The sequence below is a fragment of the Alligator mississippiensis genome, chromosome 6 (genome assembly GCF_030867095.1).
Source record: "Alligator mississippiensis isolate rAllMis1 chromosome 6, rAllMis1, whole genome shotgun sequence".
NCBI lineage: Eukaryota > Metazoa > Chordata > Crocodylia > Alligatoridae > Alligator > Alligator mississippiensis.
Window position 1 is genome coordinate 22,414,828 of NC_081829.1, and position 72,089 is coordinate 22,486,916.

At 45.2% G+C, this 72,089-nt stretch overlaps 1 protein-coding gene across 2 annotated transcripts; it reads right to left on the reverse strand.

The window, feature by feature from the left end:
- Positions 1-15,181: 15,181 nt before the first annotated feature.
- On the reverse strand, positions 15,182-43,339 carry DRGX (dorsal root ganglia homeobox). Of its 2 annotated transcripts, none has more exons than XM_019499490.2 (7): positions 42,459-43,339; positions 41,555-41,751; positions 37,968-38,065; positions 37,594-37,695; positions 34,796-34,968; positions 34,460-34,572; positions 15,182-15,522 (listed from the first exon to the last, which is right to left on the reverse strand). In XM_019499490.2, the coding sequence occupies exons 2-7, from the start codon at positions 41,586-41,588 to the stop codon at positions 15,257-15,259; spliced, it is 786 nt and encodes a 261-aa protein (XP_019355035.1). In that variant the 5' UTR covers positions 41,589-41,751; positions 42,459-43,339; the 3' UTR covers positions 15,182-15,256. The 2 variants fall into 2 exon arrangements, with proteins under 2 accessions (XP_019355035.1, XP_006261655.1); XM_006261593.3 differs by having other exon boundaries at positions 41,555-41,616; positions 42,459-43,338.
- Between the last annotated feature and the right edge of the window lie 28,750 nt (positions 43,340-72,089).

The following is a 72,089-nucleotide window of genomic DNA, read 5'->3' on the forward strand; positions in this document are numbered from 1 at the left end:
CTGTGGAAGGCAAGAAATTCACTAGTCTTGCAACAGCTGGAACTCTTTGTACAAGATAGCTCAAGCCCAAATGCAAGTTAACAGGGGTGGTATTGCTGGTGGAACACAAGGTAACTAAGTAAGAAGCTGGAAGTGAATTTATGTAAAAGAAGAATGGAGATAACTTGTAGATCTAGGGAGATGAAAAGATGATCAGGCCTCAGAGGCAGCAGAGCTATAACTACAGGCCAGGGGTTGGCTAGGAAAAGGCTTTCCTTTCCTTTTTCATGTCCTTGTGTGACAAGGTATTTAGCAGAGTTCACAGATTTGTTGAAATCTGACAGGGCCATGCTGAGAGAGTTTTGGTGAGCTGTCAAGGGCCACACACACACCTTCTTTCAAAAGGGATCATTTTAACAAGTTACAGGTTTTCCTCGCCAATCGCTGGGGTTAGGTTCCTGAAAGTTCCCATGGTTTGCAAAACTGGCTGGCAAGACACAAGGCTTATGGAGAAAAATGGCAGGTAGTGGGCTGATGCGTGGCCATGGAAAACTGTGGTTACTCAAAACTATATACAGTGGTAACCAAAATGGTATATAGAATATTAAGCATGGATATTCAAAACTGTGGTTGGCAAAACCATAACTGGTGAGGGGAACCTGTATAGATAAAAAAACAAATCATACTGAAAAAAAAATCAAACATTTACTATAATATATTTTAATTTTATTTCCAAAAAATAATTTTTGTCCTGATTTATGCTTTTTTGAGTAGTGTATATATAGAGATGATTGCATAATAGATCAAAATAAAGTGTAATGTAACAAGCAGTAGGGCTATGCAAAAATTTGCTGTGCGTTTTGTTTCAAAGTTGTTTTGATGAGTTTCAAGCTCGAAACAATGAAACCAAAATGAAACTAAAGGCTTTGAAACAGCTTTGAAATGAAACAAGGGTACTCGAAACGTTTTGAAACGTTTTGAGTTTTGAAGCCCCCTTGCTTGCAGCTAAACAGAAACTGAGGAGAGGGAGGGGGAAGAGTGGGGAAGGACTGCTCTGATAGTGACATCTAGCTCCCTGTTCGATTACCCAGCTCTCTGCTCATTCCCCAGGTCCTCCTGGGGGGTGCAGGCCCCTGGATGATGCAGGATGACAGCAGGCTGCTGCTGCCAGCTGGTGATGGCAGCAGCTCTAAGCTATTTCCCCAACCGTCAGCAGTAGCCTGCTGAAACCCTGCACACAGATCTGGGGGCCCACACCCCCCGGGAGGGCTGCGGGGCTCTGCCAGACTCCTTCAGGGGGCACAGGCCCCTGGATCTGAACGCAGGATGACAGAAGGATGCTGCTGCCAGCTGGGCCCAGCACCAGCACTGGGCTCTTCTTGGTGCAGCCTGTGCTGAGAGCTGGGAAGAACCCAGTGCTGGTGCTGGCCCCAGCTGGCAGCAGCAGCCTGCTGTCATCCTGTGTGCAGATGCGGGAACCCGTGCCCCCGGGAAGAGTCTGGCACAGCCCTGCAGCCCTCCCAGGGGGCACGGGCCCCCAGATCTGCATGTGGGATGACAGCATGCTGCTGCTGCCAGCTGGGGCTAGTGGCAGCACGAGTCTTCCTGACACTTGGTGCAGGCTGCTTCGAGCACCGGTCCCAGCCAGCAGTGGCAGCCTGCTGTCATCCTCTGTGCAGATCTGGGGCCTGAGCCCCCTAGGAAAAATCCAGCACAGCCCTGCAGCCCTCCCGGGGGGGTGCAGGCCCCTAGATCTGCATGCAGGATGACAGCAGGCTGCCGCTCGCAGGCAAGTAATAAGAGTTTTGCTTTGAACAGTTTGAGGTGCAGTTTCCCAGAAACCCCTGCACCTATCTCCTTGAACCTTGGCAGGTTTCTTGCCCTCAGAATGGGATACCATCTCTGTAATTTTCATCTAAATCAGACAAGAAATGACAAAGTTATGGGTATTTTCATGATTCCCCATTATAGCCTATGGGCGAAATGTTGAAACAGCGCAACAGTTTTGATCAAACGAAACGGAACAGTGCTTCGAAACAGCCAAACAAAATGCTGTCCCTTTGAAATGGCAAAACGGAAGTAAAAATGAAATGGTGCTGTTTTGTAGTAAGGTTGTGATTATCTAAAGACAGAGTGCTTCATGAGGAATGCAGCTGGGCAGCAGCATGGGAAAGCTGCCCCACTAGAGACCACGTGCTAAGAAAGGGGGAAGTTTGTCCCAAGGAAGGCATCATAGTGTGGGTAGATGAAGGCTGCCTGGAGGGACCCATTCTGGGAGAGAGAGAAGGAACAGGAGCCATTGTGGAAGCCTCCAGAAGAAATCCCTGTGTGGGATTGACCAGGGAGGTCCTGAATAACAGGGTTTTTCCCCCTCCTCCCTTGTGGAAAGAGAGAGAAACGGCCCACCCTGCAGGCTGGAGACTGGAGGGATCCTGGCTGCGGTGGTTCTTCCCTGGAGCCTGCAGAGCCACGGAGGGAGTTGCTGCAGACTCGGAGAGACGTCTGAGCCCAGGAATCCCTCCAGGACATAGAGGAGAGCGGTGCTGCAGCCTAGCAGGGAAGGAGCCAGCAAGCCCTGCACAGGGGGAGGTATGCACAGAGCAGGAGAGACTGGAGGGAGACAGGCCCAGTGCACCTGCATGTGGAGTTGAAGGAGGTGGGACACAAGCCACAGGGAGCCAGAGCAGTCACCTGGGTCACCGTGAGGAAAGGCGGGGTTTAGGGGATGCTAAACCTTACTTACCTGGGGGGAGACGTCTTGTAGAAAGCCAAGATGAGGAGGTAACAAAACCCTCTCCTGATTGCCTGGTGGCGTGTGTGTACTGGCCAGGGGGACTGCTTGAGCCAGCAGCCCAGACCCTGTGGCTGTCTGTGTCAGGAGTCACAGATCAGGGGAGAGAAGTGTATTGCAGAGACGCCAGTGAGGGAGCAACGGCCAGCAGCATAGATTCATAGATGCTAGGGTCGGAAGGGACCTCAATAGATCATCGAGTCCGACCCCCTGCATAAGCAGGAAAGAGTGCTGGGTCTAGATGACCCCAGCTAGATACTCATCTAACCTCCTCTTGAAGACCCCCAGGGTAGGGGAGAGCACCACCTCCCTTGGGAGCCCGTTCCAGACCTTGGCCACTCGAACTGTGAAGAAGTTCTTCCTAATGTCTAGTCTAAATCTGCTCTCTGCTAGCTTGTGGCCATTGTTTCTTGTAACCCCCGGGGGCACCTTGGTGACACCTGAAGCAAGCACAGAGGGACCCAAGCCAAGGAGGACCTGCCCATACTCCAGTAAGAGGGGCAAAGAAGTGGCTATTTCTTTCAAGGCATCACCCCAGGCTGGTAAGCATGCAAAGAGCCATAATATTCATCCTTGTGTATAAAAGTTATTGATTGGATATGTAAATAAGTATGGGCAAGCCTATAAGACTGTAACTCAATTGGTTCAATGTTGGTGCCTTAATATCTATCTGTGATTAGTACTCTCCTTTTAGGTTATGGGTATTCAAGGGAAGGGTTATATGTTGTGACTGTCATTACTGGGCTTGTGGGTGTGGTATGTTCTCTTTAATAGCCTTTATAAGTTAAGCCTGTTTGATTATTTGTAATGGATATTGTATATAATTAAGTCTTGTATATAGTTAACCCTGTTTGCAAGGCTCATCCTCTGTACAGGGAGACCCTCTTCTTGAGGAACCTGGCGCAGCCACTAGAAGGGTTGGGCAAGGTCGCTGGCTCCGGGGCACCCCAGGATCCCACTATTTGGTGGTAGCCACGGGCAGCACTGTGCACCTGGGTTACAGTAACTTTTGTATATTGTGGGTATGTGGGGGGTGCATATATGCATATGGGGTGGGGGGTAGCTGCTCATGCACTAGGCCCAGTAGCCAGCCAGTGGTGGAGGGAGGGTCTGGAGACATGTGCAGCAGAGCTTCCTAGGGTGGTGCAGTGCAGGTGCGTTCCACTCCCCACCTCCAACTGGCCCATGGCTTCCTGTGGCACTCCACATGGGGCTGAGCCCTACCTGGTCCCTCGCAGGGCAGCCTGCACTGTGCTCCCACCCATGCCCACTGGACAGAGCTTCCTGGTGAGGCTGCTCCCAGTGCAGCTGCAGCCACCTGGTTGCTGCTTAGCTCCCCTTACCTCCAGTGGCTTCCCCTCCTGCCTCTGCTGCTCTGCTCTGTGTGGGGAGGGAAGCTACAGCCAGGTGCTCCTGCCCCAGCACACTAGCTCTAGCTCCCACCTGCAGCCAAGTGATTGGAAGGCAGCTGGGAGTTGGAGCCAGAGCCCCACACACTGGGGAGGAGATGCCCAAATGCAGCTTCCTCCCTGCCCAGAGCAGCGCAGCACGGGCAAGAGAAGGATGAGGAGCTGCTTGAGGCAAGGGAAGCCAACTGGCACTCTGGCAGCTGCAGCTGCACTGGGAGCAGCCCTGCTAGGAATCTGTGTGTGCTGGCTCAGGCTGGTCCTGGCAGGCGCAGGTGGGGCTCAGCCCCACATGGAGCTTTGTTGGGGCAGCTGCGGGCTGAATCCAATCAATTGGCAGGTGCCCGCCCATGGGCTGAATCCAATTAGTTGGAAGGCCGGAACCAGCCCACGGGCCATATTGTACCCACCTTTGTGCTATGGCCTCAAACTTGCAGCCTCTGGGCTGTCAAATGTGTGCCTTAGTGTCCACACCACCCCAGCCCCCAGGAAAAGGCATGATAGGGGCTAAGTCAAGACATATATAGGATGAGGGGTATGACGAGGGCCATCTTGCAGCTGGTCAAAACACTGGCCCGCCCACCTGTCCAGGGCAGTCTGCCCACCTGCCGCACCTTTGATGTAACCTATTAGAAGTTGTTTATAAGCCAGGAGGCTGCCCATTTACTGCCTGATGCCAAGGGCATAATACACAGCTCTGAACCTTCCCTTATACCGCATCCCATGCCTTGCAGATGGCATCACGATGTTGCTTTGGCCCCACAGCAGACCTCATCCTATGCCCACCTGGTGTCCAGACCCCTCTTGGATCCCTCTTTCTCAGGCTGTCTACTCTGCCCTCATTTTGGGCAGCAAAACTCCCTAACCCCTTTTTCCCTCATGGCTGTGGCCTCCTCTGGGACCTTTGACCTTACTGGCCCTGGCCTCACTTGTAGGTCAGTCAGGACTCCCTACCTGTAGCCCTGGCCATCCCGCATGGTGGGCACTCTGGCCCTTCGACTGGTCTGGTCCTGGCCCCAGCATGGGCCAGCAAGGTAATATCAGATAGGTACAGAACCACTAGCCCTCACATTCCCATAAAGGTCCGCCTTCTCAGGCCCCTCCAAAGACATCTCACTCTACTCAGGCTGGCCTATGCGCAGTCCTTCAGGCCCACCCATGCAGACCCTACTCTACATGGTCCACACACAGTCCTTCAGGTCCGCCATACGGACCCTACTGTATGCGGCCTAATCAATCACTTGTACATGCCCCCTAACAGGGGCCCATACTCCGCCCGTCACTGGGACTACTACACCGCCCCTTTGCTGGGGCTCTCGAGCCTTACACCCCTTGGATCTCAGGTCTGATGATGCCTGGACCCCTCGCCTGTCCCCTCTACAGGGTAACCCACCAGGTCGTGGGGGCTGAGGCTATACAGCACCCCATACTTAAGTGCCTTTCACTAGGGAGGCACTGGTGTGGCATATCCTGGGGACCACCCCACCACAGGCAACCCCACCACACCATCCTAGCTTAGCAGGGTGTAGCTTTAGGTAATTCTCCAGGACCAGGAATCTCCTCCATCCCTATATTTCCTACCCTGAAGCTCCATGTGTTCTGGGAGAAGCAGCTCCAGCTGGGTGACGTTGTTTCTCTGGCTCCTTGCAGCAACTGCCAGCTCAGCTCTGAGGGCCTGGGTTTATATTGAGGTTGCTTAGCCCCAGCCCTCAATCCAGGACCTCCTTGTTAGGCTTCATCGCACCTACCAGCTCCTCCGCAGCCTGCTTAAAGTGGCAGGCACCAACGGTGTCCTACCACAGGGGTGATGCGCATTAATAGGTGAGCTTGGAAGGTGACAGGAAATAATGAGGTATTAAGAAATGAAAGTGTCCAACACCTTGGATTAATGGAATTTGGAGAAGGAAAGACTTGTTAGGTACAAATGTTTTATGCTTGTGTTGGTCTTATTTGTCAAAGTTTTGGAAGCTGATGGAAGCATGTTTTAAAGTTTGGCACCTTATTGTTTTGTTTTCTTTTTAGTTCAGGTAGGTTTTGTAAGATAATGGAAGCTGATGGCAACATGTTTTAAGTTTCAATACTTTACTGCTTTGTTGGCCTGTAATTGGTTTAGCTTTTTCTCTTTGTAATGCAATGTAAGCTGATGAAAGCAAGTTTTTGGTACTTTCATAATAATAGTAATAATAAAAAAGTTCCCATCAGTATGTTTGCCTTATATGGGCCATATGTTTTATAGTCATGCTCGGTGTTGGCTCCATTTAATTAACTTCATAGTTGGTTTCCATTACTGAGCCCATGCTGCTTTTGGCAGCAGTTTAATGATAGACAATGTGTTTAATGAAGTTTCCTCATATTCCAATGTAAGACAAAGGGCTTTTTTCCCCATACTGATTGAGGGAAAACCTTGTCTTATATTTGAGTAAATATGGTATGTAGACATAGTCCTGGCACAGTCTAGTTCCTAGTCATTCTCCTTATTTATTATTTTATCAGTATCTTGGGCAATGGTCAGTTCAGTCCATAGTTTGAATGCTCTGGGCTTTCTTACTGATGCCAAGCTCCAGTATAGCAGCATCCAGGATCATCTATCATCTTCATTTGTTTGAAGACTGTGTCCTATACTGGCAAATAGTGCCCTCAACTCTTGATTACTCTTCTTTCATTACCAATCAGCTACATTACAGTGGGTGCATCTCCATAGGTGCTTTACTGCAGTTGACTAATTATCTCCACAGTAGTGTCACTGGCCACGTGTGCTGGTATTAGGGCATGGTTAATTAACTCCATCATAAGATAGTACTATTAGGGACAGTGCTATCTTATAGAGGAGTCACTGAGTACGATCGTGGATCAGTGACTGCTGGGTGCTAATTACATCCAGAAAGCCCAGCCAGCTGGGGGCCAGACCCCTGGCTCCTACCAGACCTTCTACCACCTGATGCTGCTAACTGGAGTCCTGGACTGAACCCCCCCAGGCTCACTGCCAGCTCGGGGCTGCTCCACCCTGGCTCTAATTGCTGCAGTCCAAGGATCACATGTAGACACGGTGCCCAGAAGTAGTTAACTCCAGCGCCGCACTTCAAGAAGGATGCGGATAACCTGGAGAGGGTACAGCGAAGGGCAACTCGTATGGTCAAGGGCCTGCAGACCAAGCCCTACGAGGAGAGACTAGAGAAACTGGACCTTTTCAGCCTCCGCAAGAGAAGGTTGAGAGGCGACCTTGTGGCTGCCTATAAGTTCATCACGGGGGCACAGAAGGGAATTGGTGAGGATTTATTCACCAAGGCGCCCCCGGGGGTTACAAGAAACAATGGCCACAAGCTAGCAGAGAGCAGATTCAGACTGGACATTAGGAAGAACGTCTTCACAGTTCGAGTGGCCAAGGTCTGGAACGGGCTCCCAAGGGAGGTGGTGCTCTCCCCTACCCTGGGGGTCTTCAAGAGGAGGTTAGACGAGTATCTAGCTGGGGTCATTTAGACCCAGCACTCTTTCCTGCTTATGCAGGGGGTCGGACTTGATGATCTATTGAGGTCCCTTCCGACCCTAACATCTATGAATCTATGAATCTATGAATTGCCCTGGAGGTCACCTTAATAGCACATGTAGATGCACCCAGTAATGTGGTAAACAACAGGACATAAAACTATCGGCCCTTAGGACATTCCAGCTACTGTAGAACACAGCAACCCATCTCCTCAGCCACATCCAGCCTGCTGCCCACTCCCTATACTTCCCATAGAAACAGCCACACTTCCTGCACCATGACAGAAACTGTTGTTAACCATTCTTCCCATCAGGCAGAGTGGAATTTTCTGCCACAAGGTAAAACTCATCTGTGTGGGAAACTGAACTTTCTCAAGGACTAGTCTGAGACTCTGGGTTTGGACAGCTGAACTATTATACCATCCTAAAAAGCAATTTGGGGGCAATTTATCACTTAGGAGCCCACATAAACCGATTCAGTGTAATTGTTTCATTTGCCAGTTCGTGTCTTGCAGTTACATAAAACAAACTGTGGTAACTTAACCCTGTTCTATTCAGGGGTAAGCTTCCATGGTTTCACTTCCACTTATTGCAGAATAAAAGAAGATGGATGAAACACAGCACATTCAGCTAAACTGCAGTGCACACCCCTTGTTCCTGTACATGGCCTGTGAAACAAACTCCCTACAAATGAAGGGCTATCTACTCATGTCCTAGGCTTATGTAATGTAACACTAGCAGGCACTGAAAAATCACAATTTGAGGACAGGATAAAAATCTGCATCCAAGAGAATAGCTTATTGTTGCATTTAACATCACTGGGGGAGACACTGCACATTTACCTTTCTACAAACAGCTTTTGTACAAGAGAATAAAGGTGTATATATGTTGTACAGCCCTGTACTGTGCACATTTTCAAATACAATGTAGAAAAGCCAGGGGTAAAATTATAACAGTCTAAGTTACACCAGCATAGATGTTGTGTGTCTGTACCTCATCCTGAGGTAGCAGTTTCCTAAATGCAAACAGATATTACCCGTTCCCCGAGTGTCAAAGTGATATAATACTAGCTCCTTGTATGCAGCTACCTCAGGATAGCCATGTGTCTGTCTGCTGCAGACCCAGTGTAATATACATCAGCATACAAACCCAGTGTAAGTTATACCACTGTATACATGCTGTGTTCAGGGCCTCATTGTGGAAAATAGTCACCCTTTTAGGACCCATTAGTTTTTATACCTGTTTAGGGCTGTTTTTGCTCTTTTGTTTATCTTTTTCCCCATTCTCTCATTTCTGTTGCGCTCTCTTCCCCATCTTTACCACTCGCTCTCTTTCTTCTGCATTTCTTCCCATGAAGTCAATTTCATATCCTGCTACATCAGCTTCCCTCTCACCCACTTTGCCCTTCTAGCTGCTAACACTCATCTTTTCAATGATCATGTTAATGTTGGCATTTAGTGCATGTCTAGGGGACACAATGCAGTGCCATGCTGAGATACCAAAACTAGCTCTGAATTCTCCAAACCTCTCTGTTGCTTCTGGTCCCTGAGCTAGGTCAGGAAGCTCTATATGGGACCACACTGCACCATGGGAACATATCCTTAAAGTCTCCATTGGACCTGCCCATTACTATCCCAAGTAGATGTGGGAGACAGAGGACGCTCACATAGCTCTACACTACTGTGTTAGGTTGTCTGCAGGCTCAAGCAGTTATCACTACATCGTCCACATGCTGGTCACTTCAGGAAGCTTTTCTTTGCAAAAATAAGAAATTTACTTGTTCTTAGGAATGCAAGCTGAGATTTTTCAATCTGGATGTGTTACATTGGCCACATAAATACAAGAAGCAGTCAAGTTCTGTTGCAGGGGCTGGGGCTTTGATCTCTTTTATCTATTGCATTTGTTTTTGTTTAGATTTAGCATTTTTAATGCCTTGTGATTTCTTAGTTGACATATTATGAGAGCCGGTCTCCTTAGTGTGTTTTTGCTGAGATTAGACCTCATATTATTTCAGAACCATGCATCAGCCAATGCACTGACAAGCATAAACACACAGTGTTGATGATCGGTTTTGTAGGAATTCCTATGGTATCTCCTGCTGAATAAAGTGAGGAATTCACCTCCTGCTGACATCTATGTCAGTCAAAATCAGTTGCCATCTGTGTGTAAAAAGCAATGAGATCTCAAACAAGTATACCTACAATGAGCTTATTTAAAAATCTGGATGGCAGCTGGAAGAATAACCTTTGAATTATTCACCCAACTGTGATAATGATACACTGGGTGTGTCTACACGTGATGCTATGTTGCTGTAACAACACGCTATGGTGATGTAGCATCCATGGGCAAGAGCTGTGACGCCGCAGCTATGTCACCGTAGCAACATGCTCCCTTGTTATAGCACGTTGCTATGGTGACGTAGCAGCTAAAAATAACTGTGCACTGCCAGCTACTGCTAAGGATTTAGCTTTTCTCTTTGTAATGCAATGTAAGCTGATGAAAGCAAGTTTTCTAAAAAGAAGTACTAAATGATGGTGCAGTAACAAAGGTGCCACAGGGACATGTGTAGATGTGCCCAGTGTGATGAATCCAGAACATTCATTCCTCTAACCCTGTACTGGGGGACAATGATTTTAGGTCACTATTTATTATTCTCTGTCCATAGGATATTTCTTCTGTGTATTTCTACCTGCAGTGCATCCTGTCATTTCAAATATATTTATTCTGGAAGTCCACCTGGATGCTGTCTGAGGCTACCTGATCTATCCACTCCAGATTGCTCTGAAGGAAGTTTGTGTTGGCTCTGTTTTCCTTGCAAATCAGCAAAGCTAGTGGAGAGAAAGGTGTTGACCATATGTTCTTCATATAGCAGGATAGCATCCTGGTGACCAACACCTAAATGTTCCATAGATACTGGGCACGTCTACATGTGTGCCTGACTGCGCAGTAACCAACTGCTCAGTAGCAGCAGTGTCACGGTTTGTGCCTGCTGATGTTACATTGCCATAGCGACAAGCTATGTGGTCGCCATAGCTCATTGCTATCGCAATGTGGTGTCTCGTGTAGATGTGCCCACTGTGACCCTGACAAAAGCATGCTGAGCATCCCCAGCCTATGTTGTCAAATCTCACATTGATCAGGCTGGAAAAATGTGGCATGGCAATAAACCCTCTGCATGAGCCCTGGACCAGCGCTCCATTGTAACACTAGAGAGCTTTATCTACAGAATGTACTTGTACCCTTATTGCTATACTGTCTGAATACCTCACAATTACAAAGCGAGTGATCCTCACTCATTCCTGTAAAGTAGAGAAGTATTAACCTTACTGGACAGAAGGTACTGAGTCATGGGCTTGATTAAGTGACTTGCCCTTGGGCAGACAGGGATCTAGTAATCTACTTTAGCTCAAAATAAAGCATACCATTTAAAACCATTCTTCACAGAAGACTCACTTCCCAAACCTTAGACCTCTATCTTTTCTTCCCAGAATTGAAAAATATCATCCATGCTGATTTTGAAATTGTGTGTGTGTGTGCGTGCGTGTGCAAATCATTCCCCTGGGCTCAGGCCTTTTTTTCTGGGTTTCAGCCTGAGTGGCTTTTTATAGCTGAGTTATAAACTTTTAAAGGGCAGACTTAATCATAGAGATACTGAGATGGCCATTAGAGTACTGGTTTAAGTGGCATGGCTCTGATATATGTGACATCTCCAAGTACACTTAACAAAGAAGGATGCTGGGGTTCTCATCTGTAGTGGGGTTCCCAGTCTAGAAGAAAATGTCTTAGTTAAAAAGGGGACTGAAACCTGGTACTCTTAAGTCCCATTCTTGCCTTTGCTACAGAGTCATTCTATGACACTGAGCAATTTACTTATCCTCTCTGAATCCAAATTACTCTTTACCAGACAGGTAAAATAACTCCACTGATATAAAAATCATTCTGTGTTCTCACTGATATAACCAAGAGCAGAATTTGGCTGCTTCTGCCTCAGTTTCTCTAAGTATTAAATGAAGATTAGAATATGTGACCGCTTGTGACAGTTCTAAGATTTGTTTTTGAAATGTCTTGAGGCCTTGGGTGGCACTCTGTGAACTAGTGCAAACCCAAGTGTTCAATTTAATGCTGGTTGGAATTAGTGTTTTTAAATCATCCTGGGTATCTGTAATCACAGAAGCAACAGAAAGTGGAGATTCAAAAGACATTGGCTCCTGCTCATGGAGATAGCCAAAGCAAATTTTGTTTCATAGAATTTATACCACAAAACTATACGCCACCTAGTTTGAAATGAAGACAGGCACCTGGGCTTCAAACATATATCTTAAAACTCAGAAAAATCTTTCCTATTCTGATCACCTTGAGGTTTAAAGTTTCAACCTGCAAGCAATATGAGAACAAATATTTTGTTGGAAAAACTGCCTTACATGAAATAATACAGAATTTTTCTTGGTGTTCTTTTTCCAAATTTATTCATTTATTAAACAAACAGAAACTACAACATGCATCAGATACTTTTCTTTATTGTACAACAAAACTAGTAATTTGTAATTGCAGTGTTTCCAGCAACATCAGGCAGACTTTTCGATGTTATCCAGTTTTGCACAGTCACTAGAGTGTCGCATCATGAATTATTAAATCAGTGCTTCGTGGTAATACATAATTTCTTATCAATTATTCATGCTAATGTGCGTGTAGTTTACTTAATTGTGTTATTGACGATCAAAAGTAATTTCCTGAAAATCCTCAAGGACAGAAAATTTAATCAGCGTAACTACTTTTCAGATGCAATGCTGTTAAGTATTCTTAATTTGCTCAACAATTCACTTATTTATGTACCTTTCTGGAGGAAATACGAGTTTAATCAAACAATTAGATTGAAGAGTTAGTGTACAGAAGGGCTGAACTTCAACTGAATGCAAGGTAATTATGTTGAAACAAAGTTGGGTTTGCCAATTTTGAGCAGATCACTTTTTTTTTTGCTGAGAAAATCTGAAAAACCAACTATGATTGGAAAGATTACTAAAGAACAGTGATTGCTTCTCCTTCTCTGGGCCATAACATTCTGTTCCATTTCTGATGGGGTTTTTTGCTGTAATTTTCACTCAAAGTTGTATAAACTGAAGCCTGATTTTTAGTAAGTGACTTCTAAGAGTTCAGTAGAGTTGCTCCTTTGATTGATTAGAACATAAATAACCACAAGCTTTTGCATATTCCTCCTGTTTTAGGACACGGTTTTATCATCAGGGCAGGAGAGAAAATACACAATAGACCAACTTAAAAAACATGAATCCATTCTATAAATATTGACCCTGCTGGAATTTTTAGTGGGCATTTAAGGATAGAATAAAAACAATACCCATGATCAGCTTGTGTCAGAAGGAGCAAGAGCATGGCAGGATTGTGCCTTTGGGACAGATATACACAGTTCTCCTTTTCTAATGAGTAATATATAAGGACTAACAGTTCCTGCCTCAAGCAGGAATGGCGAGCCACCAAGCTGCAATAGGAAGTCCCTTTGCTCCTCAAGAAGGTAATGGGACCTTTGAAACTGATACACTGAAACTGTATGGGTAGGAATGGAAGTTTGCTTATTGACATGAGTCAATGCAGCTCTGGTCTAGGTACTTTGTAGGAGTCTGATCCTGTGAAGTATTAAGTTGATTTAAGGTACTCAGTTCTTTGCAGGAGGCTCTTCATAAAGCACACAACATCAGACCCAAAGCAGTACCTGGATGCAAAATGCTGAAATGCAGGCTGGAGTTGACTGAAATTATGGGCCTAAGTCAGCCCCTGGTCTGAGCAGCGTAACTTCATTTACTCAGGTGAGTTTCTGTCACTTACACCAGAACTGATGATGACTTTGTAGCCTTCCTTATTCATTAAGGACCTGATCTAAAAACCACTCGAGTAAATGAAAGCTTTTCCATTCAATTTAAAGCAATTTGGATCAGTTCTAAACTATTAATTCAAATGCTTTTATGTTTTGGGGGAATTACAGGCTGGAAAATGAATATATTTCCAGTAGGATCAATTTCTCCTTCACATTGTTCATGCTGCCAACAGATTAAGACATATTTCTGTCTATCTGGCAAATTGAATAAGGGAAATGATAGTCTGATGGAATAAAGGAATGTGCATAAAGCCTTTTTTTCTCTTTATTAAAGACACCAACATACAAAGAAGTATTTGCAATATTGCAACACAGAACTGCTCTGCTTTCCAATCTTTTCTGTCCAGGCATGTTTGCAAAATGACTTGGAATTGTTTTTCAAACTTTTCCAAAGATCAAAAATCCCAGATAAGAAAAAGTGTCAGAAGTCCAGAAATAACAACAATCTCCATTAAAATGCTGACATTCCTATTTGCAAACTATTTTAGGTTGTTGCTGAACTTCCTGTATCCCTTATATTTGCTACAAGGAGTAGCACCAATAACAGAGTAATGTTCACATGGAGCATAGCACAGGGATTTTAATTGCTAGCAAGTCAATCTCAGCATTTTGCAGGTAATCACTGTGTTCAGCTGAAACACTCAAGGGGCATTTTACTCTTTTTAAGATCATTGTAATGAGTTTCAATCTGTTTTCTGCTTTTCAGACCTCAGTTGCTTGGAGCAGGTTCAGTGTAAGTCAGTGACATTGGAAAGGAGCAGGACAAACAGACATAATTACTTGTTCCCTCTTCTATCTGGGGGTGGAAGTAAATTAGGCAGGAAAGCCACCGCAAACATAGTGGGGAAGTAGTGTCTTTACAGCATAAATCCCTCCAGCCCCAGACTCTTAAGACAGTAGAAGCTGCACTGTGTGCAAGAACTAACTGTGGGTCTGGCTCTGTGGCCAAAGGCAGAGCTGGGAAAGAGCTCCATGGTACAGATCCTCATGGTACAGAGGGCAGTGTAGTAACTAGCTCTGCTCTTGCTTGTGCTGTCAACTCACATTCCTCAGCAGGGAAGATGAGAGCCAGGCACCAGTGAAAACCCACTGATCTGGAGTGGAGGCTGTAGGAGCTTGTTCATTGCCCCATAAAGTATCACCTTCTAAGCATCTCCATTTTGAGGAGAGGGGGCTCCATAAGGAGCAGCTCTAGTGGACTTCCAAGTGCTTCTCTCTCTCCTCTGGGAGAGGCATATCATCCAGAAGAAGTGTAGTCAGGTTAAGATCCTTCTGCATCCAATTCCAAACAGGCCAGGGCTGGGCTACCCTGAGGTGTTGCCACTGACTAGATGGATGGCATTTGAGGTTGATCCTGCTTCTAATGAAGACAGTACCCGGGGGCACCACTGATTTCAGAGGGAGCAGGCTGGAATTCTGGACAGTTTGGTATCATGGGGATGGAAAGAGACTAAAGACAGTTTCACAGACATTTCCAAACACAGAAGGTGCCAATAAATCAAGGGAATAATCTATGGTGGCATCAGGAAAGTGAGGAGGCATGAAGTGCAGCTAAGGCATCCTTTCATATTTGCCTTAGATCCCGAAAGTTCATGGTGGCCCTGGATCATCCTGGTTGGGTGGGTCCACACTGTAGTTTACCAGACGATGATTTCTGCAGGAGGCCGAAGGTTCTTTGCAACAAGCCAGTGGCTGAGGAATCACCCATCCTCATACGCTTTTCTCCCCTTCCATGTGTTCTTTGGCTGGAGAAGGCTTGTTGTCCTGGCCATTCTCTGGGGTAGGCTTGGCTGGGGGAGTAGGGCTGCTGCTGGTGGATGGCAGGAGGTTGGCAGACTGCAGCACGGCCTCTGAGTGTTCCCGTGCTTTCATACGCAGTGCTGCCACACTGGCTGTGCGGTTGCTCTGGCAGCCATAAGTAGGGAGAAAGGATAGGCCCATGGGGTCTGGGACGCAGCAAGAGCACAGTGGGCTCCCTGAGGGAAGGAAAAGACAGGCCCCTGTCAGTTTTGGAGAATACTGTAGTCAGTGAAAAACCCCCTCAGTACATTTGAGTTCAGCTAAAGCCTCACAAATCAGCTGGAGATCTGACCCTTTGTGAACTCAGGAGCTCCAAGGCCAATAAATGTAACTATGACCCTAAATTTGGGGCTCAGGCTTCTCCCAAAAGTGGACAGGGGTTATGCTTAGACCTAGGGCATTCTTTTAACACAGGGGTGAGCAAAATATGGTCTGCAGGCCGGATCCAGCCCACCAAATGATTCCATCCACCCTGCCCTTCTCTCTTCCCTGTGCTGTAGCCGGCTGCAGCAGCAGCTGATCTGGCTCCAGTGACCAGGCAGCCATTCCCCTCCCTGGCTCAGCCCACCCTGTCCTGCCCCCCAGCCCCCAGTGTTCGCTCCAAGGCAGGGGGCGCTGAGCTGTCTGCACACAGCTCTGGCCCTGTGGCCATTTGTAGACCAGATAGCCTGGGCCCCAGCGGCAGTTGAAGCTCAGGTATGGCTCTCCTTGCTGGTGGGGGAGCAGATGTAGGGGAAAGAGGGCTAGGAGCCATAAGTTATATGGGCCTTGCCAGGGGTGCAGGCACTGCTAATGTGGCGCTGCACTGTGTTCTGGTGCACCACTTCAGGCTGCACACCTGGAGCGGGGCTGGCTCCTGCCTCAACCTGGTGTGGCTCCTACCTGACCCTGAATCCCTGGCATGCAACCAGGTTGGGCAGGAGCTGTGCCAACTGCTCCAGCTGCACCCAGGTAGCCTGAAGTGGTATGCAGGAACACAGCATGGCACTGGCCTGGCCACATGCCAGGGACTCAAGGTGGAGGAGGGGGTGCAGGGAGAGCTACAGGGAGCTCGTGTGTGTCTGTGTGCATGTGTTTGTGTATTCTCATGCATATGTTGCATGTGTGTGCCTGCGCGCATGTGTGTGTCTGCGCACGCATGTGTTCACAGCCCTCAACAGCTCACCAAAACTTGTTAAGTGGCCTTCAGCCCAAATAATTGCCCACCCGTTTTAGCCCTTTTATGAGGTCTTATATTTCCAGAATATTAGGTCTCCACAACCCCTATCAACTTTCAGTGGGATTGTGGATGTTCAGCTTGCAGGAACCATGAGGGCCAGAACCTACTATCATTTCTCATGTTGAGGAATACTGTACTAGGAGAGTTGCTCAAGGTGACTCATCGTCTGCGTCCACACGAGCTGGGATGTTTGGTTCCCTGGGGACAACTAGCAGTGGCACACCTTGTGCCGCTGCTAGTTGTCCCTGGGGAGTGCCTGTGCCATGTGCCCTCTTGTGTGCAAGTTACCCTGGGTGGGGTAGGGGAGGCTGGGGCCAGCACTGCCCAGCATCCTTACTTGGGGTCCTGGGGGCCTCCTGGGGCTGCAGCAGCAGCGATCCTACTGCTCAGAGCCTGGCCAGCAGCTAGTGTAGCTCCAGCCAGCCAGGCTCCAGTTTTGAGCAGCATGCACTGTCCCCAAGTGTTGCTCTGCTTTATTTATTTATTTATTTATTTATTTATTTATTTATTTTGGCACAGGTTTGGGGCGGGGGGGGTTGACCTCTGGATATCCAGACAGCTGCATTCATCTGGATATGGCCATACAGTAAAACTTAGTGTGATAGAGGACAGGAAAATCTTACCCTTGGATACAGAAACCAGCTGTGAAGTTTAAGTTCACATGTGAACCATTCCCCAAATTCAGGATCATCTGGAGGTGCAATCAGATTCCATTGCCTTATTTTCTTCCTTATTTTTAATTGAGAGAGTCAACCCCAGCCCTGAGCTCTACAGTAGGAGGACCCTTCCGAACCAAGTTTTGATCTACATGGGCAATGCCGTTAATGAGCTTTGATTCAGTCTCCTGCCTCTATTCTCTAAGCCTGAATGTTTATTGCACTAAATTGGTATTCAGCAGCAGCAAAAGCGGCAACAAAAACCTTAGCAAGAAAACAGATTAAAGAGTGGAAAATGATATGAGAGGCCAGGGCAAACCACCATCACTCGGCAGTGGTAGCAGTGGCCAGCGGTAATTGGGGACTGCCCGCAGACACCACCAGCAGTGTCAGCAGCAAGTCGGGGGGGGTGAGCAGCAACTGCCCACAGGTGCCGCCAGCGGTGTCGGCAGCGCTTTTCGCAGGGGATGCACTGCCAATCTCAGGGGGTGCACGTGCATTCGTGTGTACCCTCTATGCATCGCGAATGGCTGGAAACATGACCAGTGTTCAGGAACACTATTCAACAGCTTGTGCCAGAGAGCAAGAAAGAAAGCTGTGTCTCTGTGAGGGTGTGTAGGATTCAGCGAAATGGAAAGAAACTGAGCCAATTGTACTCTTCTAAATGTCATAAGATTCTCTACTGTCCCTGTTGGTGAGGACCTTGGATTTGTGGCTCATCAAAAGACCGTATAGCACTTCCTGTCACAGAATCCAGGAATGAACATAAGTGATCAAGCAAATGATGCAAGGTCCCAGATCCCATCTACCCCTTGACAGTGGCCCCATCTAGCTACTGATTTCATGCATTCATGATTAGCTTGGGAGAGCCATCTAGAAACTTGCCAGAATGATGAGGTGGTCTCTTGAAGTACAAGGTAACTCATGCTATCCTAAAGCAATTGCTGCTTTGTGGTTAGATGGGTATCTTGTTTTCCTCTAACAGGATGTTACCTTGGTGGATTGTGTGGGAACCTTGCTGGTCTGTTTTTTCTGAAACATTTTTTTTGGGACAGAGAACATTTTTCCTGCAGTCTTAGGAAGCGATCTGAGGTTATATAGAGCTCTGGGCCATTTGCAGGATGGATGGGAACCCTCCTACTCCAACAGCACTGAGACAAGCGTGTCTCACAAGGGAGACAGGGGGGTCAGTGGGAAATAATGACAGTGATGCCAATAATGTACCTTTGTTTCCTGCCATTTAAAAGGACTGCAGCATGCTTTTATTAATACATAATGCTAATAGCATCACCTAAAGGCCACACCTGAGTTCAGCCTCACTGTGCTAGGGGTTGTAAAAATGAATATCTGAATGACAGGCCTTGCTGAGCTGCAGATCATATCTATATTTTTGCATTTGTCCCCTAATACCTTCTTTTCTGTCTTTGTGGGAAAGTAATAACATGTCATAAGTGCCTGGAAAAAACACAGGGTTTTTTAAAATTATGTAGCAACATAATTCTTCTTCCTTCCCTCAATTCTTTTGATCTACTATTTTGTGTTGTTAAATGGTTACTCTGATGTTGGTTACATTTCAATGAGGAAAATATATTTGTTTGCGGGTAGTAAAAATTATAATTTATGTTATATATTGTACTGATTTTGTTATAAATCCCCTTTTTCCCCATGTGCTCCAAACTTCTCTGTGGGCACATCTACAGGAGATGCTACTGTACAGTTGTTAGTGTGCATTTATTTAGTACGTGTATTACCAAGTACTAAATTAATGCACAGTAACTGGAGTTACTGTACAGCAGCACTGGTGAATGTCTTTTAGGTGACACTATTGTGCAGTAGCCTTATAATACTGAGCGATAACATATTAACACTGCCCCGCTGTGATGCGCTACTGCACAGTATATTTCAGCTACTGCGCAGTCAGCATCTCATGTAGACACAGCCTGTGTTACTTAAATTACCCACAAAATCCAGTGTTTGCTTTCAAGCACCCTAAAGATAGAAGTGTTCAATCCCTAGGAACAGGGACAAAATTTCAGGTTTTGGCAAGCTAGTAGCACTTGCATTGAGAAGAGTTTGGACTCAAGACACTGTAAAAATGTTAGTTCACTGATCACGTGATGGCTGACAGGAGTTAAAAAGGCATTTCATTTAGATTCATAGTCATTACCCTTAATTCAGATTTTTTTTAAACATTTTCTCAAGAAATATTCCTATAAAAACTAAGGTCTGATACCTGCCATGGTGATATCTTGCTGATGTCCAGAAAACAAACAATTGTCTGGACTTAGTCCAAGTAGACAAATGTTGACCTGATGCTACTGAAAACAGAACTGTAATAGAGTACCTGCTTTCTTTTGGTTATTATTTCAATCACTTAGTCATGAACCATAGAACTCAGATATTAACTGCTGAAATTAAAGCAAATCCTTGGCATGGAAAAATATTATGAAGAAATTGTGTTGCTTCTCACAGGGGTCTGTGAGGCTGCTGTGGAGCAACATTTTAGCTGAGGGCAGCCCAGCTGGGGGTGCTGAAGGAGTTGTGGAGGAGTTATGCTATTGCTGGGGCACCTTGGAGGAATTCTGTCTGCCAGACTCTTTATGGGGAAGATGGAGGACAAGTTATAGCTGCAGCTCAGCCATCCCTGGAGAAGGAGCAGGCACTACTGTATTTTTGTTTTGGTGACACTAATGCGCAGTAGACTAATTCTACTGCACAATTAGCATGTTTTTTGCTGACCGTACTAATTTGCAGTACAATTAGTCTACTGCTCCTTTAGCATCTCATGTAGACACGCCATTGTTACTTAAATTAGCTACAAAATCCAGTGTTTGCTGTCAAGCACCCTGAAGATAGAAATGTTCAACCTCTAGAGATGGGGACAACATTTAAAAAATTTACCAGGATGGGAAGTAAATCTCTTCCCAACCTCAGAGATGCTCATCTGCTTTAGAAAGCTTCTCAGAATAATAATTGGCTCTCTAGATCCTCAGTCAAACTTTGCTCCCAATGGAAATGAGGGGATTTTCACTAGCTATTCCAAAAGTTTTGTCCTAGTAAGGAAGCAGCTGAGGCCATTGGAACAGCTAGCAAAAGTCCCCACACTTCCATTGGGAGCAAAATTTGACTAGATTTAGAGTAAATGATCAAGCTCACTGCCCAGCTCTGCCAATCCATTCTTTACTATATTTTGTAAAGATTGTTGATGGTCATCTAGTTTTTGGGGTCAATTAAAAGCCTTTGGAGGGAAAAGAACTGCACACAGACAGCACAAAAAAACTAAGCTAGCATTAATTTGGCCAGCTGAATAGAAAGAGAGGGGAGATAGAAATGAATTGTTCCCCTTTATGGCTACCCTGGATAAGTTCAGGGTGGGGAGGAGGGGGGAATAGAGTCAATCCCTGAAGAATAATTGTCACTCCTTGGTTAGAAAGGGATAAAATATTTATTTGTTTTCAGTACCAGTCTAGGTTCCTTGCTTAACAATTAGATCTAATATTACCCAATGGCTCTCTGAAGTCAAAAGCAGCTGAGCTACCACTGGGAAGACCTGGATGCCTCCACACTGATGGGTCAAATGCTGATTTTGATTATCACATGTCTATCCAGAATAACCTGTACTAGTTTGAAGGTCACAGGGTGCATCTACACATGTGCTTTAATGTGCAGTAGCTTCTTCTACTGTGTATTAAAGTAGCATGTAAAATAACATGCTAATATGCTAATACACAGTAGAATAGGCTACTGCGCATTAAGCGTCACCTAAAGTGTGCACTTGTGCTACTGCACATTAGCACAGCCTAATGTGCACTTATTTAGTACTTCATATTGGAGGTACTAAATTTAATGTGCATTAGAAAAATTGCATTAATGTACGTGTGGATGCACCTGCACTGTAGCAGATAAAAGCAGGGTTTGGTCCTGTGCCTCTACAGCAATGTGCAGTAACAAGGCATGTACAGTGGGGTTTGAGTCTCACTCCACTTTTGTCCATGTAAAAGCCCAGTGAAATTGGGACCTCTGCTACATAAAAAGCATAGAGGTAGCTTAAGGATCATGCCCTGCGGCTTCTGCAGGACTCTAAATATGTCTAAGGTAGAAGAGGTCATTAACTTCATTGGAAATGCATTCATTTATGCCAGGGTTGAATTTCATTCAACATCTCATTACAATGACTCAAGAGAGCTTAAGGTACAACTGAAAATTAAGAGCTCTTCCAAGGTACTTGGGCTCAGATCCTCATAGCTAAATACCTGTGCACTGCCACTAAAATGTATGGGAGATTTTCCACTGACTTCAGTGGGAGTTGGTTCAGGCTGTTAAAGGACAGCGTATGAACTGTTCTGTTTCAAGAACTTACTACCTCCCGTATACTAAATTAAAAATACACAATTAGGTTTCCATTAAGTTACAGCAAATTCTGCTGAATTGATCTAAACCTCCTTGCATTCCTATATGAGATCATACTTTAAAGGCTCAGCCTGAACATAAATACTTAATGTAATAAATACAGTCTGAAATATTTGATCCACTTGGCAGTTTAATTGATCTACTACAGAGACTGACAGGAAAAATTAAATTAGTTCTGTCTTGTCTCTGCCAACAGCACATTTTAATTGTAAAGGTACTTGAACTATGATTTTGGTTACAAATGGAAGCCTTTTGCACAGCTTGTATTGTTTTAATAGCCAGATTCAACCTCAAAAAGTGGAATGGAAGCCAGGCATATATTGCTAATATATATATGAGCTCAACAGTTTAGTTTAAGAAATTCAATAGTTGTTCTTTATGAAAGCCAAAACACCGATCCTCTTTCACGTAGGAGTGTTTGGGTATGTTATGGAGGGAATGTCAAACATTTAGGAGGAGTCTGAAATGATAAATCTGTAGGACTCCTTTATACCTCTTGGAAAATTCCTGTTTAAAATTCTGGGCTGTTCCAGGTCATTGCATGCTTTTTAATTTACCATCAGGAATATGGGAGAATATAATTTAAACATGTTTTTTCTGTATAAAGTGTTCAGCTGACTGGCTTGCCCTTTGTACCTATATGAACCCCATCTAGTAAATTGCCTTTCCCACTGAAGTATGACTAAAAAATATTTCCAGTACAGATTTAAACACACTCTTGGTATTTGAGTCAAAGAGGGTCTGATACTGCTTTCTACCTACATGCTGCAAATACCTAGTATTCCTGCTTATACCTACCATGAGGTCAGATGAAAGGTAAGTGGTTTTATGATAACTCCATAGATCCTAGATTATGGGATGGCAAGGACTAATTTACAGGAGCCTCAAGACTGTTTGACATTATTCCAGGCTGCCCAAATAAAGGGTATATCCTATGTTGAACTGGAGGCTGGGGTAGGGAAGTACATATGAACCTAGGACTGGAAGGGACCACCTGGATAATCAAGTCCAGTGTGCTGGAATCACCGCCATCCAGGCAGTAACATAACTAGGGTCGGGCAAGTGGCACACTAACCCAGGGCAGCAACCTAGTAGGGATGCCAGTATGGCCATCTGCCCCAGGAGTCTTTGCAATGGCAGGAGCAGCCCAGCCATAGGATCCAACCTATGCCCAGCAGAGTGGAATGACGCCCCCCAGAAAAATGCAGCCTTACTCCCAGGAGCTCGTGGGGAGTGAACAAGCACCAGGAACAGCTCTTGAGGAGCCCACCCCCCTGCTTGTCCCTCAGCAGTGGCAATCCAAGCCAATGCTGCTGCCACTCAAGTGAGGAGAGCCCCAGCACTCTCTCTCCCTCTCCCCCTTTCTTCTCCTTCCAGTTGGTCAGCATAATTCCTCCTTCCTCCCTGGGTGCTGAAAGAGCTTACTAACTTCTACATCCACGTTATACATGTTGGGCATTTTTACACAAGACAATGCACAGTAGTCTAATTTTACTGTGCATTAGCATGTCACGGCAAAAAACACACTAATGCACAGTAGAATTAGTCTACCATGCGGTAAGCATCACAAAAAGACCATGCACCTTTGGTACTGAGCATTAGCACCAGCTACTGTGCATTTATGTAGTACCTCATATTAGAGGTGCTAAACTTAATGTGCAGTAGCAATGGCACATTAATGCATGTGTAGACATGCCCATTGAGTCCAAAACAATCCACAAGAACATGTGGTCCAGCGCCTCCTTCACACCACAAGTCACAAAGCACTCTCTGTCACCCTACAACAAACTTAGGATCTTCAGTACAAAAAGTGAAGAGCCTCCAAAACTGTGCGTGCCATATGAGGGGGGCAGGAGGGATGGGTGCCATCAATGCCATGGTTTCTATGATGGCAGGGAATCAATTTGGTAAAGATAAGAACTGAACTATGCCCCACACTACAGAAGGCAGCAAAAAAACCCAAAACAAAACAACAACCAACCAAAAATAAATAAATGGAATCACATCAAATCAAACCAAACCCAATATAGCAATTGTCCCTGTCCATCTGACCTGGGGAAAAATTCCTTCCTGACCCAAATCTTGCTATTAATTTAACATGTGAGGAAACACACCAACCAGGCACCTGAGCTTACAGAGCTGACAAGCCTGTACCATAGGGCATTCAAACTGACCAAGTTTGCAACTGCTTGTGTACCTAGAACACGACTACAGACAAAACAGGGTTCAGGATCTGGCCTCATTACTTAGTGTAGGTGTCCAGGTAATACAGAATTTGACCTAATATTTTCATGTTACGTGATCAGTACATGTTTATTTTACATTACAGGCTATCTTATGCTCTATTCTTCTCTTTATTCTGGCATGTTAAGTAATGTACAAACACGCAAGGTGAGACAGCTCATTCTTCTAGCAATTTGCATCCTGCTTATTTGTGCTGTTCGTACAATTCCAAAAAATAATTAAAAACCTTTGGCCAAATCTCATCTGTAGTTATGCGGGCAGAGCTGGCAGTAGAAACCACAACAGGCTGGTATATATAAGCTGAGAGCAAAATCAGTCCTTACAGATAATAGCAGCTTAGTAATTGCATTCTACATTCCTTAAACATCTCCAAGCCCTTCTTAAACTCTAATCAGCATCCATCCTTAGCCCTGCCAAGGTGAGTCACTTTGTGTAACCAGTGGGAGTGCTGCACAAATGAGGACTCCTCACCTGAACTTGGTAGTATTTAATCCTCCATAACATCCCAAGGATGTGAGAGAGTGTCACTGTTCCCGTTTCAGATGAGAAATGCTAAGGTACACAGGATCCAACCCTACGTCCTATTGAAATCAATAGCAAAAATCCTATTTACTTAATTCTGTGTCATAGAATCATAGAAAATCATAGCGAAGTAGGCTACAAGGGACCTCCAGAGGTCATCTAGTCCAATTCCCTACCTGAGGCAGGATCACCCCTATCCAAGCTATTCTATACACTCTAAAATCTAAACTCTACATAAGACTACCATCAGCCCTGACACGACACAGATCTAACAACCGAACCTGCCACAGAGAAAGCAAGGAAACCATGGTAGCCAGTGTCCTGCTTCTATGAAATGTTGTCAATATATGCTTAAGGGATTTGGGGTAGAGTGCCATGACCACAGCTACAGAGAAAGGCAAAAACCCCCGTAGTCCATACAAAACTGACTGTGGGGTATAATTCCTTCCTGACTCCAGATATGCTAATCAGTCTGACCCTGAGCAGAGGGACAAGACCCTGTAGCCCTCCAGCTTTGATCCTTGCAGGAGCATTGGCACACCCCAGTCAAAGTCCCCAGTCTTGGCTGCAGCCAACACCCAATGCCTTTGAGGAAGGCTTAAAAACACCCTAACACTTATAGCAAAAAGGGGAGGGGGGAGAGAGGGAGTCCACGGACATGAGTAACCAGCAAAGCCCCGAAACAGGGGAAATACCTAAAGTAGAACATAGGTGTAGCTACACCTAGATCATCCCTGACCAGTGGCTGTCCAACCTCTTCAATGATGGAGAGTACACAGCTTCCCCAGGCAGTCTATTCCACTGCCTTACTCCCATGTACTAGTACATACCAATTACTACAGCACTTCATGATCTCTAATGTATTTACCCTCATCATGAGATATGGCCCTGCTCTTATTCACATTTTACAGCTGGGGGCTGGAAGCACAGAGTTGACACAATTTGGTCAGGGTCATCCAGAAAATCTGTAATTGACTACAGCAGTGATTTCCAGACTTTTTTGTCTGCATACCATTTACCTGCAAAATACTGCTGCTTCTACCCACTACCCGACACATCTCTCTGCATGTTCATTCATTAGGAAGCATTTCAACACCACCATCAACACATGGCAGCGCCATTACTCACCACATATTGACCAATTAGAAGCTCCACCACCATTATTAAAATGTCAACATATACCTTTTTGCAAAGCACCAATTCCCTTGGGGGGTAGGCATACCTCAGTTTGAAAACCACTGGACTAGAGAACAGAAGCGAGGTCTTTTAACTTGCAGGGTGGTCCCTGACTACAAGACCACCTTTCCTCCTTGAAGATCAGGTAATAGCTACAGTTTGAATTCACAGCCATCTCTACACAAAGCATAAACCTTTTCACTGTTTCACATCAGGAAAGAAATATGCCTAGGGAGCTTTAACATGTCACACATGGCCACACACTGAGAAAAATTAGTAAGTACAGAAGTGTATTTTTGAAAGGATGAATCAGTGATAAAGTCAGGACAAGAAACAAGAGTCAATCTCCTAATTGTACAGTATATTACTACTATTCTGTTAGCATCAGTTCAAGGAAAAGGCCAGTCTGTTATTCCCCATCTCCCTCTACCCAAGTAAGGCTGTACAAAATTTTCTCATAATTCCTAGCTGAGATAGTTAGCCATGTTAGTCTGAAGTCAGGCAGAAAGCAGGCAGGGTGGCACCTTAGAAATCAACTAGTTCGGGAAAGCCTTCATAGGCAACAGCCGCCTTTGTCACTTGCTGTACCTACAAAAACTTAGGACTTTTTGAACCAGTTAATCTCCTAGGTGTCACCCTGCTCTGCCTTCTGCTTTCTATAATAGAAATTGAAGCATTAGGGATCTACAATTCTAGCTCATTTACACTATTAAGTTGGTATAATACCAAGAACTACAATCATAGCAACAAACACACCAAGAAGGAGCCTAATGAATGCTACACTGGCATATCATATCTGCTGTGATACCTAATGCACTGCTTCACTTCTGGCAATGGTGAGGGGCTGCTATGAAATCAGAGAGCTGTAACTTACAATAAGTGGAGCCAAGAGTGAAATATGAAAGTAATTCCCTGGCAAGTGTAATTATTTTTTCCTTTGCCCTGAACTATGTACCACAGGTTCCAAGGAAATTTCAGCTGAATATAGCAGATATACTTTTGGCCTCAGCCACTAGAAAGGCAGAGTACTTCCGTTAGAAACCGGAGATTCTTGTTTACACCCATTAATAATCTCTTTTCCATTAATGAATTGCATTTATACTGTCATCCATTAAGGAGGTGCTTTGAGGTATCTCCATTCTGAACACTATAGCTTCTCCTGATGACTCTGTTGCTACATAGCCCATAAATAAAGCAAGTATTTTCTCTTTGTATTTGAGGTCTGCAATTAAATCTACTAAATGGACTGCATATGCATGGTTTACTGTAAGTGAATTATCTTGAAGCACAATGGAAACATAGAGATTGTCAGAGTTGGCCAGTTCAGTGAACAAATTACTCCAATTTCTGATGGGAACCAATATCAAAACTTTCAGAGACATAAGAAAGCTTTTTTTCCCCTGATACTCAGCATTTAGGGGCCAGCTAGTGTCCTGAAGTATAAGGCTTTGTATGTCTCATAAATACTGATTCTATTTTAAAAAAATGCATTGTGGCTTTTCAACTAGAGTGGGTGCATCTACATGAGATGTTACTGTGCAGTAGCGATGAGCTACTGTGCAGTAGATCATTGCTACTGCACAGTAGCATTGGTAGGTACTAGCTGTGCAGCGATACTACTGCACATTAGTAATGAGTTACTGAACAATAGTTTGTTGCTACTGCGCAGTAGCATCTGAAAAAAAACATGCGGCATCAGTACTGCACAGTAAGACTGGTTGCTGCGCAGTCATTTAATCCTTTTTTATGCAAATACTAAATGATTATGCAGTAACAACTCCACAATCTGCTCTTCATGTAGACATGGCTAGTAACATCTAAAAGAACAATGTACGGTTTGGCAAAATAGTGACTAGGAGATACTGGATGTCTCTACACGAGACGCTTTACTGCACAGTAGAGATAATTACTGCATAGTAAGCATCACCATCTATACGTGCTGATCCTTACTGTGCAGTAATTTGCTCTGCCCAGCAGTTAATCTGCTACCTGTGAATGCAAGTAGCAAATTAACTGCTGAGTAATTACTACGCAGTATGGCACATGTAGACTGCTGACCAGAAGGAAATTTGCTCCCAGTCAGCCATGCAGAAGGGGGCCAGAGATTGTTCCCTGCCCCCAAGAGCTGCCTGCTGCTAGAACAGGCTCTGCCACTGGAACCTGGGCAGGGACAATGTCCCCCTGGCCCAGCAGCCGGGAGCTCCCAGCCCCAGCTCCATGATCACAATTGCGGAGATGGGGCTGGGAGTTTGTTCCCAGTGCAGTTGTGGAGTGGGGGCTAGGAGCTTGTTCCCAGCCCCAGCTCTGCAATCATAACTCAAATCCTGGGGGCTAACTGGGACATGGGCCTGGGACCTGCCCTTCCCCTGCAAGTCTTTCCAAGCCCCCTTCCCCTGATCAGGGAGCCGGGGCTGGGAGCTCCTTGCTCCTGGGGCAGGGGGACACTGCCCAAGCTCCACCACTGGAGCCCACCCCAGCAGCAGACTGTTCCTCAGCAGGAGGAAGCAATCTCCCAACCCCCACCAGGAGACAGCTGTATCCTGGCCCCCTGCCAGCCCCTGGTGCCAAATCTGCTCCTGAATCATGGCACATGTAGATGCCTGCCCAGGGCGGGTTTACTCTAGAATAATTTATTCTAGAGTAAACCAACCCAGCAGTGTTTGCACGTGTAGACACGCCCATTTGAGACTAAGGGCAGAATCCGAGTTCCAAGTGCAGTTTGGGGTCCCTATGTGATTTGTGATTCAGCTCTGGGCATGCATGCTGACCTCCTGGATAACCAAGAGAGAGCACTATATGGTCCAGGAGGATGTATGTGGCTCAGCAAGATGGATGTGTGGGAGCCTTGGGTTCTAGCCTATGACTTTACTCCCACATAGCCAGAAACTTCTTCACTGATCTCCATCCACTTCCTCTATGGTAAGAGAAGGGTCTATGAGGACAAAATTACTTACTAGAAAATATAAGTTAAAAAATATCAAGGTAAACATTTGTTAGCAAGATACACTATGATGTGAAATATAGTCTATTCTGTATAGCAGGAGTCAGCAACCCCTGGCATGCATGCCAAGCATGGCACGCAAGGCCATTTTGCTTGGCACACCACTGCCAGCCCAGGCTCTAAGCAGCTACTGCCAGCCACAGAGCCCAGGCTGCTCTCAGTAGGTAGCTGGGAGGCTGCAAGCCCTGCTGCAAGCAGACTGGGCACCGTGGAATGTTCCCAAATGAGTTTCAATGTCTCTACAAGGGTGAAGGTTCATCTTGAATCCCTGCCCTATTCCAGGCTAGTCCTGGATCTCTCAGCACTAAGGCCCATACTGCAAGCTGTCAGATCCAGGTGGCATTTGAGATAAGCATTTGTATCATTCTTATGATTGAAAGCTGAGAAGAAAAAAATATTTTGGTTTCTTTATATCAAATATCTTGTATTATACAACTCCTGGGGTGGTAGGATGAAAATGAACCATGGGAAGATAGAGTATTTGTTAACTAAATGCATCACTATCATTTATTATTACAAATATTACACTATAATTTCCTTTCTCTAATGCATCAGTCAAATATTTGTCCACTGATACCAAGAAGTTCCTGGATTGGTCCCAGAAACCCAGAAGTCCAATGCAGTCCTTTTTCTACACAAGAAATCATAAAATAACATTTCTGGTAGTGTTTGATTCACTGTCCATGACCCACTCATCTGTGAGACACTCTGTACTAGACAGGCAGCTTTCATTGTCTTATTATCAAAGAATACATTTTAGTTTCCCACAGGGACTCTTCTCCAGTGGTGAACGTACGTGGCCCTTCCTGCCATTCACACCAATGGGTCTAGAGCCACCTCTCATGCTGTGTAATAATCTGAGTAGATCCAAGCTGGATGGAAATGGCACCTTCATTCTAAGGGACCTATTTTGCCTCCAAAGCACATGAAGAATTCCTGGTGACTTGGGAGGGCGTCACCCCTGTCCAACACAAGAGAGACGACAGGAAAAATTTTAATCACCTCGCTCCTTCATAAATTTGCAAAAATGTTTCAATTTTCCCTGGAAAATCTTAGAACTTCTCTGAATTCTCCCTTTCTCAAACTCCTTCCCCCCCCAGAAACACCCTGAAGACCTGACCTTCCTGCTATTTCTCACCTGGATTAGCAGCCTGTGGCCTCACTGATTTCTGTGGGGTCATTTATTGTGTCAGGTCCTACTCATTGGGCACATCCCCACACGTGCTTGTGTGCAGTCTGCAGTGCTGCAAACCCATCTGCAGTACTGCAAACCGCATGTGCCTCACCAGGCACACTTTTGCCATGCTGCTAATTAGCAGTGTGGTGGGGTTTTTTGACATTGGGAGATCCTGGCATCAAAAAAAAAAGTTGCAAAAAAAAAAGAAGCGGCGTGGCCCATGTGGCAGCAGTGTGCGCTGCCTGAAACTGTAGCCTGGGTGGCCAGAGCCACACTCCAGCAGCCGGGCAGGCTGTGTGCACCTGGATGGCTGCTGCTGCAGCCCTGGGAGGTCTCCAGGACACAAGGTAAGGCCAGGTGCTGGCCCCAGCCTCCCCTACCCCACCCAGAGCAATTTGCCATGTGCCAGAGCACACATGCAGGGGTGTGTCCAGAAGTGGAACAGATATGTGCCACTGCTAGTTGTCCCTGGGGAAATGCATGTGCACACTCATGGGGATGTGCCTATTATGAGCAAGGGTGGGAGAATTTTGTCCTGGCTCCACTTGCAGATTCTACAGCAGATTCTTTGCCAATGATGCTACTTGGTTTATCTCTAAAGATAAAAAAAGATCACAAATATCTACTCAGGAGTTGGATTCCCCCTCCCCTGCCCTCAAAGATTACAAATTAATTCACAAGTCAGTGTCATTTACTTGTACCTTGTGGAGTGAGGGTCTCAATTTTAGCAAGACAAAGAATTTCACCCTAAGGCTTCCTAACTCACTAGGTATCTCTTTCTTTACCTTACTACCCTCATCAGTCTCCTTTTCCTCTGAATCTGCACCTAGGGTTTGGCTCTACTCCATGTATCCCAGTGTAAATGGTTATTGTTCAGTAGTGTTACATAGGTCATTTGAAGTGGATTCAAAATAAATCCCCTTGATTATCTTGCCCAATGGAACCCACACTTTCACAATATAGTCTCCTGCAAGCGTTAAGTTCTGTTGATCTAAATGGGTGGTGTTCCCACTGTCACTGAAATCTTCAGTGCGGACCAGAAAGTGATTTTACCACCATAACTAAATATTGGTAATGAGTTTGCCCATCTTAAATCTAATGACACAATACGGTCCACAGTATGCAGGCCTAAGTGCTGATTCATGAAAGAATTTAACATAGATTTATAATATTTACAGTCAAAATGGGCAATTATGCTCTGAATTCCACCCAATAAATATATGTCTGTGTCCCATTGAACTTAATGGGATTTAAACACATGCTTGAAGCTGAGAACATCCTTCATTTCTTTCTAGAATCACAACCCAAGTGATCTGGGAGTTTGCTCACCAAAAGAAAGAGATGACAAAATTTCTGATCTGAGTCCGAGCTGCAGCCCTGAAAAGCCAGTATATGTGGATTATTGTTGGGACTGCAAAGCACAGAAATGGAAGAACTTTGATAAATCTAAGCTTGTCCCCAAACCTGCTGTTACTAAAGTTCTTCCTGTTTTTTTCATTTATGCCAGCTTTAAAATGTGCTTATGGCCTGATCCAACATTGTTCAAACTGTGTTCAGTGGACACCCAGGCTCTGCAATACGTCATCAGGGTTCTGCAAAGAGACTGGAGGTTATGGCAGAGTGGGCCAGGAGGCAGTGCACCATCATTTCCACGTTGGGCTGCCTGTGTTGCATTAGCTTACATAGCATGCAGAGTCAGGGGAAGGGATTCCACAGCAGAAATGATATGAAAGGGTTCTGAAACTTTATGAAGTTTTAAAACCACTGACCTGATCCATTCAGAGAAGTCTGTTTGTCTGTCTGTCATCAAATCTATTCCCTTCTAATGCATTCAACATCACAGAGTGCAGATGCTCTACATATCCATTAATAAATGCTGAGGTGGCTACTCTCCCTGAGCTGTGCATATGTACATTATTTTCTTAATCCTGGTGGTTTTTCTCCAGGAGAAGGGTCTTTGGCCACTTCTGTATTCACTGATTATTGAGGAGAGGCCCTCACAGAAGTGCAGATGGAAAGACTTGGTCACGGCCATGTCCTGATGTCCCATAACTGAAACCACCAAACCTCAATCACTAGGAGCCTTACCTGCCTCTCTGTTTATTGCCATCCCCTCCCCCCAATACACACTGACCTCCTAGATCAGGAAGGGACCTGCTGTGTATTCTTAAATACTCTTGCTTTTGGATCTGCTTTTACCTCTCTGTGTACCATTTTTACAAATCCCTCAAAAGCATAGCCTTTGCCCCATGTTGATTGCAGAGAAATCTTTGGTGGTTTGAAAAAGCAGTGTCACACAAAGAATCGTGGAATCCTAGGGTTGTCAGGAGCTTTCTGGGACACCTAGTCTGGCCCCAACGGTGAAGATGCTCTGCATGTGACCACTTAAAAGGGATGTTACAATTACTCCCCATGTGCTAGAAATCAATTCTATCAATGTTAAAACGATAACCACCAACTTCCCACATGCATAAGGCACAAAATACAAAACTCCCCTCAAACAAACAAAATGCATTCTAAGCTTAAGACAGCAGCCCAGCTCACTAGTTCCTATTGAGGCCTATAGTATGCTGACATGAACCACCTTGACCTATGCACATCCTTACAACTATCTACTACAGACAGAGGGGCAAATCCATACCTGGATTTTTTTTAATTGAATGGGAAGCATTAGCTCAGGGCTATTGGTTTTGTTGGTATGCCCCCACACAGGGCAGTCAATATTATTCATGCATTTGGGCCATGAAGTCTGGGTCTGGATGTCATCTTCTTCAAAGAATGGGAACAGTAGCAGTCAACTGGGGAACCAGCGGTGCGTGCCCACTTAGAGGGCGCTCAAGAGCAGCCCCTGTACTGCCTGCCCAACTGTCACCACTGCAGCAGCTGGCCCAACCCCTGCTGCCACCCCTGCCACCCAGACTGCAGACCCTAGTAGTTACACCTCAGCATGGGAGGAAGGGGATACTTCAGGTAAAGATGGGCCGGAACAAACCCCTCTATTCAAAATATTCATGAGGCCAGTTCAGAGACCCACACCCCCTTCTTGAGCAACAGGCTGTATAATACACATCTCTAAAAGTAACAAGGATTTTTTTCTGTCCCTAGGCTACATGACAACTATTCTAGAGAAAAACTGTATAACTCATTTTGCTTTTTAGTTCCTTCACTGGAAAATCTGGGGAAAAATAATTTCAGGGTGATCTGAAAGGAAACAAAATTGTAAAAAAATTGCTTCAAGTGGAATCAACTTTCTGGGGGTTTTGAGGGTTTTGGGTTTTTTTTTTACTTTTTAAAATAAAAATTCAATCTAGCTAAATTTTATAATGCAAGTTTGCTTTCACGATAACAAGTTAAAATGATTCATTCTGAAAATGCTGAGATGCAACATTTTCTCTCCAAAGTTTCGCCCACATTTTTTTCCTTGAATCAAAGCTATTCAATACATTTGCAAACATTTTGAGTTGCCCCAGAATTGTGCTTTTGGCAACTAAACTATTTGTCTGAATAACTGCAAACATCCCTGTATCAGAGAGGTAATTTCTGCTCCAAAACAAAACCCAAGATGTAACTGATGGTGGGCAGAGGACTAGAGTATGTGTACAGTTTCAGTTGCTTTAATCCTTTATGACCCCTACCCCACTCCTGAGCATTGATAACCTTTATGGAGTGGGGCTGAGTAATACCTTGTGTAGCCGCTCCATAAACTAACCTCTGGGGCCTTGTTTACTAAAACTGTGTGGGGTCAACTGCCTGCCTGCATTCTGCCCCCTTGGCAATGGGGACTAAATTGACCCCAAAATGCAAGGTCCCAGGAATTATAAATATTAACCTTTTTTAATATACCCAATTTTTATTTTTTAAAAACACAAATCAAAAGGAGTATATTGATGGGGACCAGGTGTTAAGCTTGGGGTAACTTTCCTCATAAAATCTATTATTACATTGATGTATATGGCACCAAAATGTACCACTTTGTGTTTGGCAGTGTTATGGGCCTTCACATCCTATAAATCTATAAATTGAATTCATCCTGGTTACACCCATAAATTGCTAGGCAAAGAACAGCTAATGGAACAGCTGGTAATTTATTTTTAAAAGATGCATAGTGCTGCTTTTTGGCAATGCTAGGGAGCCTGGGTACAGTGTGTTCCCATCTCAATGCATGTGCCCCAGGAAATGGGGAATGACTGTGTATACTCCCACACACTTATATTCAGGTAATGTAATTCCTTAAAGAGGTCCTACCACTCAGAAAGAGATTTCTGGCTATGTGCGGAGACATACTGCAAAGCCAAACACATAGAAAGAGTGGATGGTGATGGTGATAGTGATAGTGATAGTGCCAGGTAATGTATAATACAAAAGAACATGTATTATATAGCGAATTTATCAGTACAAATTTGACTCTAATAAAAGTACACACAAAGTAACTCTAAATGGCCAAACCCTGTTGCTGTACACCTGTGAGTAAACCCATTGACTTTAGTAGGACTAGTGGTATGATTTTGACCCAAATTCACGAAAAATATGCAGTTAAAAATCCCATGTTACACCCGCTCCTCGCATGCCTCATCAAAATCAGTGGCATTACTCTTATATATAAAGGTAGGACTTGGCCTTTTCTAGGAGTTTTCCTATTCACTCAAGTGAGAACCATTAAGTTGAAAAATCCACTATTGTTCTTAACTTATTGAATACAGTAGCTTACCTTTTAGAGAAGCAACATGGGATAAAGCCTGAGCATAGGTGGCTGTGTTGAGAAGAGTCCCAGGGAGACATGAAGGGAAGAAAGGCCCCGTTGGGCCAACTGCTCGGCTTAGACTGACAGAGAAGAGAAAGCAACTTAGAAGACTCAAATAACTTACGGTGGGGGTGATGTGTGTGCAGTTCCAGAACTAAGAGGGAGGGAGTGGAGAACCAGCCCCAGGCCCCAACTTAGGGGAAGTGTCACAGTAGCAGCCACTCGGTGGTGGCCCCTACCCAGGGTGCAAAACGGCCAAACTATGCCTCTGCACAAGATGATCAAGACATGCATTACTCTTACCTTTGCTGAATTTCCAGACTCTCTTTCTTATTCCTGGCTTGATCAACTGGAGAGGGGGAACTGAGGTTCCGAACAGGGGGTGCCACCTCCGTCATTGTTTCCTTTGATCCTTCTTGATCTGAAGCGCCTCGCTCTGTTTTCCTCCATTTAGCCCTTCGATTCTGGAACCAGACCTAAAGTAGGAAGAGGAATCAATGTTGAATGTCTTGTTTAACTGGACACAAAGCAATAAAGCTGTCTGTGAATTATTATTTCAGTAGAGTCAGTTGTTTTGAAGCTTTTCTAAAACTTTTGCTTTATCTTTATGGAATAATTACATTTTTAATAATATAGTAACATAGTCCATGTGTTACTTTTGTCATGAAAAACCAACCTGTATAAAGGCACCAAAAAACAATATTTTTGTAAAGGTTCTTTTTTCTTCAGTATTAAGGCCCCAGTTCAACAACATATTTTACATAGAATCTAAGGACATGCTTAGCATTAAGCAGCTGCTTAAGTCCTATAGTTTTTTATGGGACCTATGTGCATGCTTAACTTTATGTGCCTAAGTACTTAAACACAGGTATGGACTTAAGTACAAGTGTAAGTACTGTGTGCTATATCCTGACCTAATTCCTAATATAAAGTACAATTAGAATCACAGAAGTTAGAAAGAAAAAAAACTCTGATAGGTCATTTTGTCCAACCAGTTTGCAGTGTAGGGCATAGGCTCTCACTTTTATTTTTGCTGAGGGGAGCTAAGATGATGAATATGTGAAAAGTTTTACACATTTCAGATGACAACCCTCTTCCTAAGGGGGGGCCGGGGCCTTCGGGCCCCCACTTACTTAGCACCCCTGGAGTAGGATTCTTGCTTACAGCTTAGTCTTTGGCAAAAAATGTCCAATCTACATTTAAATCTCTCACGGGAGGAGAAATTATCTTTGTAGAATATTATTTCACAAGCTAATTGATTTCACTATTGGAAACTTTTTCCTGATATTCTGCCTAAATACTCATGTTCTTAATTTTATCCCATTGCTCTTATTTCCAACCCCCTATTTCTTCTTCCTTGCTCTTTATATCCTTGAAATATTTCTTCAGCTTGAAAATGCTGCACCCCTCTTGATCTATGAGACAGTAAATACACATTTTAATATATGATTAGAGAATTGCCAGGATTGTTATTATTATTATTCTCCTCCTACAACTTGATTTTTAGTTAGCTGGCTTTTAATTGCATGTATCAGCAAATGTTGAATAATGATTTTATCTATATTCTAAATTTAGGGCAGTTAAATGCAAAGCAAAATGCAGACACTTTCTTGTGTCTTAATTGAATGAAGGTCACAGCTATAACAACATTTAATTGAGCTATTTTTCATTATCATATTTTAATGACTTTGCACTGACAGTTCGCCTGCTTCTGAGGAAAGAGCATGATGAAGTCGTTTATTTCCCTATTTAGTTATTGTTTGACAACATCATCTTCGATTAAGACTCTGCTTTATAGCACATTAATCATATTTGAATGAGCAAGGGGTATAAAAGTAAACATATCTCCCATTCTCTGTGTTTCCTCATGTCCCTGCATGAAAGCAGACTAAACAAATGCTTGCATCCATTGTCTGTTTGCATAATAGCCAACAACAAGGCTAAACACCAGTCCTCAGCAATCTAATTGTCACCACCCCTATCTCACCCTTGCACCTTTCAGGGAGAAGTTATGATCTTCCACTTCTGAATGCTCAATAATTGTCCCATTTATCTCAATTTGCAGTTCAGTCTTTAGACACCAAAATGGTATTTTTTTAAAGCCAGCACCTACAATGCACTAGCAAAAGAAGATTTTCATTTCCAAATAATAATCAGTTTAATTTGCCCGCATATGACCAATGGTTCATGTTCAGATTTAATAATCAGGATCGCATAATCTGATTATAGGAGAAATAATTTGTTTACAATCCCAATTTACTACCGTGAATTCCATTATCTCTCTTCAGCCATTGGGTTTTAAGAGATACTAACATGACCCTAGGGAATAGAATGCAAGCTATTATATTTCCTACAATTAGATCTTTGCATAGTCTTAACCCGGAGCACCTACATAAAAAAATACAGAAACAGCGAACAGAAAAGGCCCATAAATAAAATGAATACATAATTGTGCTCAAAGAATAGCTTGCAAATCAGTGGTGGGAGCCTGCAGAGCTGTATGGGTCCTGCAGGACTGGTGTTCTCAGCATAGTTTAGAGACACTCACATTAAGTTCATCTATGGGCATCGAGAAACAACACCTTTAAAAAAGTTCATACTAGTTATGGGATCCAATTAAAGATGTCTGAACGGTAATGCAAGCTTTTTGTCCACCGAAATGAGGCATTTGAAAAGAAGAGGAAGAGGAAAAAAAGTTGATGCGGTGCAAAGAGGACTTCTGTCCCAGCAGTGCGGCTCCTTGCAATTGACTCACCCCCTTGCTTGATAGTGGTCATAGCTGCCTTGGAGAATCACGTCTCAGCTCTTTTTTTTTTCCTTCCAAAGCAAGGAAATGGATGTGCATTGATGTAATTTAGTACCTTAGAGACGCGGACAAATTAGTGTAGAACATTATCACTAGTTAATTATGAATGACCGATTAATCAACCTAATCTAATATTCCACATTATGTTGATGTTATTAAAGTGCATCATGAAAATGACAGATCGTCTTCATTTGCTTTCTTTGGCCAAATGTGCACTCTGCAGTCATGATGTCAAAAAAAAATAAAAGTTTGCCAGTTGTAATATTAGAGTTAAATAATTCACCAACATGTTTACCTGCACCCTGGCTTCTGTGAGGTTGATTTTCATGGCCAGCTCTTCTCTAGTGAACACATCGGGGTAGTGGGTTTGAGCAAAAACTGCCTCCAGTGCTTCTAGCTGGTTGAGGACAAGAGCAAATCTCTCTCACGACGAGGTTAAGAGTTTCGGTTTAGCTCCCTGGGCTTCCCCTGGTAGGAAGAGGAAGCTCCGCATCCTGTTCCCGCCCCCAGCCCTCACACCCTTCCCGGCCACAGCATCGGGAGGGGCTCGCAGAGGTGGCGCGGGGAGACCCAGCCAAGCCCGTGCTGCGGTGCGCGGGGACCCGAGCAAGGCCAGGGGCTGCGGGGCGGGGGTGCGGCCGGGCGGGCGGGAGCAGGAGGCGCCGGTACCTGCTGCAGGGTGAAGGTGGTCCTGTTCCTGCGCTGCTTTCGGCGGAGGAAGCCATCGTCGAAGTCGCCCGTGGAGTGGCCTCCGAAGGGGGCAGTGCCTGCGGGGACAAGGGGCAGGCGCGTTACGGGGGGGCCGCGGCTCCGGGCTCTGGAGGGCGCCCACGCGGCCCCGCTCCAGCCCGCGCCCGGCAGCGGGGGGCTCTGCCCCGCGGCCAGGACCGCGCGCGCCTGCAGCCGCATCAATCCGGAGTCGCGCCAGCGGAGTCCATCCGGATTGACACGGCTCCGGCTGGGCTCTCCAGTCCGCCGGGCCCTGCAAGCTCCGAGAGCGCCCGCACCGGAGCCTGGTGCTGCCAGCCCGGCGCTGAGCAAAGGTGTGACTGCAGAGCGGGCTGCTGTGGCCTGGCCATGGGGAGCACAGAAGTACTGACTCCTTCCTCTTTCCTGGGAAGGGCAGAGACCGACCTGCCTGCCTGCAGTTTGTCAAGGGGACAGAAATAGCTGGCGCGTGATTTAGGGCACTCACCTAGGTAGGACGTTTGCCACTGCACTGCTTTTACCAGCTCTCCCCAAGCACCACTTTCCTTAGGAGCAATTATGAGGTGTGCAAACGCTACCAAACGCGTGGTAATGAACTGAAAAGTCCTGCCCGCTCCATCTCCCACACGTGGCATTTTCCACATCTCGAATATAATCAGAAGCCAAAGTTTTTAGTAGGATCTGAACATTTCACCGCGTAGAGCACAGGGGGTTTCTGTGATGCGGGGACGTGTCTTTGGAAAAGATGAAACGCTTGCATGCACGCTCGGGGGCTCGGAACAATGTTCCGCCCACCGATATGTGAAAAGTAAGATAAAAGATGAACCGACTGCAGATTTGCCTTGTAAAAATGCATCTGCGAGGTTTTTTTGTTTTTATAAAAGTATACCAGCAATTGAAAAGCCGCACACCTTGCATCCTCTTTTTTCAAACAGTAAACCGTCTTATACGCGACTTCAGCACGCCTGTATCTACACCTCCAGGTAACAGCTGAGCGAATATTCTGATATTTGCCCTGGTTCCCTTTCACCCTGCAAGTGAGATGCCGTACTGCTGGTCCTGGAAATAGGATTATGTGTTTGTACAGTGCCTGGCACGCTGGGCGCACGATCCACGTCTGGAAGTCCCTCCCTGTCCCCACTCCAAGTAAAAATTAGTGAAAAAAAATCCCAGCAGTTTAAAAACTACAGACACTCTGAAAGCGCTTGAAGAAAAAGTGGCCCCTTTCCCCTCCTGGCTGCAGGACGCCGGTCTCAGGGCAGCATCCCCCTCGGCCTGCCCTGGGAGCGCAGGGAAGCGACGGTGCTGCACCGCCCTCCCCTGCCTTGGACCTGAGCCGGGGACGCGCGGAGGAGACGGGGCAGTGGAGGACGTTGCCTTTGACCAAGTCTAGATTAAAGCTACATCAGGTGCCTTAACTTTGAATATACTCTTTCGGCTTTACGGCCCCGGAACTAGCATCACGTCTTGCCAGTGGCAAAAAAGGGAAATAAACAGGAGTTAGTTGTTCAGATATCCCATGTCCTAAGTGGGGGTACGCCGTGATTAATGCTCACCTGCGGTACACCCGAGAGAGCTCGGCCCAGGACTCCTACACAGCTTTGAAAATACTCGAGCTGAGTGCCCGGGCGTGGGGCACGATAAAGCACACGCGGTTTCCTGTATATTGAATACCCGGATTTGACGCGCACTCGGGGCTCCCTGCTCTGTATGATGTGGCACAAGTATTAATTGCTAAGGAGCTGTAATCGCCCTTGGCAATTGTCATGGGCATGCAGATTTATTTATTTATTTATTTATTTATTTATTTATTTTTGGCAGTGGGGGGAGGCATGTGGCTTTATTCTGAAAATAAGAATAACTGCGTCTTTATATATTTGCAGAAAGTGGGTAGTGACCCTCTGGGGATGCCCTGAGAGAGGCTCTGCTGGGAACATAAAATAAAAACCCAGCGGTTCGGATTAATAAACTTGGGCGTCATGTCAGATCCCTACTGAACAGAGTGTCAGAAAATAGCTATTGAGGGAAGTTTTTCTTTTTTCTTTCTTTTTTTTTTTTTTTACTTTGCGGGCCCGAGATGCGTATGGATTTCCTCCTTCCAGACCTCAGCCCCGCTGCTCCTCGCCCTGCCCTCCGGAGTTACTCAGTAATCGATGATCATTCTTATTTTTTGCAACCCGCCTGCTCGGGTGCTGGACCCTGGAGCAGCCTTCCCAACTTTGGAGAACTATTGCTGCCGGTCTCACGCTTCCTGCCAGCTAGGTCAGGGCGAGTGCGTGGGGCTCTGAGGTCTGCAATGGAAAGGCTGGAGCAGCTTTCAACGCAGGGCCCTGAGGCTCCGCACGAGCCCCGGTGTCAAACCTTTGGCTTCTTGATCCGCAGTGAAAACAACTTCCAGCAGGTAAGCGGCGCTTTCAAGCAAGGCGCTTGCCGGGTGGGCTGCGGGCACATCTCTCTTTGTGATCACTGCGTTTTTGAAAGGCGATGGGTGAGTGCAGCGCGTTTGCTCGTGGAGAAGAAAGCGCACGAACAGGAACTGGAGGTCTGGAAAACGCCCTGCCATTGAAGTGCATGTCACGGTTCGGGTACAAAGCCGGGCTCAGCCAGAGGCCCGGGCGGTCCCAGCCGAGGCGCCGAGAGGAGGCCTGGCCTGTCCGCTACCATCGGGCATCTAGTGGAGGCCGGGTCTGTAACTAGTTGTAAGGAAATAAATCCCCTGCGCTGGGTGGAAATGTGGCAGCTGTTCGGGGACTTCTGCACTTGTTATTTAACCGCAGTGAACACGTACACACGCAGCACAAAGAGAGTAAACCCCGCTCGGGTTTTCGCGTCTTGAAATTCACTTTAAATGAGTCCGGTGCCCCTCCGCAAGCCCTGATCAGACCTCTTAGCCCCGGCAGAGCTGAATGAGTAAATCCAGGTGGATTTACAGTGGAAAGGCAATGGCTATAAAAAAGAAAATAAGTGCCCCCCCCCACGCCCTCTCCTTTCTAATCATGCCGCAGAATGTTTGTAAAACAGCATTAAAGATTTATGCAGCCCCTTGCTGGAGGGAGGAGGCGTGGCCGCGGCCTGAAAGTGTCCCGATTATAGCCATGACACCAACATCTGTGCTGGGAGGGAAAGAAAGCATTTCCTGCCTAGCCTGGGGCTGATCTGTGGGCTCTCTATCCACAGAAGGGAGGCAGGTGGCAAAATGTCACTGGGAAAAAACACAACCAAGGCACTTCCAACGCAAATCAAATTAAAGAGAGAGACACAGAGAGAGAGGCGCTAACCTCAGCCCTTCCTTCCCTCCCACCATCCTGTGACAGGAGGAAGCACCAAGAAACAATGTTACGTTTCCTCTTTGGAAAGAAAAACACAAAGAAAGGATAAACTGTTTCTGTTGGTTTCCGATTAAAAAAATTAACAAACAAGAAAGAAACGGCAGGACTGGCGAGGCTCCGAGGAGTGTCAGCCCACTGAATGGGCCAGGCACCAATCCCCGGCTCCCCAACCCAAAGTTAGGCTCTTGTACTTACACGTATTTGTGCGACAACACTCACCCTCTAGCTGCGGGGGGCAGTGGAAATAGAACATCGCCCAGAGTCACCGCTGCCGTCCAGAGCTGCGGAGCAAACCGCGAACCAGTCAGCCTTCCCGGAGAGACACAGGGAGGGATCCTGACCGAAACATCCAACTCCCCCCCAGCCACTTCCACTGAACCACTACAAAGCCCAGCAGCGACGTCTCATCCGACACCCTGAAGACAGGCAAATCATTAATAACGGGCAGGCAATTCAATGAAGCAGCTATGAAAACCTGGATCATGCCAGATCCTAATTCAAAATACAGTAGATCCAAAAAGAAGTCTGTAATACTGTGCATGCTGGTCTGGAGAGCTGAAGGTACAAAGGTCCATTGTTGGTATCCAGGATCAACTAAAGTTTTTTTTAAAAATGTTTTGATATGGTCGGACAGACCGACAGCCTATCTATCTATCTATCTATCTATCTATCTATCTATCTATCTATCTATCTATCTATCTATCTATCTATCTATCTATCTATCTATCTATCTATCTATCGCATATATTCACTCCCACATCAACCAGTTCCATAAACAAGAAATACCAAGGGCTACGAATAGACTAATTTGTTACAAGTTATTTCCTTGTCTAAACTAGTCAGACTATAGTAAATGTTAGCAAAAGATTTCATTGATCTAAAAAAAAATTCAGTGTTCATTTTCAAATGGTTCAATACACTGAAGGCAGGGTTCAATTTGGATAGTTTCCTTTTAAGTAAACAACTTAAAATGTATGTACAACAACATCAAACATCCAGAACATGAATAATAACAATAACTACGGTAACAACGACGACGGCAATAAAGATAATAATTAGAATAATGATAATGATGATGGTGATCATGATGATGGTGATGATGATAATAGTAATAATTCCATACCTAAAACGAAGAGAAGTAAAAATCCCCAGTACGATTTGTGGGGTTTTGGACTGGAATAAGATGCTGCGAGCTCTTGGCTGCAGAGACAGAAGGGCTCTGTGGAGTTCTGGAAGTGGCCAGATGTCTTTATATCTGTCTACAGCATGCTCTGCCTCTCAGCACTTGCCTTTATAATCTCACGCATAATTGGCCTTAATCTGATTATTTCCAGCGCTGTCTACAGTGAGTAACTTGGATAGGTCTATTGGGCCCTACAAATGGCCCACGTGGTGTGTGGAGGAGAGAAAAAAAAACGTCATTTCTCAGCAAACATCAGGAATGTGAACAAAAAAATCCCATTATTTTATAAGCATTTCTGTTCCACAGCGCTCCCCAGACCCCGCGCGCGTCCCCTTTGGGTTGCCACCTTATTGATGGGAGTGGTGCTAGCGGGGGGGAGGGTTAGTGCTTTTGCCTGGCACGATCCCACAGCATCTTCTCCTGGATGTAGAGTCTGACAAAGCGCCTGTTAATTGCCCGCTGGATGGGTTTTTGGGGGGCCGCTTTGCACGCGTCTTGTCTTTCCAAGCGATCGTACCAAAGCAAAGTTTGATTTTGTTCACAGCAAGGGGTCCCTGGATTTATGCTCGCTTCCCGTCTGCAAATGATATGCGGCGGGACCCTTTGCAATTACTTTTAAAATGCATCCGAGACATAGGCTCAGCGGAGAGAGATGGCCCTTCCCTCAGCCCGGGTGAAAATTAGACTTTAAAGTACCCAGATGAAATTTTCAAGTCAGGGACGCGGGATTGGATCAAATCACATAAACTGCAAAAAAAGCAAGTATAATGGCGCATAATTGGTTCTGTAATAGCATTACACAAGGATAATAGCCTGTTATGGCCCCCTGCACATTAAGTGCTTCCCTGGCGTAAAGCCTTTATGATATTAAAGGGGGAATATAATGATATTTTGGTTATTAAATGCGTGTAATTAATTTATGCACCACTGAAAATAAAGTTGGTATTATGACCCACTCAAGATGCATCAGAAGATGTAAGTCAGACAACTGTTGATAAGTTCTGGTGTCTATGTTTCGTCTAGACTGCTGATTTTATTTTGGAACAATTGCTTCTCGGGCAGACTACACAAATTTAATATTTTATAAACATTGTAATGTTCTGTGCAGGAACAACAGTAAGGGAGAGCAAACCTACACAGGCATCCTGAGACATGGTGGGAGCTGAAAGGTGCATGTTTAAAACAAAGCAAAGGAGATGGGAACAAATGGTGCAGATGCAGAAATAGAGAGAAGTTTTAAAAGATGTCTTTAAGTAATTATTTCACAAATATGATCTCATCAAATAAGCAGTAATACGCCTTTGAAAACGTGTCTGACATATCTGTGTTTCAAACTACGCATAGATTTGGAAATTTCTCTAATGCACACCCACACTAAGAGTCTGTTTCAGACTTGTAAACTGGTACGTGTAAAGCAGGACTGAAATTAACTGGACGTGGGACCCAAAGAGCTGAAAACACATACCTACCTACCTACTTATCTCAATCACGATATATTCAAAAGCCTTCAGTACTTGTGTTATCTAAAGCTTTCAGGGGCTCACTCTGTGACAACAGATACTGTTATTGACTTACCATCCAGGCAAATCTACAGGAAATTGAACTATGAATTTGAGCTGGCTTTACGGGACCATGAGAGAGCAACTCCTGCAGTGTTCTCGCTCAGGCCTTCTCAAAATAGCAGCGCAGGATCTGGTCCGGTTAGCCCTCAAAATAAAAGGAAAAGGAAGAGGAAAGGAGAGGAGAACAAAACCCAGAGGTAAAATCTGAATCGGCTCCTATATCCACGGTTCTAAAATCCAACAGCAAAGCTAGCACTCTAAGTCCCTTTGCAAGGAGACAGATGTGTTTTTTCCTTTCTCTCTGACGTGGGAGAGAGAGAGAGAGAGGGAGAGAGTGTTTTGTCATAAGATCCCCTAATAAAATAATAATAACTTCATTATGGCGCTCTCAGGCCTTGCTCTTGTCAAGGGATGCTCTGTTCTTTTGGCTCCAAGACTCACTTTCCCCAGCAGTTTAAGTCTGCAAGTTCAGCGTATTCCAGAAGGCGAGAGAGGCTCAAATGGAGCAAGGGTAAGTGCTCCAAGTTGTCTTTCCTTTTACAATAGGAACCGAAGGATCTCTCACTACGGTCCCCCTTGCCTGACCGGGAGAGCCTGAATTTTCTCCAAGCAGCAGCAGCAGCTGCAAAACAAGGAGATAACGAAGCAATATATAACTCTCCTCCCCCCCTCCCCCCGGCCCTGGCCTGTTCGGTGCCTGTTTAATTTTAATGCACAAAATGTAGAGTTGGCTTAATTAAAAGTTATCCGATTGGAGTCTTTTTCTCCAGTGGTCAAAGTCATAAAGTAGACGTAATTGGAACGATTTATTCAGCACCTGGGACAGTGCCTCTGCTCTGCTGCCCCGCGCCCCCCACCCCACCCCTGCCTTCTCCCTGTTCACATGCTCTCACTGCCTGTCCGGGAGAGCCCTTGCGAAGGTTTTTCTGTAGGTCTCAGTAACTTGGCATCACAGACTGGACGTTTCCGTCCGCAGCTGGTGCGCGGAGTATAGGCAGGGAGTTGCTTCGCAGTAGGGGAGCGTATGGCCACTCCAATTTCGGGGCTGGCCACAGTCCACCGACATCAAAGGCCATCGTTCAGCTGAAAATCCCTAGGAATGAAGCTACCTGCCTGGCTGAGCTGAAACCCCGCAGCGCTCCTCCTTGTTAGGGAAGTCACTGAGCTGCACGCACCCGCGCGCACACACGTGCGAACCGGCGCGGAGACTCGTGCGTTCGTGTTTGCCTGTTTTAGCCAAACTGCTTTCTTTCAATCACGCGGTCGTGGGCTGCCTTTTCTTGTGTAGCTTGTGTGCGGTTCTTAAGGCAATGTCCTGGGCATCCCCATAGGCACGGGCACACGCAGCATTGTCGTCTCAAGTTGCCCCGTGATAGATTTAATCTTTACAACAACACCTCGAGGCTGATTGAACCGACTGAACAGAACCACCTGGGACAAAAACATTTCCCCCGAGAGCTTGAAGTCTCGCTGCTTGTTTGCAGAACTCCAGCAAGTCGGAGTGATCAAAGTTGGAAGCGAGTCCTTGTCTCTGGCTGCCACAAACACTTGCTTTCTGAATGCTGCTCAGTACCTGAGCACAAAAAGAGCTAGCAGCTAAAAGGTTATTTTACCTTAATTCATGTGCAGTAAAATGTATTTTCCAATTAACCAAATTTGCCGATTTGTCCCGCTTGGACACTCTTATAATTTATAATGTAAAAGTGTTCTTTCTTTATCTAAAGACCAAGGTGACTGCTTTTAATTTTCTGTAACCTCTTTACACTTGATGTTCACCAGACTCATAATGTTAATTGGCTTCATATACGGATCATCAGTTTAATGAAGGAATAAATCCTATGTTGCTTTATGTCCCTCTGTTTTAACAGTGATTGCTTTAATGAAGAATGTGACGTGTTCAAAATCAAAGCTGCAGGAGACATTAGAGGGTTTTTTATTATGACTGAAATGATTATTTAAAGCTAAAACCCTGAGGATGCCATATTTCAAAAGCTTTTATTTAAATATATTTCCCGTGGAAAATACTACACGGTTCTCCAGCAAAGAAAACTTCCCGTGGTTTCCTTTCTGCAGTAATCAGAGACTAAGGATAACACATGTTTATAATATAAACATTCTTGATAGTTTATTAGCATTATTTCTAGTCTGATTTTATAAGGCTTCAGTCTTCACTCAGTCTCTAAGTGAAAGTTCTGGTTACCTCAAAGGAGATTTTGCTTAGGTAAGAATTACTCACTGGTAGTAAATATGGATCTCTTTGTTATCCCATTACTGCTTCATTGTTCAGATTTAGATCCAAGAAAATATCAAGAAACCAAATTCTCTGTTCACATATAACTTCTCCACTTGCTTTAGCCCACCTCTTCCAAATGAAGTGTTCAGAATTTGGGTGCTCAGGTAAATTATAATGTACCATGGACTAATAAGAGTGTTTGCAAATTGGAAGCAGACCTTGGAAAGCAGCAATTAGGCCAGGCAGTATGTTACTGAGACAAACTGTAGCAGCTATAAAATGTACAAAGCCAGTGTGCCCTGGTAATATAACCATTTAAGTTCTTGGCCTTCCTTACTAGGATAGTAACCTTTGCTTTCTCTCATGGGGATTAGATACATTTTTCTAATTTGAGGAGTGCTATCTGGGGTGAAAAGTTTATTATTTACAGCTAAAAAACACATGCAAAAGATGAGAGGAAATTTTCTGCTCTAAGTCCAGGACCATATCCCTTCTTCAAGCAGATTTTCACTCCTTTACACTAAAGGCAGTCAGAGAGCCCTGGTAGCACCTGAGGACCCTATATCTGAAGTGGCTAAGTTTGTCCCTCAGTGGACTAGTCAGAGATCATGGCCTTCCATTGCTTCTTAGATGCACCAAGGAATGGTGAGGGAATAGTTCACTTATCCTAATGTTCTGAGATGTGTGGAGAACTGTGGTGTCTATAGGTGCTGACCCATTTGTAGTAAGGACAATCACATACATGAGGTTATACTCATCTACAGTGGTGGTGGCCAATATTTTTGGCAAGTGTATGACAAATTAAGTCCAAAGTAGGAGATAGTGCCACTGATAATCACTCAGCTCTTGCCCTGTGCCACTGAATCTGGTCACAACCAGGACATGGCAACACTGAATTCAGTAGCACCTGTTCCCATTCCTGTGGGGCTAATGCATACTTCAAACTTCAAACTCTCATGAGCTAGCACTGATCCTTGACTCCTGCCCCCTTCCTGAATGCTGTCCTTACTCTCATTGCTGATGCTCCCTTTAATTTGGCATCTGGGGCTTGTATACCAAACACTGGCTGCCCACGCCACTTGTGGCATTCATGCAATGGGTTGAACACCACCGATCTAGAGCACTGCCTTTTCCAATTTCCTGCCTGGTTCCACATCATCAAGCCCCTTTGAGTGACCTGGGCAGCACAGATCAAGATTCTATAGGGTATGTATGTATGACCTTGTGGGCTTGCTGGGAATGATAACATACAGAACACATTTCTCTCCTGGCTCTGCTCCCACCCTACCCAGCTCTGCTCCCTGCACAGCATTTATGAAGAATGGCTTCCTTGGCATCAATAAAGCATCAGGTTTATCCATCCCTGTACTACTGTATCCTTCATCATTATAGAATATGAGCATTTCACAGTCTCAACCACTCTTACCTGCACAACCACCTTGTGCAATGGGGGCAGTGCTATTAGCCCCATTTCACAAATGAAATGGTGGTATAGAGAGGCTAGATGACTTGCCTAAGGTCACACAGGGAGTCTGAAGCAGAGCAAGGAATTGATCCTGTAAGTATCTTTATCATTGATCATACCTCCTTTAGCTAGTGCTTCATTGGCTCCTCTGACTCTAGCCAATTTGTTGCCATTTTGACCAGCTTCCTATTCATTTCCTCTCTTTTGTACTTAAGGGTGGATGGGTAGAATATAATGACTGTCATTGCTTGCTTCAGACATATTTCTAAGAGTTCCCTTTGCTTTTTATAGCATAAACTATGCCTGAGCAATTAGGAATTTAAGATTGGTGGAATTCAAGGTTACATATTGGAAGAACTGGGACATGGTAGGGCCAGATCTGGCATTTTTTTCTCACATTAGTGATCAAGAGTTGGATATTGTTCTACTGACTTTAGTGGAATTATTCATCTGACTACACACTGAAAGGATCAGACCTTGAGAATCTACACCAATTGTATTAGAATTTATACTAGCTTTTCTATTTGAAATATCTGGTACTTAGAGGGAGAAGTCATTTATGCTGATATTTTAAAACTTAGTCTTTAATGCTAGGCCTCTGTTTCCATAACTGGGCCCTAAGTAGTCTGATTTTCAGAGATGCTAAACATTCTCACCTTCTACTCATGCACCTGGCTTCTGAAAGTGCTGAATGATCTTAAAATTACATTGCTTGTTTAGACATTGGACTGTAATACCTGATTTTGGAAAATGTTGCCTGTATTTTATACACAGAAATAAACATGACCAAGAAAAGTATTGTTGAAAAACAAATAAAAAAATATTTTGAAAAGTCTATAAAACCTCTCTTGACTTTCATTTGCATAAGTATTGCAACAGAGACCTCTGGAGATTTGTGTTTACACTGATAGTTTTGTATTTCTCTTTTAATTACATTAGCTATAATAATCAAAGTGGGCACCTGGAGTTTGACCCAAATAAATCCCCAGATTAGAAAGCAAGGGGTAGGCATCTTCTATGTCATCCAGGTAATTCCCTGCATCAGGATATTTTCTTTTCTATTTTGAAATAGCAAAATAAGACTAAAAAAATTATGTGACAGGCTAAAGAATGTTTGTATGAAATACCTCATCCTGATAGCAGGTGTTGATTCTACTAGAAAAAAGTAAACTGAGCTTTGCTGATCCATTGAGGCAGGTGGCTTATTACCCAGATACAAAGGAAGTGAGAGTGACTCTCTAGAGAGGATCTAGGGTAAGGGCTAAGTAGTCCTGAGAGAAGAACACCAGGAGCAGCAAAGGCTGGGGAGAAGGTTCCAGCTGAACTTTATGGTGTATTATTGTTAATTTCTATGTTAATAAAGCCAAACTGCAGGAAAGGGATGAGGCTTGATACTACAAAGAGAGGATATACACTCCATACTGAGAGCAGGCTGGGAACAGCACCTGCTCACCAGACATTATTGTGTAGAGAGAAAATACAATTCAAGAGCTTACCATAATATCATGGGGCCAAGTCCACTCCACCTTGTTCAGAGAAATGGCCTATTATTTTCAATGAAGCGCCTTCAATGAAGGTGAGTAAGATGAGCATGTTTTAGCCCTGTGTCAGAATAAGCACAGGACAGAATTCTGGCTGGGCACTGCCATTGTCCAGATTGCACTTTGATTGGTCAGTAGGACATTTAAAATGATGTCACAGCTATACACCTTATCCCAACAATGTGGAGCTATTAGGTTCTCATAATAGCAAAGAGAAAAATCCTTCTGCCCATTCTTTGAAAGCTCAGTATGGAAAGGAGATTTATTTTCTTTTTGCCTTATTTGTTTTCCATACAAAAATTGGAGTAAGAGACAGCTGGTCAACAGTCTTTTCTCCTCTGTCAGACCCAAGAGTTTTCAGACCAGTGATCTAGGAAAAGTAGAGCTAGATCTTTTTTTCTCCATTCAAGATTCTCCTGCAAATATTTCTGAGCGATCTAGGCTGGAATCTTTTCAACAAGCTGTATTAATGAAACTTCACTGATTAGAGTGTCATTGGTGTAATTAAACTCTGAAACTTAGAATGTACCTACAGATTTTTTTTCACTATAACTCTGGCTGCTATACTTCATCTGTAGCATCCTGTCTAATGACAGTATATATCATCCTTATCAATCAAATAAGAGAATTCTGAGGACTCTGTGTGGCATAAATAGAACAGTGCTCAGTACATTGAAATATTATATGTCTCTCTAAGGTCATAGAGAAATAGATATGATTTTGGTTGTATCATGTGTGATAAAGCATGCAGCCATACACTTGAAGACTGTGTCTAATGCATGCACACAAGAGGGCAGAGTACAGATTGCAAAGGCAGGCTTGGCTTTTATATTTCCTAACTTAAAAGCATTTAACACAACATCCTTAACATTCTTTCAGTGAAGGTTTGTACAGGGCCAAATTAAGCTTGTTTTTACATTTAATGCAATCTAGGTGATGTAAAGGGACTTACAAGATTTAACAGTACAAATTTATCCTACTAGGACAAATAGTTCTCTCGTTTATATCAGTGCAAATCTCACAGGTGCTAATATAATGCTACTAATACTGTTACTACTCCAGATGTAAAAGTGTGTAACTGAGAGAAGAATTTTGCCCAAAACATTAATTCTATAGTACATACAAGGTGAATATGCAGTAGAGAAAATAAGAAAATAAAAATGAATTGCATATTACTGAAAAGCTCTTGGCAAAGTTACAAAGGAAAAGCAAAGATACAGCACAGAAAAGAAAAATTGCACTAGCAATAGCATAATGAAGGTGGGGCAGACCTAGGCACTGACACTGGGGAGGTGTGGGGACAGGATGTTACTGCTACTGCCATTGGTGGCTCAGAAGCTGCTGCTCTCCCCACCTGCTGCTGCTGCCCAGAGCACTCAAGTGTCCTCTGAGAAACAGGAGTTTAACCAGCCTGATGCAGTGGTGTGTTGCTGCCATGCATGCAGCAAGTCAGACAGCAGTATTTGGCTGTTACACAAAAATTAACTATAGACACTGAGAAAGAAGGCATAGTCTTGCGTGGCTAGGATTACATGGCAGTATGCTCCTGTAAACAATGCAAAAAAAGTGTAAGGAAGCTATAAAGTATATAAGTGTTTATGCATCAAACAGCTCAGCAGTATTCTTCAGCAGGCTTGTTTTCCATTAATTTGGATTCCTCTGTTTGTCACATTGAAGGATGTGTGGAGTTTACACCATATGAATAAACACTAACAGGCTTATTCTTCAGGCCCTCTGTGTGTGTCATCTACATGTGAACTGTGTCTGGGGATTGTTCTCTGTGCAACATCTCATCATGAGCCGAGTCATTGCTCTATACCTACATTTAAATCATGCCTTCTATAGGAGACAGGTCACAGGCAGGCACTGTCCCCTATGTGCCAGGCTGGGAAGTTATTCAAAGCTAAGTACAGGTGTTCAAGAAGCCCCAGCCAGAAGTGCTCTAACTTTTAAGCTTTACTCTAACACCCAAGGTTAAGGCCAGAGCAAGAAGAACACATGTTAACCTTGGGGGTGGGACTCAGAGCCTGCCTGCACAGTCCAAGCCCAGCTGGTAGTGGAGCTTTCACATGCCACCCAGCATGTCCCGTGGGCTCCCCACGCTGCCAAAGACTGCTGAGCAGAGCCAAAAGGCAGAACCACCCCTGGTTGGCTGGCAGAGACATCACAGCTACCTGGTGTGGCAGTGCCTTTATGGCATGCACCCTCATGGCCATGAGTCACCAGCCAGCTGTCCCACAAATGGCCACCCAGTGAACCCTTCGCCAAGTATGTGTGTGTGTACACATGCATGTCCAGGACACCTGGTTCTGTGTGTGTGTGTCCCTGGGATGCCTGGGTTCTGGTTGTGCACGCACGCATGTGTGTGTGTATTCTGGGTGCCTGTATTTCCCCCCCGTGTCGCCCACTGACGTTGGTAGCCCAGGCCCCATACAGCAGCAGGCTGTCCAGAACTGTGAAGCCCTGGCTGAGTACCTCCTTACTTGTGTGGAGCGGGAGCTCTTCTCAAACACGTATGACCAAAGAGCTTTGAGTGCCCCTGCCCTGGCACCGGGCCATGGGTCTTCAGCCCTAGGCTTCTCTGGTCTTGGGTCAGAAACCACTGCCCACAACCCAGGTTGGCTGGACATCATCCCCCTTCCTCTCTCCCTCCCGAACCCCCAGCCCCAGGGGCACATACCAGTCCTGCAAGGGAATGTGGCCCAAAGAAGAGACTTGCCTCATTTTAATCAAATGTTGAAGCTGCTAAACGTTGAATGTGTTTATTAAACAAAAACTGTGGAACATTGCTCTCTCCAGAACTTGGAGCCTTCTTCTTGCTTAACACAGAGAGCATGGGGAAAGACCCTGGCTGTGCCGGGCAGTTATGATATTGAGGAGGGAAGGTGGGTGGAAAGTCATGGGGGCTCAACTTAACAATCACGAAACCTTGGGGTGGAAGGAGGAATGCTGTGCATGAAACTTCTGTTCCTTGGTTTCATTAAATGTTGCAGCTGCCAAACTTTTTGTGTACATAATAAAGAAACTGTGAGACATTGCCCACTCTGGAACTTGGACCTGAGCCCCTGGGGCTGCCTATCCTCACAGAGGCTGTGCCATTCCTCCACAGCAGGACCCAGGCCTGGAGTGGCCTGGCAGACTGTTGGGCCTCACTCCCCAACCCCATTCTGAGCTCTCCCACACCCTCCTGGTACTGGCCTGGAACCTCTATGGGGCCCCATGTGTCAGCGACTGCCAGGGGCTGGGGGTAGCAAGTTAGCCCTGGAAGGTGGGCTGAGTCACTGCCAGTCCTAGCATTGGGTCTCAGGCAGCCTGGTCTCTGTCCCTTCCCACACTGCTGCTTCCTGGAGTGGGCCCCTCCAGAACCACTACCTGGTCTATGGACCACGAGTCATAAGCTCCCGTGCACTATATCTCCTGTTCTAAGGCACCCCTGTCCCCCAGCATCTCTCAGTGTGTGGTGTGCAGCATTCCCCCTTGGCTGCCATCCAGAGCTGGCCTCCATGAGACCGCTGTTCCTGTCACCCCAGGGAAGGAGCACTGGAGTGGGACTCTCAGTGCTGGAGCGGGTGGGCAGCAGCCTGCCCTATCACTCTGGCCTGGGAGAGCTACAGTATCTCCATGGGAGGTGGTGCAGATGCTACTCAGGAGTGTTATAGCTGGATCCCAATCAGTCTTTAACCCTATGCAAAAACTCCTTATCCTGGCACTGACCCTCTCTCTGTGCCATAGACCATGGGCAGCCTCCCTCAGACAGTGGGTGTCCATTTATAGACTTTATTCTTAAACCTTTGCAGCACATTCCTGGACCCAGACAACTTTTTCAGGTGCTGCAATAGTGTGGGTACTAGCAGTTGCCAACCCCCACATTGAGGGTCCCATTTGGTCCTCATTTCATTGGCACTGTCTATGCATGGGTCTCCAGAGCTCTGCAGGTGCCTGGGCAACAAGCCTGGATCCAGCATTTCAAGGTCCATGACTGGGCCTCCCATACACAAATATGGAGTCTGCAGACAAAGGAGACACCAAGGGACCTACAGTGAGTCTCCTGCCAGGGGCCAGAAGCCATTCAGTTGCTCACAGCCTGGCACTGAACATGCTGTGGAATGGCTTCATTTTGCCTCCCAGCTGGGCAAACCTGAATGCCTGGGTTCAATCTCCCTTCTGTGGAAGGTAAGAGAGCTGGGAACTCAAACATCTGGCCCAGAGGGATAAGTCTTCTCTGGTTCTCTGGGAGAGGAGGGAGGGAGGGAGTGTGGTGGGGAGGGGTTGCCAGGGGGGATTTTTCCCATTAATGATGTGCCTTACCTGCAGTGGTATTTATATATAGGTGCTCTGTCAAATGGTGCCTGGAGGTGCGGCAGTGAAAACCTGCATCTGCAACTGTTAATTACACCTCTGTTGTGTGGCTCAAAATAAAAGCTTTCAGTGACTTTCAGGCTGTGTTTGGGTGCTGGTTTGCATTAGGTGGATCTATGGCAACATGCTGGCCTCCCTCAGGAAAGCAAATCAACATTGAGGGATTTATAGATTCATAGATTTATAGATGTTAGGGTCGGAAGGGACCTCAACAGATCATCGAGTCCGACCCCTTGCGTAGGCAGGAAAGAGTGCTGGGTTCAGATGACCCCAGCTAGATGCTTATCTAACCTCCTCTTGAAGACCCCCAGGGTAGGGGAGAGCACCACCTCCCTTGGGAGCCTGTTCCAGACCTTGGCCACTCGAACTGTGAAGAAGTTCTTCCTAATGTCTAGTCTAAATCTGCTCTCTGCTAGCTTGTGGCCATTATTTCTTGTAACCCCCAGGGGTGCCTTGGTGAATAAAACCTCACCAATTCCCTTCTGTGCCCCCGTGATAAACTTATAGGCAGCCACAAGGTTGCCTCTCAACCTTCTCTTGTGGAGGCTGAAGAGGTCCAGGTGCCCCAGTCTCTCCTCATAGGGCTTGGCCTGCAAGCCCTTAACCATACAAGTGGCCCTTCTCTGGACCCTCTCCAGGTTATCCGCATCCCTCTTGAAGTGCGGCGCCCAGAATTGCACGCAGTACTCCAACTGCGGTCTGACCAGCGCCCTATAGAGGGGAAGTATCACCTCCTTGGTTCTGTTCGTCATGCATCTGCTGATGCACGATAAAGTGCCATTAGCTTTTCTGATGGCTTCGTCACACTGCCGACTCATGTTCATCTTGGAGTCCACTAGGACTCCAAGATCCCTTTCCACTTCCGTTCCACCCAGCAGGTCATTTCCTAGGCAGTAGGTGTGCTGGACATTTTTCCTCCCTAGGTGCAGCACTTTGCATTTCTCCTTGTTGAACTGCATCCTGTTGTTTTCTGCCCACTTGTCCAACCTGTCCAGGTCTGCTTGTAGTTGTTCCCTGCCCTCTGGCGTGTCTGCTTCTCCCCACAGTTTTGTGTCATCTGCAAACTTGGACAGAGTACACTTCACTCCCTCGTCCAAGTCACTGATGAAGATATTGAAGAGTATTGGTCCAAGGACCGAGCCCTGCGGGACCCTACTGCCCACACCCTTCCAGGTCGATACCGACCCATCCACTGCGACTTTCTGGGTGCAACCCTCTAGCCAATTTGCCACCCACCGGACTGTGTAGTCATCCAAGTCACAGCCTCTTAACTTGTTCACCAGTATGGGGTGGGATACCGTATCGAAGGCCTTCCTGAAGTCTAAGTATACGACATCAACTCCTACTCCTGCATCCAGGTGTTTTGTAACCTGGTCATAAAAAGAGACTAGATTGGTCAGGCATGATCTACCTGCTACAAACCCGTGCTGGTTTCCCCTCAGCATAATTTGTCCAGCCGGGCTCTCGCAAATGTGAGCCTTGATAATTTTTTCAAAGACTTTGCCTAGGATGGAGGTGAGACTGACTGCCCTATAGTTGCCTGGGTCCTTCTTCCTCCCCTTCTTGAAAATGGGGACCACTTTGGTCCTTTTCCAATCCTCCGGGACCTGGCCCGTGCGCCACAACTGCTCAAATATTACCGCCAGTGGCTCTGCAATGCCGTCAGCCAGTGCCTTCAGTACCCTCGGATGAAGCTCATCCGGGCCTGCCAACTTAAAGGCATCCAGTTCCTCCAAGTGACCCTGCACCATCTCAGAGTCTACGCTTGGTAGTCTGGCATTCTGCTGCTGCCTCTCTACAATCCCAGTGAGAGCCTCGTCCTGCCCCTCACTTAGGAACACTGAGGCAAAGAACTCATTGAGGAGTTCAGCCTTGTCCCCCCTGTCCATCACCAATTGCTTCTGCCCATTTAGTAGGGGTCCTATTCCACCCTGGGCCTTCCTTTTGCTCCCTATATATCTAAAGAACAATTTCTTGTTATCCTTTACTTGGGATGCCATCCTCAGCTCCATGGTAGCTTTGGCCCATCTAACTGCCTCCCTACACGTGCGAGCAGAGGAGGTATACTCCTCTTTGGTAATCTCTCCCCGTTTCCACTTTTTATGTGCTCCCCTTTTGGTCCGCAGGCTGCCCTGGATTTCTCTGGTCAGCCAAGGAAGCCTCCTGGCCCCTTTCCCTCTTTTTCCTCGCATCGGGATCGTCTCCCTCTGTGCCTGAAGGATCATTTCCTTAAGGTACAGCCACCCTTCCTGGGCTCCCATCTCTTCAAAACTCCTACTCTGCAGTGCGTCCTTTACTAATCGCCTGAGTTTATTGAAATCAGCTTTCCTAAAGTCTAGCACTTTCACCCTACTAGTTACCTTACCCACTCGACGTCTTATGATGAATTATATTATTTGGTGATCACTGTCCCCCAGGTGACTACCAATCTGTAGGTCCCCTACCATATCATCCCCCGTTGCCAATACCAGGTCCAGTAAGGCATTCCCCGTAGTGGGACTGTGTACCTCCTGCATCAGGTGGAGGTCTTGTACGCAGGATAGGAACGTGCGTGAACGGTGGGACTTTGCTGTCTGTGTTTCCCAGCAGATGTCTGGGTAGTTTAGGTCCCCCATGACTACTGCCCTCCTTAGTTTTTATGGTCTCTGAGAGCTGCCTCAGGAGCCCCGAATCTAGTTCTTCCCCTTGGTGTGGGGGTCTGTAGCAGACCTCTACCACCAAATCCCTTTCTCCTTGCCCACATGTAACTTAACCCACAATCCTTCTACTTTCTCCTCCTTCGATTCCGTCTTGATGAGGGTCGAAGTATATTGCTCATTGACATAGAGCGGATGGGGTGGCGAGTTGTCAATTAGCCAGATTTATGGTCCCACTCAATGTAAGACTCATATTGGAGCATTCCCTCTTCTATAAATGTCACATTTAGTAGGTCAACAGTAAAGTCTCTACACAGGTAGCTGCCTTAAGATTTTTAGCCAGCACGACATGGTGTGCCAACTTCAAAGTCTCAGAACCACCACATTTGCAATGACATATGCCCCAGAAGATTATTGTGCTCCGGTATAGTCCAGAAGTTGTCACACTAAACAGCTTGACACTATACTTAATGTGTGCAAAAAGGCCACAACGTACACACACGCATACCAGTGTATTCTCTGCACTTTAGGGCATTAAACCAAGTAACCTAAAAAGACAGACCCTAACCACTCCCCTGCTGCTAGGTTTCTGGGCCCCTGGAGAGCCTGGCAGGATAGCTTCTGTGGTCTTTGCTGTTGCGCTAAATTAGGATAAAGAGTGGGGTTAATGGAAATTAACTGATTGGTCAGAGTACTCCAGTCTGAAATCTATTCCTATAGTTTTATACCAACACCAAACGAGTCCCCCATTGGGCATAATTTTGACAAAGAAGAGTGGATCAAGCATAACAGACTGAGATCTGGGTACAGACCCTTCAAAACAACACTGTACAAGATGAACATCTTGGACAGACCCCTGTGTGCATGTGGTGTCCAGCAAACGGCACAGAACCTACTTGAAAGCTGCATTCTTTACAAATGCCCAGGCAGGGTAAATAGAATCCACACACAGAGCAATAATACCAGACAGTGGCTCATAGCTGGCCCGAGACAACAAGGCCTGTGTGTGTCGGGGTGAAGGGGCTGGAAATAGCCTTTGCCACCTCAGGTCACTGAGAGCCCAGGGGAGGGGCCAGGCTGGCACTCGAACAGATGAGATGAGTCGCAATGCTCCATGGGATGTCGGTAGAATGTGACCTGTCATGAGTCGCAATGGGATTTGGTACAGATGCTTGTTTTGGTGCTCTAATTTACAGTGAAATCTGATACCACATCTATCCAGGGTTATTATCTTAGAGCAGGATCCACCATTTTTACAGCACTCTATGTGCCCTGACAATCTATTTGGTTACAGCTGTAGAGCACTTTTTATGCACTTACTGCACAATAAATGTAACTTCTGTACCTGGCCCAAGTTACTTTTTCATTGTCCTTTGGCACTGCATTTGTCCCTGATTGTCTGTTTGTAGGCACATCTGCACAAGACACTATGGCAATGAAGCATCAGCAGGCACAAACCATGAGACCGCCTCTACTGCACAGTAGCTCATTGCTACTGCACAGTAGACCCAGTAATGAAACATGCAACACCGGGACTGCGCAGTACCAGTGGTTACTGTGCAGTCGGGAGCATGTGTAGACATGCCCTCTTTGAACAAATACTTCAGGCAAAAGTACACTGGAAGTTTTGATACGTTGAATGGTGTAACAACATTGTGATAGCAACAGCATATTATGGGCAGAGAAGGTAGAAGAATTTAAATAGGCTGAGCATTTAATTCAAGAATTCACCTCTTAGACTCAACCAGCAGGTGCTGTAACTATTGGATGTCATCTAACAAACAAAATGTGAAGAGGAATGGTAATAGTTTTGTTGTTAATTAGCTTAGATCCCTTAGTTAGAACTTGCCAGATCAGTATTAGTGTTCTGCAAAGTTCAAACCTTGTTATTCTTTTTTAAGGGGTTTGGTTTTAGCTAGGCAGCCTCCCAGGTGGTAGGTGAAATTTACAGCCTCAAAATGTATGCCCACATTTTTCACAAATATTTAAACTGCAAGCACAGGTCTAAGACCTTTTACCTATCTCTATCTAGCAAGTAATCATACTTACTGATAAGGCTAGGTGGAAATTTCTTGAAAAACCTTTAATCAGAAAATACTGAGTTGCTGAAACTGAAAGTTTGACACATTTCTCATTAATAAAAAGCTTTGAAATTGTCAAAATGGGATGTTTTGACATTTTCAAAACGAATATTTTATTTTTTTATCACTCAGGTAATCAAATCCTAGATTTGGGAACTGACATTGTTGAAAAATTACCATGAAATGAGATACATTTCCATATGTGTAAATCATAGCCCTCTTTTAAAAAGTATTTAAGATTTGCAAATATTTTAATACACTAAAAATTCAGACAGGAAGGTGGAAGAAAATATTATAGATCAGTTAGAGGCATGACAATGCAGTGGTGCACCCAGCACAGCTGTGACACATGAGGACAGGGGCAACTTCTGCATGCTCCCTGATACCAGTGCAATTGTGTACTGCAGTGGTTTTTTTCTGTCCTCCCTTCACCACCTCCTGCACACCACCCAAGTTGGTGCTGGGGGCACAGGGTTACCAACTGTCAGTAAAAAACAGTTTGTCTGTCACTAATAAGCTTGCAGATTGTCAGTAAAAAACCAATTCTTGGATTTCCAGCCCTACTGGGACAGTCACCCCAGTTGCTCCACCCTAATTACACTACTGAAATCTGTAGAAATATTTTCCAAAACCACAAAATATCTCTGAAATAACAAACAAAATCCAGCAGGTTAATTACATATTAATCAATTCTTACACCAGATATGACACAACAGAATTTTGTACGATTCTATTTTAACATATATATATAAAAAAACAAACCCTTTCATATCAGAACGTAGACAATTACTGAGTCAGTGAAAATTCAGAAAGAGATTTTTTAGTAATTTTATGGGAATGTAATAATGCTCTCTCATTGTCATAATAAAATAAATGTATTCTTTTAAAAACCTTTAACAAGGCAACATTTTGTGAATTAGAAGTTTTGTGTAATCGAATACGATAACTCCACATTCAGGAAATAAAACGTATTCCTGAGTCACTTTTGATACATCAGGAAAATGATATACTCTGCTAGCCTGCTAAATATTAATCCCTTCACCCCAAGCCCCAAATTTGCTGTATAATCCTTCTATTTCTGTGCTGAGACAAAGAAAAAAATAATAGATTAAATGAAAATTTTCCCAAGGGATTTAATTTAAATGACTTGGATATTCAGAAGGATTAATCAAACTTTTACAAGGAATTTTTTAAAGCATGGAATGGAATTAATTTTCCCAACACTTTTAAATCTTCCAGAATTTTCCAAACTTAATGTCCTTATATGGTTTTCAAGAAGTTCTGTCTTCTTTTCTGGTATATCCCATGTTAACACAGTGCTGCTCTTGCCTCACCTCCATTCATGACTGCTTCTACTCTTAAACCTGAACCTATAACTAAAGGGTGCCTGTACATGTGCGGTGAGGCTGCTCCGATGTGCTGTAATTACAGTGTGTCAGAGCAGACTCAATTAATGCTGGAGCATGCTAAATAACGCGGTCCAGCAGCCTCTGTGTTTAGTAGCATATCAGCGTGCCTGTACTTCAAAATGGTAATGGGGGCTTGTTCCAAGAGCTTTAGTTAAAGTACTGCCACCACCATTTTGAAATGTGAGGACACCGCTACAAGAGACAGTGCAGGTGCTTTAATTGGAGTGGTTAAAGTGCTTCCAACCCTTCCTGAAGATGTGTAAAAACACCCAAAGTGACCAACTCCTGAGAGCTTTCCAAAATGGTGCAAAAATGTGGATTTGTGCCCCAGTGTCCCGAGGACTCTGAAATGGATCTTTCATTTCAAATGGGAAAAATTTGCCCCATATTGTTCGTATCTCACCCCAGATTTGCTTGTGGTACGAGACAGGATCCTGTTATGATTGCTGAGAGGATGCTTCCCAACACTGCTTAGTGCTCCTTCAAACTTCAGCACTACACTAAAGCCATTGAATTAACTGGAACCTAAAATGTTGCAAATCAGTTCCAGCCCTTGAGGTCTGTGGACCACCTGAGACTGGAGTATCTGGAAGCATCAGATTTGTTCCCTGAAAGTTGCTCACAAGCAGTAATGGTCTGTGTTGTAACAAATGGGGTGCCTTGGCTTGAATATCTGTTCAAGGTGACAGAATTGATTTAACGTAAATCCTTCATTTTTCTGTTTATCAACATTTCTTCTCATTCCTATTTTCTACCTCTGAAATCTTAGCAGAAAATCATGTTACTTAGTCTCCAACGCATCAGAACAAACTACCTATACAACTGTTATATTGTGTTGTGCTATTGTAACCCTTCTGCCGGGCATCGGTTGGCAGCTACAAGGGCGAGGTTCAATTTTGGAGTGCTAAATATATTTTACCTTGGCTCAAGTCCCCACCCAGACCACCTGAGAAACACTACATTAATTACTATGGTGTCCCACAAACAAAAAAAATCCTTTTGTGTTTATTATAGAGGCAAGTAGTATAAACATAAAATACATATTCATTACAGAAAACAGAGTAAAACACCAAATGCAATTTAAAACACTACTAAGAACAAGACAACGTCTATCGGTTGTGCTAGAAAGCGTAGGTCCTTCTGCGGTGCAAGGGGCCCCTTGTTGCTCTTGGAGGAACGGCAGCATGCCAAGTTTTGTTCCCACGGAAAGGCTGTATGTGTGTGTGGGGAGTGACTGCAGCTCTAGACCGCATGCACAGGCCCCAAAACTGCTGGACTGGATTATATGGCCTGCTAAAATGAAACTGCAGAGAAAAAAAAACTCCAAAAGAGCCAGGTTGATTAATGGCTGCAGCCGGACTAAACTGGCAGGATTAGAAACTCCCAGGTTTCAACCCTGTTTAAACCACCAGGCCTAACTCCTGGCCAGCAAACCCAAGGAATCAATACTCTTTTCCCCAGTATTGATCCCTTAAAACCTCAAAAGAAAAGTGTGTGGGGAGGTGGGGGGAGGAGGAGAGAGGAGTTCACAGACACTGTGACAATTATCCCTCCCTTTCTCTCTCTCCTCAACCTGAGGTTCCCTTTTTACTGTCTGCAAATTCCTTCTCCCTTGGAAGAAACTTCACTCTCCAGCAGCCCCTAGTAGCTTCTTCCAATTACCCTAGCTCATCTTATATCCCTTTGCATGACATCACCCTGGCTCTCCCAGCCAATCCACCTGAAGAATCCTTTGCTTTCCCTGGCCAGTGAGGCAAGAGGGTTTTACATATTTACTCCACATACAGATCCCAGCTTTCCATGTGCTGAGCACATTGCCAAAACACAGTAGCCATATTGCCCACATAAGAAAAAAAATACACAAAAAAGTACAATATACAGCCCAAGTGTGTGTGTTATGTTATGTTGCTATTATTTATGTATTGCTGTTTAACTGATCATAATGTCAGAATATGTAATGAAAACCCAAAGACTGATGTAGCTGTTGTGCAGTTTCTATCAGTAGCATGAACTCCAGAGGGTGAACTGGAAGGTTTGGAAGGATCAGTGAACATCTTGGACTTTACTGCAAAACCTGAAGTCCTTGCAGTTCTGCCCCCAGCATCTGCTTTGGAACCTTATCTAAGACAAAAAAACCCCAAAACATGTTGCTGAGAGGGATGCCAGGAAAGCCAAACCACTGCTAACTTAGTTTAACTTCTGTGTTTAGATGTGTTCTTTGAGATGGTATGAAATGTAGTTTGTTTGTGGCTCAAATTAAGTTGTATGCAGTTGCCTCTATCAGGTCATTTTTTTACTACTAAGTGTTGAATTTGCAGCTCATTTGCACAGAGTGAGGTAAAGTTGAGTAAGGCAGTTTATGTCCACATGCATCTATATCCAAGCAGATTCTTGTAGGTACAGAAATGTAGTAGAAGCTTAACTCCTCAAGCTACATGGTAGTAAGGAAAAGTCCCTCTTATTTTATAAAAGGTTTTTAATAATAAGCCTAGTAGAAAGAAAGAAAACATTTAATCATCTGTGTTAAAGCACAATTGCTTCATTGACCAAAGAGCAATTCACACCTCCTAATTGCTGTCCCCTGTCAGCTGCACCCCGTGCTAGAAAGGCACTTCAAATGGGCTAGGTGTGACATTGTTTTACCAGAGCTATAGAAATGCATCCCACTGGATGTAACCCTTAGCATTCTTTCCTTTTAACCTTAATTCTTCCCTTTTCCACCTCATCTACAAGTGAAAGAAATTTTGGGTGGGCAGCCAATGGTAGGGTGGTCTTCCTTACTCAGGAATGGGGAAGATTTAGAGGGTTTGAAATACTGGAGAAGATGTTGGGATGCATTTTAGGGTTTCCAATCCTCCCCCTCCCTTTTGAGGAGAATATGCTGAACAACATATTAAACCAGCAGGCCTTCCCCAAAGCTTCCACTTTTGCTGAATAGACATCAGTACCTGTCTACAAAGAGGTAAGGGCCATCACACCATCTTTAGCAGCTCAGAAGTACAACAGAGTCCTCAAATAACTGTGCTTTTTAGTTAGGCTTATTGAACCAGTATACTCTCAAACTCTGCAACAAAGAGGACAGGGCAAACCACATTTTTCATACACTAAGCTGGCCAAGACAAACTGTACCCTCCAACTCAACCAATTTAGCCTGTTCTAAAGGTCCCCTATCTTCTCTCCATCCCACTCTCACCCTTTCTCTTGAGAAATAGGAGAATCAACTCACGGTGGTTTCTGCCACACTTCCTCCTGCCTCTCATACAAACAGAAGTGGCCCGATTGTATTCCCTGTGCCTCAGGTCCTCAAGACATTTCCTCTCACCGAGATCCTGTTGGCCTGCTCTGTACCTCAGCACACTGTGAGGCAGATACCCCTGCTTTAAGGCACTGGGGGATGTCTCTACACTTTATGGGGCTGCTAGGAGCTGTAAAACTTCTTTTCTCTAGCCAGAAGCCTGATTTCCACATGACATTGGAAGAAAACCAAAGGTTTCATTACTCTTCTGACAGTGGGGAGTTAGAAGCTGAGGTTTGAAAGAGCTGGTGGTACACACAGGAGATGAATGCTCACCCATGTGTCCTGTGCATATAATTCTTTGCAGCACATTCTGGGTTTTTGCCTCTAACACTAAAGTAACACAGTAAGAGGACTATATGTGCGCATGTGTGACTTCAGGAAAACATTTCATTGTTCTGTATTTCTATGTTCTCCATCTATACAATGGGAGAGCAACATACACTTTTCCTTTGCTTTTGTTGTACTGTAAGGTCTGTAAGACTGTAAGGTCTTTGGGGCAGAGATGGTCCCTTACTGGGTACATGTATATGAGATGTTTACAGGTTGCTTAATTAGCTCCAAAGTAAAGTCTTGGCATCTATACCGGTGACCCTATTAAAGGCCACAGTAAATTAATAAATGCTGCCCTAGGTTAGTACTTGTCAAAGCAAGTACTATCCTAAAGCAGTGTTATTTAGTGCAGCATTTCTTAATCCATGGGTTGCAACCCAAAAGTGGGTTGCAAGAATACATGAACAAACTTTAAAAATAGATCAACAAAGTTGAAAAATGGATTCTCCTTTAAAGGAGAAAATGTGGGAAACGGTAGCTTTTCCTTTGCAGTCTGTCAGAGTTCCAGCCAGCAAGGGGTTGCTTTGGGCCTCCCATGTCCCACACATTCCCCCTGCCCTACACACCCACTCCCTACCCCACACACTGGGGGGCTGGGGGTGGGTGGGTAGCAGGTCAGGAGTAGGGTGACCACCCTTGTAAAATGTAATGGCAGGACACATGCTTGCCTCCTCCTGCCCCTCCCACCTCCTCTGGCAGCATGATTGGAGCAGAGCTGAGCAGGGATGGGACCGATGACCACTGTGGGCTCAGGGCTCCCTGCCATGCCACCTTTCCCCTGGAAGCCCCAAGCTGGCCACATGGCTCCTGTCTACCCAGCAGCGGGGGCACAACTCCATGCCGCCACTGCCTCTACTACTGCTGGGCAGCCAGGAGGCATGTCAACATGATGGTGTGGGGCTCCCAGTGGAAGGCCAGTAGGGTGGGGAGCCCTGAGTTCACAGTGGGCAGCCCACATCTGCCTCCACCCCATGCACAAATCTTGGGGGGCATGTGCCCCCCATACCCTCCACAAGAGTGCAGACAGCAGAGGGGATCTGCCCCCCCATGAGCACCCTGGATGAGATACCCATGGTTCTGTCCAATGGCAATGCATAGCGGGTGCATGGGAGTGCAACCCCTGACTAGCTGCACTCCCCATTTAGGTGATGGGCAGGGGGGGCAGGTGGGAGCATGGGTGCCCGCCCTGTGAGCACTGGCCAGGGAGTGGGAGCACTGGATGAAGAGCTGCGGCCACTTCCAGGAGCGCCACAGCTGCTTCCCAGTCAGCGCAATTGGCTGTGGGGGGATTCACTCACATCGGTGAGATGGGCTGTAGGGGGACCCCCTCTGGTCAGCAAGATTGGCCATGGGGGGATCCTCCCCCGATCGCTGACTGATCGCTGGGGGGGCATGTGACCCCCCTGACTAAGGTGGCACCAGTCACCCATGGCTCTGTCACACTCCATGTGCTGGCCCCATGCACTGCCCTGGCTTGGCAGTGACCCCAGTCCCTGCCCCACTCCCTCCCTCACTGTGGGGCCTTGATCTATACCCCCCTCCTCCCCATGCCCACCCCCCCCATTGACTTACCTGCAGGGAGCTGCTCTCCACACTGCCTGGCTTTAATCCTGACCACGTGCATGTGTGCTGAGGCACACATGCACATAGCAGCCCCTGCATCCATCCCACTGCTGGTAGCCCTAAGCAGCCCCTTACAGGCTAGAACGCTGCCAGCTTGCAAAGGGAACCTGCTGTTTCCTGATCCCTGCACACGCTGGGAATCAGAGGCAAGTACTGTCCTGGAGTTGTGCAGCTGGGGACCAGGACTTGAAGTTCCCATTCTGGGATTGCCCTGCCCAATTTGGGATGGGTAGTCATCACCCTAGTCGGGAATGAAGGCCACTGGCTTGAGACTGACCATCAGTGTTTACACACAGATCCTGGTACAAAAAGGTTGAGAACCACTGATTTAGTGCACCATAATGCACATGTAGATGCTGATGGGGCTGGCTGGGGCTTGAGGGTGCTTCAGTGCAGGGGTTGCTTGCTGGCTAGCCCCTCACTGGAGCAACCTTGTGCCCCAGCCAACCTCTCTGCAGCATGTTGAGCTGAGTCAGAGCAGCCCCAGGCTGGCAGGCTGAGATCCAGGACCCCTTGCCAGCCAGGGCTGCTCTGGTCCAGCTGAACATGCTGCAGTTGTAGGCACATGTGTAAATATGGTGCCCAGGAACAATAAACTTTGGTGCAAACTGCACCAGGGTGTATCCATTCCCATTAATTGCACGTATAGATGAGCTCACTTTGTGTTTGTATAGCACCTGGCTCTAATGGGGCATGTATCATTTGTGGCTTCTAGTTACAAATGTAATACAAATAAGTAATACTAATATTATTATTAGTAATATATATTAATCATTATTATTATATGTGCGTATAGAAATACAGTTATTAGCCATTTACAGCCCTTATTTCTCACTCTTAATATGTACCATGTTGCTTTCAGAGTTCCTGCTATTTCTTTGCTATGCCACAGAATGTGATTCGTTCAAGTATTGCAACTAAACCAATATGCCAAAGTCCAGCATCTCTTATTTTGGGAGTCTTACTTGGAATAGTTTATTAAGAACAAGAATTGCACCTTTGTGCTAAAAAATAAAACTGACTTATGCTTAATTGTTATTCTAATTACAAGTCCTGGAGTAGTCTCCATTTTTTTCTCTCAGCATTATTATGAACCTCATTTCCTTACAAAGTCCAGGATAAACAATTCCAATATATTTTGTTTTAATTATCAGTGTTTAATGGGGCATAATGAGACTATGTTGAGTGGCGCAGAAAAGAAAAATAATTTAAAGTGTGCTGAACTACTGAGTGGTGTTAACTTGACTGCATATTTCACTTATTGTGGTGCAGAATTGTGTTAGCTAATATTCATCAATGCCATCATTTATTTATTAATTATCCCTGCTCCATAAAAACTTTCTTTTCTTTCTGTCATCTGATTCAAGAGGGAAAACATGAATATGTTCCCAAAGAAACAGGCCACTCTTTGGTGTGTATGTTGATAAGTATTGTTGAAATGAAAGTGATTGTATTAGAGGGGGCATCTGGCATGCTTATGTATAGATATCTATATTATGCTAGGTGCAAATATTGCCATTTTTTAGTTTCTTAGCTGTTTAGTTATATCTTTGCAATGGGGAAATTCTTCCCATTATAAAAATGACCCCCCATTGTAAGAAAGGTACACATGACACTGACCTCCTCCTAATTAATAACTCCAATCAAATAAAAAAGGAGGAAATTAATAAAACCCACATTTTTTTCTACAAGCAGAAGTCTTACCTCCAGACAGGGAACTACCACAGGCTCTGTGAAGACTCCTGTGAACTTCACTATTTCTACTGATTTTTATATGGAATTTACTCAGAATCTACAACAATGGGAAGTGGTATAAAATACTAAGGTAGATACAAAATACACTTCAAAAGCCTTAAGATGACAACGCCCTTTGTGGTGAATATATACATATTAGTAGTCCCAGTTTATCAAAAGTTGGATGGAGAGCAAGCTATCATTCTGGCTATTGTTAGGCATCTCAACATTACCTGGTGATGCAGTACTGGATCATCTTGTGATGATGGAACATGACAATGGACAAGACAACTGCTGAGAACACTAGGATTTGTGCAAAGGCCACATGCCAGGCAAAGGGCAGATCTAGAGTCACAGTCACTGGCTCAAGGTGTCCAGCTCATATTGCAAAAGAGACAAGGCCAGGTGTCATAGTCATATATTTCCAGGGCATCAAGGCTAAGTACCAAATGAAACTTGGTAAATGGCTTTAGAGCCATGGCTCAGGTATAGACTACTGCTATTTCCCTGCAGGTCCCTTAAATTGCTCCTGTGTGGTGTGGAATCAAGGATAGGACAGTCAATCAAGGACACATGCACATGAGGATGAGTCATCCTAGTGCAGGTGAAGGTAAGTCCTCCCAAGTCCTGATCCTCCTCCTATGTGTGAGTCTGACCTATCAGCAGGGATCCTAGTTTTCTGTTTAAAAGTCGCAACTTCTCTGATAAAACCCCAAAATTCTCTGCTTTAAAAACCCCAGATCTGCATTTTTTTCACAATTAAAATGAAACGCCCCTATATATATAGGTATCAGTTGAACACAATGTTTCATTGCTATCTTTACAATTTTAAAGCAATTTGGAAGCCTACCAGTGTCTTAATCACTATAATAACATAAATTCTAAATACCTATGTATTTTGGCGTTTGATTTTGGGTTTTTTTACCATGGAAAATCAGAGCTCCCCCTGCCCCCTTCACTCACCAAGACATGGGTTCAGCTGCAGGTGTTCTCCCCGCCACTGCTTTGTGGTGCTGAACAGCTCTGATATGCTGGTGCCCTGCTCTTGCCCATGCCATTACCCCTCACTCCCAACCCACAGCCCCCCTCATCACCTCAGCCCTGCTGGTGCCCTTCCCTCTTGACCCACAGCCCCCCGGCCCTGCTGGTGCTCCTCGTTCCCAACCAACAGTCTCCCACCACCCCAGCCCTGCTGGTGCCCCTAGCTCCCAACCCACTGCTCCCCATCTCAAGTCCCCAGCCCTGCAATATGTGGGGAAGGGTGTGGGGGGGGGGGCAGAGGGTGTTTGGGCATAGGGGATGCCACAGATACTGTGTCAGGCAGGTATGGGAGAGCTTGTGTCCCTCCACATTTCTGCATCCACAATGGGGCATGGGCCTTCAGCCTGGCTGGAGCAGCACTGGGCAGGAGCTACCTCTGCAGCCCAGTGAGCGGGACCCAGCACAAGAGGGAGTGCTGCATTGCCATGGCTGCCAAAGTGGGGCACCCCCTGCCCACCCAGCAGCAGTGTGGGGCACAATGCACTGCTGCCGCTGGGAGCCCTATGCCAGCCATGCCACCATGGCCACCAAGGTGAGGCACCAAGGTGGTGTCAAGTTGTGCTCCCCTGCTGCTGCCAGGTGGACAGGGATGCCTCCTTGACAATTATGGAAGTGTGGTGCTCCCAGCAGCAGCAGCAGCAGCAACACTGAGCCTCCCTGCCCTGCTCCACCCTTCTGCGCCAGCTCTCCTGCACTGGGGTGTGGAGACAGTTCCTGCCTGGTGCTGGTCTGGCCAGGCTGCAGCCTCATACTCCACTATGGGTGTAGAAATCTGGGAGAGCATGTGCCACCCCATGCCCTCCAACATGTTGCCTATGACCCCCCCTCCCGTGTTGCTTATGCCCCACCCCATAAACTTACCTGCAGGGAGCTGCAGCAGCTGTTCTCCACCATGCTGCCACATGCATGTGTAAGCACACACATGCATGTGACCCTCTGCCTCTTACCAAGTTTCTCTTGCTGTCCCCAGGCCCAAGTAGCCCCTTTCAGGCTGGAACTCTGCCAGCTTGCAAGAGGAACCCCGTGGTTTCCAGGTTTTCTCCTTTAAAGGGGAAAATCTGTGTTTTTCCACAGGAAATGGAAAATTCAGATCTTTGGTCATCAGTTTGAGTCTGAGATCTTTGGTGTTAAATCACAGCCTTCCATGACTCAAGGTAAAGAAAAGTGGTAGGTAGCCATGTTAGTCTGAAGTCTGGTAGAAGGAAGGGTAGAGATATACCTTATAGGCTAACTGAATCTTAGAAGTATAACCTTTCATGAGCAAAAGATCACTTGCTGAGTTCTTGTTCATGAGAGCTTGTGCATCTTTGATTCAATTAGGGTAGATATTTACCTTATAGAATACCTTCAAGGTAAAGAAGTAACTCTTTCAGCAGGTTATACCAGTAAGTGTTATTTTGTGTGCTGTCCAACCTCCTTTTCACTTCCACAAACTTCTTATCTTTCCTGAGTTCAAAAATTGTTCCCTACTGTGGGGAACCTAGAAGGGAAATGAAGTAGATTGGACCCTGCTGTTGCCCTCAAAGGAGAAGGGAATCCAGAATCTGAGACCTTGAGATTCCCTGAGATCTTCTTACAAGGCTGAGGGAGCCAGCTAGGAAACAGACCTTGCTTAACAGAGGAAATGAACAGCTGGGAAATCCTTTCTGTCCTTCTAAGGGGTTGCTGCTTCTGCCCTAACTGGTAGGAAGGCTTGAAGACTTCAGAAACTCCCTACCAGTTATAAGAAGCATTTTCTACTGTTCCCACCTCAGATTCTCATGCTGAAGAGTTCTCTTTAATAACTTGGGGGTAGGGGCAGCTCCAAGAGAGAACTGAACCCCAAGCGTAGAGGTGTTGGAGTTCAGATGACCCCTAGTCTCGCTTGCCCCTAGGCAAAAGGCTGAAGGAGCAAGCTAGAGGGAAAGATCACATAGGATGCCTGCCATGGATTTGGGAGTATCTGATGCCCCAGAGAGAAGAATCTGGGAGGTAGGATACTTACCAGTGGTACTACCACACAATCTTGAATGATTGTGCTCTGCTCAGTCAATAGAATTTGGAACTGATTTGGCCAACTTGGCTTGAGATGCAACATTACAAAAAAAGAGAGAGAAATGAGCTCCCTCTAGAGAACTTAGCTCTCTCTCTACTGCTTTCTCTGTTTCCATTTTATGAATACAAATGTTTAAAGTAAAAAAAACAACTATTGGAAATATATATTTATATACTGAATGTTATTTTACATATTTTACAGTCTTAATTAGTTCAGTGGTTCTCAACTTTTTTTGTACCAGGATCCATTTGTAAACATTGATGGCCAGTTCAAACCCAGTGTCCCTCACTCCGGATCCACTGACCCCCACCCCCAGGCCTCAGCCCCCTGTGTGTGGGGCAGGGGGAGGTGTGTGTGGGATGGTTAGACGGTGTGTGGGGTATGGGGAGCCCCAAACAGCCCCTTGCAGGCTGGAACTCTGCCAGCCTGCAAGGGAAAAGCCATGGTTTCCCACATTTTTCTCCTTCAAAGGACAATCCATTTTTTAAGTTTGTTCAGGACCCTTTTATATATTCTTGTGACCCATGGGTTGAGAAATGCTGATCTAATTAATATTTGAATGAGAAAAAAGATGCACAGATAAGGTGGTAGGCACCTTACTGTGTTGTGCTGGTTGTCATGGACCAGAACTCCACCGGACCTGTGCAGTACAATCACAGAGAAAAAGAAAATCCATGCTTCAGAATTTACCTTCTAAATAATAAATACAGCACAGTTCCAGCAACATTTAGAAAATAACTTTAAACTGGAACTCATTCACCTGCCCCTTCATCATCAATCTGTGACACAAAGTCTCTGCAGTCTCCAAAAAGATGCTTTTTGTAATGCATGGGTGTGTCTATGTGAGACACTTTACTGTGTGGTAAATTAATCTACTGTGAAGTAAAGCATCACTATGTAACAGAGTGCAGCAGCTACTGTGCATTAAAATAGGTTAATGCATGGTTTTCTACTACCTGTAAATTTAGAGTAAGTATTTTATTGTGCAGTAAGCTTTCTGCTCATTAATTGCAAATGTAGATGTGCCCCATGTGTCATGAATTACTTTAGCTAACACCCAAATGCAGCTACTTCTGGGGCCTAACAGACTATTGGTATAGGCATCTTTGATCCATGCAGAAAGAACTGGAAAGGTATTATTCTGTCTTTGAGAGCGGCTCAGGCTAGGTGCTTCAGAGGAAGGTACACAATATTGATGGGTCAAATTCACTCCTGTTCCAGATATATGTAGGCTGTATTACAAAGGTACAGATAGAAGCCCAGGGGGATTTTCAAAAGGTAGGTAGGTGCCTCACCCTTATTGAGTTGGACATCTTATCTGCTTAAGTGACTTTGAAAATCACAATAAGCATCTGTACATCTATAGGCAACTAAGCATCTTGGCAAATCTGCCCCAAACTGACTGCATTTAAGATGTATTCTGGACAAAACGATTCTCAAAATCAAACTAATCATTTCACACTATTCTACAAAATCAGACTCTTTCCTTACCCATGATGGTGATCAGCTTTGGCACTGAAACACAAGCCTCTATAATTTTGATCTCAGTCAAGGTAATTGTAATTGCTTCACATAAATCTCTCTATTCCTGGGAGCATATTGAACAATAAAGTAAAAGAGCTGATCTTTTGCCTTTAAGAGCCTGATATGCCAACACATAGATATAAAAATGTGTAGTTGTGATACAATTTACTTAGGCACTGGTTAAAAAAGATCATGGATCTAAGCCCAGTGGGCTTCTATACATGTGCAGGGAGGCTGCTCCATTAGAGTAGACTTGATTAATTGAGTCTGCTAGAGTGTGGTCATTACTGTGCTCCAGCAGACTCCTCCAGCGTCATGCATATCAGTGCCCGTGTTGAAAAATGGCGACGGAGCACTTTAAAGCTCATTGGATGAACATTAGTTCAAAGCATCCTGCTGCCATTTTCAGTCATGGGGATGCTGATACACATGATGCTCTGGGTGCTTTTAATTAGCATGGCCGTCAGACTGCGCTAATTAAAGAGCCCGCCTCCACCCCCCCTCACCTCTCAGAGGATATCTATAAATGCCCAATGCGCCTAACCTTTCTGTCCTTACTCATCCTAGGAAGTTGCAAAAGGACTTTTGTTGAATAACATTTAAACAACTGAGACTATCAGAATGGAGATTTTAGTGTATTCAATGATTAAATACTGACACTGGGGTATAGAGGCATATTCTTTGCTCAGTAAATCAACGA

What these genes read in the sequence shown, in the direction of transcription:
- DRGX (XM_019499490.2), bottom strand. Translation starts at nt 41,588, where the DNA reads ATGTTCTATTTCCACTGCCCCCCGCAGCTAGAGG. An exon ending in CCACCTTCACCCTGCAGCAG is followed by an intron (nt 37,696 to 37,967) that starts GTACCGGCGCCT and finishes GTCCTCAACCAG; the next exon opens with CTAGAAGCACTGGAGGCAGT. An exon ending in AGTCTGGAAATTCAGCAAAG is followed by an intron (nt 34,573 to 34,795) that starts GTAAGAGTAATG and finishes CTTCTCTGTCAG; the next exon opens with TCTAAGCCGAGCAGTTGGCC.